The sequence below is a fragment of the Elgaria multicarinata genome, chromosome 3, assembly GCF_023053635.1.
Source record: "Elgaria multicarinata webbii isolate HBS135686 ecotype San Diego chromosome 3, rElgMul1.1.pri, whole genome shotgun sequence".
In the NCBI taxonomy this organism is placed as follows: Eukaryota; Metazoa; Chordata; class Lepidosauria; order Squamata; family Anguidae; genus Elgaria; species Elgaria multicarinata.
The window spans coordinates 154491019-154561727 of NC_086173.1; the positions used below are offsets into that span (position 1 = coordinate 154491019).

A 70709-nucleotide genomic window follows, 5' to 3' on the forward strand; every position below is an offset into this window, starting at 1 on the left:
ATGCCCTCTTCATCACAACAGTTAAAGCTGCAGGGGCCCTGCCCTCTTTTGTATCTGGTCACTCTAGGCAGGGCTCCTGCAGCTTTAACTGTTGTGATGAAGAGGGCATTTCACCAGGTGCTGCATGTATCCAAATGACACCTGCTGAAATTCCCTTTTCTGTAGAACTGTTAAAGATACAGGAGCCCTGTCCTCTTTTTCATATGGTCACCTTCACAGCCAGCACAGAAATGCATGCTACTAACCACTTAACCGGCTAGTAAATTTTGTGGGCTTGTTTATAAAGCTGCTCTAATCACACACACAGACACACACGAATCAAGAATCCTCTTTCTGGTATAAGACACCCCGTGAATGTGAATGACAGGCAGGGCCGGCCCAAGACATTTTATTGCCTGAGGTAAAAGTCCAGATGATGCCTGCTTCGCCCCACAATTCCATGTATAGAAGCCAGCCACTTGTACCACAGTTGTGATGGGATAGCGTCATCCACCACACCTGTGAGCAAGAAGATAGCTTAGGGGGCGCAAGTCAGGCTATGTGGCACATACAGCCACAGCTGGTGTCTAGGGTAGGCATGTTTGGGCAGCTGCCAAGGCCGTCCCAGTAGGGGTCCACTGATAAAGAGGCCCTGGACTTGCTTTGCCATGGCAACCGGCTTGTTCACCTGTCTCTTGCTCTGGCCCAGACAACAGTAGCAGAGAGAAGGAGTGTGCTAGGAGGGTAAGCATCCAAGATGAACCAAAAATAAAAGAAAAAAGGAACACCTCAGGATGCTGTAGACAAATTTATTGTAAAAAAGCCCAATGCGTTTCGGCCTTCTTCAGGGGGTTGTAACAATGACTGCAGAAATTATTTACAACAGGCTGTCTTGTGTCGCCAGTGTATAGACACAAGACAACCTGTTGTAAATAGTTCCCACAAACATTGTTACTACCCCCTGAAGGAGGCGTAACAGAAACCAAGAGGCCGAAACACGTCGGGCTTTTCTTTTTATACAAGAGAGAAGAAGGAGCAGCAGATGCCACGGCCTACTCGCTCACTGGCTCTCTGCCTGTCAAGCAAGGGGGAGGATGAGTAATAGCAGCTGGTGACAATGGTGGTGAGAAGATTCACTGAGGGAGTTGGACCATTGAGGGTGTGTTCCCAACAACCCTCAAAAACCTGGAGCTGGCACTCCACCTCGCTTTTGTGGGCCCCTCGCTTTGCTCAGCGGTAGTGCCAAACCAGAGACAGGTTCAAATCTCTTCCTCCTTCACATTCCCGGTGCAAACCCTCCGTTTAATAAGGCTTGGTTATCTCTAGAATGCATATCGTCATTTTAAGGTTTCCGCTCTCTCCTGAGAGAGTTCTCTCATGTATGAAGAGGGCTGGCTAAAACCCTTCGCCACCAGGCCTGCATTGTCCGCCAAACTGAGCACAACCCACCAGTAGCTCAGGAAAACCTCTCCTTCTCGCTGTCTGCGTGTGGACAGCAAAAACAAACGGTTCTGCCAAGTCACGGGCAGACCAACGGGTCAGAAATAAACGGGCCGGGCTGTCGCTCAGTGGCAGAGCACTTGCTTGGCATGCAGAAGGTTCCAGGTTCAATCCCCGCCATCTCCAGGTAGGGTGAGGAAGGTATCCTGCCTGAAACCCTGGACAGATGCTGCCAATCTGTGTCAGCAATACTGCCTAGATGGACTCAGCTTAAGGCAGCTTCCTGTGTTCTGAAGTTGGGCAGGCCACGTTCACCCATAAAACCGAGCAATTTTCTGGCTTCAACCCAGTATGCTTTACCCCATTCGAAAGAAGAGTTGATCTTGGAATAGAGCTTTCCTTAGGGGGCAAGCCGTTTATACGGCCTCGCCCGCACGGGCCTTCTCGTGCGCCGTCAGGCCAGGATTCAGGTCGAAGCGCTTGCCAGGATCGGAGTATTTCGAGAGGCCCTGCCGGGCGTGGATCCGCTCGTGCTTGAGAAGGCCCGAGCTCTGCTTGAACCGCTTGCTGCACAGCGCGCATTTATACGGCTTTTGCCCCGTGTGGTTCCTCTTATGCCTCGTAAGGCTGGACTTGTTGCTGAAGGTGTTCCCACAATCCGGACACCGGTAGGGCTTTTCTCCGGTGTGGATCCTCTCGTGCTTCACAAGGTTGGAGCTCTGAGAAAAGCGCTTCCCGCAGATCGAGCAGCTGTACGGAGTCTCTCCCGTGTGGGTCCTCCCGTGGACGAGGAGGCTGGAGCTCTGCTTGAAGCTTTTGCCACAGTCCGAGCAGATGTACGGCCTCAGGCCCGTGTGGTTCCTCATGTGCCGGATGAGGCTGGAGCTCTGGCTGAACCTTTTCCCACAGTTCAAGCAGCAGAAGGGTTTCTCTCCGGTGTGTTTCCTCTTATGCCTCGTAAGGCTGGATTTGTTACTGAAGCTGTTCCCACACTCTGAGCATTTGTACGGCTTTTCGCCAGTGTGGGTCCGGTCGTGGGTGAGGAGGGCCGACCTTTTCTTGAAGCATTTCCCGCAGTCAGAACACTTGTAACGTTTCTCGGCTGTGCCGGGCCTTTCATGATTCAGGAGAGTCGATTTGTCGCCGAAGCTTTTGCTGTAGATGGAGCAGTAACGGGGATCCTCTCGCCCATAGATTCTTTCGTGCTCATTGCCTCCTGGGACAGAGAATCAGAACGTCAGTCTTTACACAGGCATAAGGTCAAAGCAAATAAGAAGAAACGTACTGGATCAGGCTGGTGTTCTGTTCACACAGTGGCCAATGAGCTGCCTGTGAGAAGCCCGTATGTAGGAAGGCAGTGCAATAGCTTTCAAAGCTATGTTTATTTTGCTAAGAAAAGTCATTCTAGGCCAACCTCTTTCAGTTGGTGGGAACTATTGGGAATTAAGGGGCTGGAGCATCTCCCCTATGAGGGAAGGGTACAACAACTGGTATTGTTTAGCTTGGGGGGGAAAGGAAGCTAAGGGGAGACCTGATAGAGATGAACAAAATTATGCCTGGTGTGGAGAATGTGGATAGGGAGACATTTTTCTCCCTCTCCCATAATAGGGTCATCCCATGAAGCTGACTGGTGGGAGATTCAGGACAAACAGAAGGAAAGACTTCTTCACACAGCGCATAGTTAAATTATGGAACTCACTACCACAAGATGTAGTGATGGCCATCAATTTGGATGGCTTTAAAGGGGTGGTGGTGGATAAATTCCTGGAGGCAAAGGCAATCAATGGCTACTAGCCCTGATGGTTGAGTGCTATTTCCAGTATCAGAGGCAGTAAGGCTATGGACACCAGTTGCTGGGGAACATGGGTAGGAGGGTGCTGCTGCACCATGTCCTGCTTTGTTGGTCCCTGGTCAACAGCTGGTTGGTCACTGCGTGAACAGAGTACTGAATTAGATGGACCCTTGGTCTGATCCAGCATGACACTCCTTATGTTCTTATGGTTGACTGAGTGCTGACAGTGGCTGTCGTTGGGGAAGAGGCATATGCCATTCGCAAAATGGCTACCATAATAGGCATGGCCAGTCACAAAATGCTCATGTCCCAGAAGGTAATTGGTAAGACTGAAGAAAAATAACTTGCCCAGGAATCTAAGTACAAGGCAGAGATGGTGGCTAAGCTCCAAACATTGTTTTGAAACAAAATAAGTGCCTGCCAAGATGGCTGCCAGGAAGATCTAGCACCTGATGATAGTATTATTATTATTATTTATTTATATAGCACCATCGATGTACATGGTGCTGTACAGATAACACAGTAAATAGCAAGACCCTGCCGCATAGGCTTACAATTAGGGGGACAGGGCCTCTCTGGCTGGACACGCACTGGCCCAGGCTGTTGTCTCTTTCTCTCGGCTTTGTTTCCCAAGCACTGGACTGAGACAGAGGGATGAGATAACAGTCTTCAGCCCAGAAGTCTCAGCTTCTGCCTTTGGTTCTTCAAACTCCGACAGCAGGCCGAATATAAATGCCGCCCCACCCTCAGAAATGGCCACCAGGGAGCCCTGGCAACTGACGGCAACCCCGTGGAGCTCACTGGAGAAAGGTGGAGGAATACAAATGTCATGAATTCAAACAAAGTCCTCCTGGGAAAAGAAGCCCACCCTCCAAAGAAGCCCACTGTCCAAATCCAAGAGAGGAGGAAGGCATCCTTACCCAATGAGATGACACTGCCGTGGTCTTCCTGCATGATGGCTCCCTCCACAGCCCTTGGATTGGAATCCAGCAAAGCCACTTGACCCTCTGGGAAGGACAGAACCGTACTTGTGGGGAAAAGATAAGTTTTGAAAAAAATCCATATTAGCCAGTCCGTGGAATTATTCCAAACAGGTTTCAACAGGCAGGTCTGGGAAAAATTTCCTCACAATCAGCCAGGGTGACAACTGCATGCGCTGAGCCTTTTAACTCCACAGTCGCCTCAGGTAATCAATTAGAGTTAAATATTGATATGTTCTCAACCGGTTCTCTCTGCTGCTGCTTCCTCTTTGCGTATTCAGAGAATACCCACTGACCTTCCCAATTAGCACATCATGCGTTTGGTTAAGTGGGCTTGGCCCATGAAAGCTGATGCTACAATAAACATCTTTTAAGGTGCTGCAAGACACCTCAAAGACCACAAGAGAGTGTGGTGAAGGGGTTAGAGTGTGGGACTGGGGAGAGCCAGGTTCAAATCCTGCCATGAACCTCACTGGTGACTCTGGGCTTGTCACTTTCTTTCAGTCTTCTTTCAGCAGGGTTGTTGTGAGGATGAATTAGAGGGGGAAAAGAAGCACAGGTGCCACCTTGAGCTCCTGGGGGCGGAGGAGGAAGAGGAATCATTTCTACATTTGGGTAAAACTGGAGGCAAATTCCCTATATAGCCAGGAAGCTCACTGCTTGATTTTGAGCCTAATTTACTTCACAGAGTTGTAGTGAGGATAACACATGGGTAGCAAGAGAACCATGAATGCTACCCTGAACTCCTGGAGGAATGGTAGTGTGGTGTTTTTTAAAAAAGCATGCAAAACATGCCTTCATAAGAACTTAAGTGCTAGCAGAAGATCAGGATCTGAGTCTCTCCAGTCCTAGTCTTACAATTAAAAACGTAAGAAGGGCCCTGCTGGATCAGACCAAGGGTCCATCTAGACCAGCACTCTGTTCACACAGTGGCCAAACAGCCATCGGCCAGGGACCAACAAAGCAGGACATGTTGCAACAGCACCCTCCCACCCATGTTCCCCAGCAACTGGTGCACACAGGCTTACTGCCTCAAATACTGGAGATAGCCCACAACCATCAGGGCTAGTAGCCATTGATAGCCTTTGCCTCCAGGAATTTATCCAACCCCCCTTTTAAATCCATCACTACATCTTGTGGTAGTGAGTTCCATGATTTGACTATGCGCTATGTGAAGAAGTACTTCCTTGTATTTGTCCTGGATCTCTCACCAATCGGCTTCATGGGATGTCCCCTGGTTCTAGTATTATGGGAACACTTCTTTCTACCTCCCCTCAGGGGATCCAGAGTGTTTCCGGGTTCCCATTCAAGAACAATTGGCCAGTTAAGTAGTCACTTCTATTGTTTATAACTGCTTTGGGTAATATCAGCCCCCTACAGAATTTGGAATTCACCTCCTCAACTTCCAACCTCAGCCTTTACAAATCACATATCTGCTCCTCCCCACACCCTCAAAATGGGTTTAATCTTCATTCTCAACACTATTTTTAAAGCACTTTTATTTTAGCACCACCCTTTAGCCAAAAAGGCTCCCAAGGTAGCTTACAAAAATATTTCTTAAGACAGTCACTGCCCACAGGCTTACAATCTAAAAAAACATGACACAAAAGGAAAGGGGATTGGGAGGGAGAAGGAAAAAAAATCAAATTCAGGCACTAGGTTCTTAGTTGCACTACACCTCTTTCATTAACAATAAGCCCTAAGAAAAAGAAGGAGTAAATAGATTTCTCTAACAAAACATTGCCACTTTTGTCCCTGCCAATGTCTTTAACAGAACTTCAAAAAGTGTGAAGAAAACAGATACAGGCACACCTTATCTCTCCCATAGTAACACTAGAAGTCTAGGGTCATCCAATAAAACTGATAGAAATGAGATTCAGGACAGGCCAAAACGAAGTACTGCTTCACACAACACATTAGTTGATAGAACTCACTGCCAGAAACTGTGGCAACAGCTACGGACTTAGAGGAATTTTAAAAGGGGATAACTAAAAACACCGTCTAGGGACCATAGGATTGCTCCCTAAATTAGTTATATAGCACCATCACTACACAGGTCACTTCAGGGTAACAACAAGATAACAGGTCCCTGCCCTGAAGAACTTACAATCTAAAATTCAATACGGAAGACTATATTAGGAAAAGTGGAAGATGGAGACAATGGTAAAACAAGGGAAGAATATGCATTCTGCTCAGTTTGGTAGCCAGGCTGCAATTAACATATGAAGCTGCCCCCTCATTCCAACTTCACCTAATGAATTTCTGCCTGTCGTTCCGCTGTTGAACCCAGAGAAGCCTAAGAGACTATCGATGATTGGTAGTGAGTGTTATGCTTATATTATCTCCAGGATCAGAGGCAGGAGGCTCTGAATACCAGTTACTGGGGAAGTAGAGTGGGAGAGAGCTCTTGTCCTACTTCTCGGCTTCCCAGTGGGGATCTGATTAGCCAAAGTGGGAAACTGGACTAAACAGGCCTTTGGTCTGATCCAATACTGCTTATGATATGGGGGGTGGAGGGCAAACTGTCAAAGACGACAGAACATTTTAGGCATCAAATAAAGTGAACCCACCACCCAATCCTTTTGTCAACACTTCGACATTTTATTTTAAACAAGTATCCTGCAATGCATAGTACTTTGCACTTTTCCAGCCATCAATCACCACCTTACCTTACAGCCCTTGCTTACTTGTTTAGCAATCCTGCGATCTTCTCGGTCTGGTTGAGATCTCTGGTGCTGCTTCTTTTCCTCCGTCAGGAAAAGGTTCTTCTGTCTCCTTCAGTATCAAACACGCTTTAAAAACAAAACGAAAACCCGCCCTCCTTCTGTTCCTATTCCGTGCTAACCGGTGAAGTAGACTACCCAGCAAAAGCTAGCTCCGTCGCCACGGTGACTAAAGCGGGCGAGAATCGAGAAAGAACATAGTTTGATTTTTTTTTTAAAAAAAAATATCGCGGTTGCGAGCAGAATGCAGTTTCCAGAGGTCGTGTGCACAACAGAATAGTTAGTTAAGAAGCATCAAGGTGCCACTAATCCGAATCAAGGAAACTGGACGAGCGCGCGTGCACCCGTCCGACAAAGCAGCTTATTAAATGCAAGGATCTAAAACGGGGATGCTTCCCCACCACCACCCTTTTTGGGCAAAATAGCAATTAAATCGATCTTGCTCAATTTCCCCTTATTGTTGTGTGGGGTTTGTTTTTTTCCCCCCTTTCCTTTTTTAAAGGCGGCTTTTCCTTTGTTTTCCGCTTCCCATCATGTGATGGAAGCCAAGCCAAAGGACTGGCAAATCGAGCCCCTACTAATCTGCTGTTGGAGCACATGGATGGGATGGATGGATGGATGAAGGAGAGGCGAGAGGGGGAAATTGCAGGAGGATACAGCGCCTGTTCTTGTCAGAGAATCAATCAAGACATTGATTCCCCCCTGTGCAAAACAAAAAAAGCGGGGGGGGGATTTGCCCTCCATCTCTGTAAAATACAGAAGTTTATCAAGAGATTGAGGGGAGACATGACAGCACTCTTCAAATACTTAAAAGGTTGTCACACAGAGGAGGGCCAGGATCTCTTCTCGATCCTCCCAGAGTGCAGGACACGGAATAACGGGCTCAAGTTAAAGGAAGCCAGATTCCAGCTGGACATCAGGAAAAACTTCCTGACTGTTAGAGCAGTATGACGATGGAAGCAATGACCTAGGAAGGTGATGGGCTCTCCCACACTAGAGGCTTTCAAGAGGCAGCTGGACAACCATCTGTCAGGGATGCTTTAGGGTGGATTCCTGCATTGAGCAGGGGGTTGGACTCAATGGCCTTGTAGGCCCCTTCCAACTCTGCTATTCTATGATTCTAGGAAGCTACAAGGACATCACCTTCAGAAGGGCTGGAGGAAGTGGAAGGAGAGACATTTCTCATAGTAGAATCTGAAGATCAGTCATCAGTAGATTTGAGTCATGATCAAAGTGGGGACTCTGTGAATAGTGATGAAGGAGACCCATTGTGGACAGAGGTGATGTCTTATTAGTGTGAAAGATGCCAGAAATGGATTCCAGCAAGTAGGATTCCCTAATTCTTAATATTTTAACTATTCCCCTTTGTGAATTTGAGCTGTGTGCATGTGAATCATAGAATAGCAGAGTTGGAAGGGGCCTACAAGGCCATTGAGTCCAACCCCCTGCTCAATGCAGGAATCCACCCTATATCAGGGGTGGGGGTGGTCTGGGGACCATTTTTGGCCCCAGACAAACTCAATGGGCTGCACACACCCCTTTATACTGTTGTTTTATACTTTGAATTGTCTTAATTTTGTAAACCGCCCAGAGAGCTTCGGCTATTGGGTGGTATAGAAATGCAATAAATAAATAGTTGCTTTAGGGTGGATGCTTGAGGGTGGATTACTGCATTGAGCAGGGGGTTGGACTCGATGGCCTTGTAGGCCCCTTCCAACTCTGCTATTCTATGATTCTTTGAAATAAAAATAAATAAATTGGGAGGGGAGCTGCCTCGGCCATTCAATCCGGCACTGCCCACACAGGTGATGCGCATGAAGAGGGGGATGTGCACACATGGAGACCCTCCACACAAGGGGAGATGCTGAGCCCATCATGAATTTGCATGGGACAGCTGGTTTTACACTTTATGTAGATGATTTTACCCTTTGTACCACGTCATTTTAAATATGGCTCTTAATCTTTGTGAACCGCCTAGAGAGCTTCAGGTGCCAGGTGGTATAGGAATGTAAACAACACAGGACCCTTGAACACACCCTCCAAGTGCACAACAGTAGGGGAGATATGAAACCTTTGTATAGATTGTGGTCAAGATACTGCCACATGTCCATTTGGTGTAAGACTGTTCCGCTGTTCATAGAGCAAATACCCACATGCCTTCCTTGTATTTCCTTGTTACTTAGCTGGGGGTGGGCAGCCCTCAATCCAGGTGGGGGGGCACAACCTCTCACCCACCTGGGAGCCAAATCCAGCCCTCGGTCATGTTTACAGATTGTGATGCGTGAGGTATTATTTATTTATTCTTGCATTTATATCCCGCCTTTTTTCCTGCAAGAAACCCAAGGCGGCATACACAATCCTCCTCCTCTCCACTTTATCCTTACAACAACCCTGTGAGCTGGGTTGGGCTAAGAGTTTGTGAATGGCCTAAAGTCACCCAGTGGGTTTCCACGGCCGAGTGGGGTCTAGAACCTGGATCTTCCGACTCCCAGTCCGACACTCTAGCCACTACAATTTAGTGGGTGATATGCAGCCCTTATAGCCTAAACAAAAACTAAGCTAATAACCGTTACCCAGAAGACCTTCTCTTCTGCTGCACCCAAACTGTGGAATGGCCTCCTGGGAGAGATTCGTCAACTTAACAGTCTTCCAGAATTTAAGAAAGCCATAAAGACTGATCTCTTCCAGCAGACCTACCCAGTTGAATTTTGAGATACCTTAAAGCCAGTGTGCTGTAGTGGCTAAGGTGATGGACAGGGAATTGGGAGATCCGGGTTCTAGTCCCCACTCAGCCATGTAAACCCATTGGGTGACTTTGGGCCAGTCATACTCTCAGCCCAACCTACCTCACAGGGTTGTTGTTGTGAGGATAACATGGAGAAGAGGATTATGTACGCCGCCTTGGGTTCCTTGGAGGAAAAAAGGCGGGATATAAATGTAATAACAATGTGCTGCCTTTTAATAATATATTAGTTTTACATCATAGAATCATAGAATAGCAGAGTTGGAAGGGGCCTACAAGGCCATCGAGTCCAACCCCCTGCTCAATGCAGGAATCCACCCTAAAGCATCCCCGACAGATGGTTGTCCAGCTGCCTCTTGAAGGCTTCTAGCGTGGGAGAGCCCACAACCTCCCTAGGTAACTGATTCCATTGTCGCACTGCTCTAACAGTCAGGAAGTTTTTCCTGATGTCCAGCTGTATGTTTTTTTAATCAGTTCTATGTATTTTATGGTGTTTTGTATTTGTGTAGTACCCTGCCTCGATCCAGAGGGAGAGGCAGGTAATAAATATTATAAACATGAGAAAAGGATAGGAGTCAAAAAACTCAGAATCTGAAGGAGAATCTTTAGCATGGCCTGTGATTAGAAAAGCCAAAATGGAGGCAGGGCAGGAAATCTTTTATTTCTCCTCTAGAAGCCTGGGTGGCAGCTTTCTGTGTTTCCCCACAGAGCCAAGAGGCTACTTCCAAGATGGATTGCTCCTAATGCTACCAATCAAAAGACCTTGTTGTAGCTATTCCATCTTGATAAATTTTCTGTAGCAAGAAAAAGAGGATGTGGTGGGAAAACACTTGAGGCTTACAAACAGAAGGCGACATTGCAAAATTCTGTAAATGAGGCTGAGCAGTTGTAGAACAAAAGCTTTGGGTAACCACTAGATTCCCATTGCACCAGTGGTAGATTCTGCTAATAAGTATGCAGTCCTTGAGACTGCCGTTTTCATGGAATATCTTCACTGTCATTCCCCTTAACAACACATTGCTTTCTTTTGTTTTTTATGGGAGGGTGCCTTTGCGGAATGAATGCTGATTTGTGGACAGACTCTGAATTTGCTTCCAGCTTCTTATTTGAAAGTTCAAATCGGAGTGAATGAGGAGCTACAGGATACATAGAATCACAGAATCGCAGAGTTGGAAGGGGCCTACAAGGCCATCGAGTCCAACCCCCTGCTCAATGCAGGAATCCACCCTAAAGCATCCCTGACAGATGCTTGTCCAGCTGCCTCTTGAAGGCCTCTAGTGTGGGAGAGCCCACAACCTCCCTAGGTCACTGATTCCATAGTCGTACTGCTCTAACAGTCAGGAAGTTTTTCCTGATGTCCAGCTGGAATCTGGCTTCTTTTAACTTGAGCCTGTTATTCCGTGTCCTGCACTCTGGGAGGATCGAGACGAGATCCTGGCCCTCCTCCGTGTGACAACCTTTTAAGTATTTGAAGAGTGCTCTCATGTCTCCCCTCTATCTTCTCTTCTCCAGGCTAAACATGCCCAGTTCTTTCAGTCTCTCTTCATAGGGCTTTGTTTCCATGGCCCCGCCTTCTTTTCTATCTGGTCACTCTTCATCGCAATAGTTAAAGCTGCAGGAGTCCTGCCTAGCATGACCAGACACAGAAGAGGGCAGGGCTCCTGCAGCTTTAACTGTTGTGATGAAGAGGGGCTTTCACCAGGTGCTGCATGCATACAAATGACACCTACTGAAATTCCCTTTTCTACGCCACTGTTCAAGATACAGGAGCCCTGTCCTCTTTTCCATAGGGTCACCCTAAGCACCATGATGCATGGAGGCCCCCTGGTAAGCACAGGCTGAGGAACATGCCTCCCACCAAAATAGGCAGAGGTCACTCCTGTTGCTCCTATACATTATGTCTACTCAACCAGTGTGGTGTAGTGGCTAAAGTGTCAGATTGGGAGTTGGGAGATCCGAGTTCTAGTCCCCGCTTGGCCATGGAAGCCCACTGGGTGACTTTGGGCCAGTCACAAACTCTCAGCCCAGCCCACCTCACAGGATTGTTGTTGTGAGGATAAAAATGGAGAGGAGGAGGATTATGTATGCCGCCTTGAACTCCTGGGAGGAAAAAAGGCAGGATATAAATGCAAAAATAAATAAGTAAGTAAATAAATAAATAATTGAATATATAACAAGTTCTGAGCAGGAGATTGTCGGATTAGACTTTGAAGATGTAACGACGCATCAAGTTGCCGAAAAAAACTTTATTTCTTTCTTTAATGCAAGAGAAGGAGAAATCTAACCTTAGTTGAAGTCAGGAACCTTAAGGCTTGGATGGGATGAGGTAGAAGGAATACGGCCTACCTTCAAGGCTTGAAACGCAAACCCCGCCCCCCTCACCGCACTTGAGAGAGACGGCAAAGGAAAGGGCAGGTCCAAGCAAACACTACATACAAGGAAGCGAGCTGGAACAGGGATGGGGCTAGGCAGGCAAGGGGTAACAAAGGCCTGGAGGTCAGCCTCATGGGCCACGGCCAGGGCTAATCTGAGGTCAGTGGATGAGGGCTGAGGCAAAACCCTCCTGCCCAGTTGCTGACAAGAGGGCAAGCACCCTCGCGTGCAGCCTGTCCAGGCGCACCTCGACCTGGTCGAGGCGTTGGCCAATCAGGAGTTTGCTGTTCTTCTGGTCCTCTTCCTCCTCCTCCTCCTCCTCTTCCTCCTCGTCTTCTTCCTCCTCATTCGGTGCCATCATGCCAAGCAGGCCTTCCATGTGCTCGAGGAACTGGCTCTGCCTGTTCAGGAACTGCAGCAGCTTCTCTTCCATCCGGCAGTGGGCAGCCACGAGAGACTGAGCCGCCTCCAGAATCTTGTCCCTCGTGGAGTGCACTGGGGTGGGTGAAAACCAATAGGACGGTGAGAAATGGAGGTGGCGGGGGAAGCAACGCCCCCTTCCAGCGGCCCACCACACTCAGGACAAGCAGGTCTCCATCTTCCTCATACTTCCCCCACTTTCTACTCTATCATCCTCAGCTTCTTTCTCTCGCAAGCCAGGGGTGAACTGACCTCACCCCTTGCATGGAAGCCATCTTCTACAGAGACAGACTGGTGGTCCATCTAGCTCAGTATTGTTGATACTGAGAATTGTTCGGGGGGGCGGGCGCGCTTTCCTAGCCCTATCTGGAGGTGGCAGGGATTGAGCCTGTGATCTTTGGCATGCAAAGCATGTGCTCTCTCGCTGAGCTGCAGCCCCTTCCCCTTAAGCCAGAGGTGGGCACCCTGCAGCCCTCCACTCGAGTTCATACAGGTGCAAGGAGGGCCAAGTGTGTGGAATACATTATTATTATTATTATTTATTTATATAGCACCATCAATGTACATGGTGCTGTACAGAGTAAAACAGTAAATAGCAAGACCCTGCCGCATAGGCTTACAATCTGCTAATGTGTAATTTAGCAAATGTTGCTTTCTTTTCCAGTGTACAATGTTAACGAACAACCAGGAGTAAAAATGGAGGCACAGACAAAGTGTGAGAGAAAAGGGGGTGGCTGAGAGAGAGAAAAGGGGGTGGCTGAGAAAGAGAAAGAGAGAGAGAGAGAAAAGAGGGTAGGACAGAGAGAAAGAGAAAAAAAGGGGGTGGGACAGAGAGAGAAAAGGGGTGGGACATAGGAAGAAAAGGGGGTGGTGCAGAGAGAGGGGGTGGCGCAGAGAGAAAAAGAGAGAGGAAGGGGTGGCATAGAGAGAGACAGTGAGAGAGAAGTGGGTGTCACCTGTTTCTGGCTATGGTCTCACCTGCCATCAAGATGTAGCCTGGCAGAGAAAAACTTTCCTTCTCTGCCTTAAATGACGGCCCATCATTCAACTTTTTTTATTTTAAAAATCGCGCACCGTCCAATATGTTTATGTCCCCCCCAGCTTCCCAGTTACAGAGTGAGTGTACATAATCAGCGATCCTGAACATGCACCTCTACTTATAGACCACTGGGTAGAATCCAACGTTTGGCCTATGTGGAGTAGGCTCTCTGAAACAAATGGAATTTAATTTAGCCATGACTAACTGAAGTCTCATCCCTTTCGACGGGTCTACTCTACATAAGACTAAAATTGGATGTTCCCCATTAGCAGGGCTCTGCTGGTTCAGAGCCAGCTTCACTTACGCCAATATAATTCCCAAGAATTCCAGCAACTAAGACAGGTGCTAGAAGATGGTCCAATGGAAACTATCCAGTTGTCCAATGAGGGACCACAGACTAGCGTCTGTCTATATGGGTCTTAATGTATTCTGCCTACATCCATCTGCCTCTCTTTATGCCTGGAACTACATTGATGGACACTTAACCTGGTATAATCTCTCTCTCTCCCTCTCCCTCAAGAACATAAGAGCCCTGATGGATCAGACCAAGGGTCCATCTAGTCCAGCACTCTGCTCACACAGTGGCCAACCACCCATTGGCCAGGGACTAACAAAGCAGGACATGGTGCAACAGCACCCTCCGGCCAATCTTCCCCAGCAACTGGTGCACACAGGCTTATTGCTTCGAACACTGGAGATAGCATACAACCATCAGGGCTAGTAGCCATTGATAACCTTTGCCTCCAGAAATGTATCCAACCTCCTTTTAAAGCCATCCAGATTGGTGGCCATCACTACATCTTGTGGTAGTGAGTTCCATAATTTAACTCTGCGCTGTGAAGTCCTTCCTTTTATTTGTCCTGGATCTCCCACCAATCCGTTTCATGGGATGACCCGGGGCTCTAGTATTCTGAGAGAGGGAGAAAAATGTCTCCCTGTCCACATTCTCCATACCATGCATAATTTTGTACACCTCTATCATGTCTCCCCTGAGCCTCCTTTTTTCCAAGCTTAACAATCCCAGCTGCTGTAACCTTCCCTCATAGGGGAGATGCTCCAGCCCTTTAATCATTTTAGTTGCCCTTTTCTGCACTTTTCCCAGCTCTACAATATCCTTTTTATAAGTGTGGTGACCAGAACTGTACACAGTATTCTAAGTGTGGTCGCACCATAGATTTCATAGAATAGCAGAGTTGGAAGGGTCCTACAAGGCCATCTAGTCCAACCCCCTGGGCAGTACGATACTTGCCGTTTTATTCTCAATTCCTTTTCTTATAAAGCCTAACATGGCGTTTGCCTTCTTTACAGCGGACGCACGCTGGGTGGCCATTTTCATCGAGCTGTCTACCCCTCTTCACAGCTCTCCTCAAACCCCACCTTTCCCATGAGGCTTTTGGCTTCACCCTCTTAATCCTCAGCTTCTTGCTGTAACCAAGCTCACCTATGCTTTTGGAAGTCTGCCGGTTTGCCTCAGAGCCCAAAGGACCACAGCTCACCTATAAAGTGCCTGTGCTTGAATATCCCTTGCCAAGGTCCTACCTCATGTGCGTCGTCGTCCTCCTCCTCCTCCTCCTCCTCCTCTGTTGGAGGTGAGGCAGGTGTCAGCAACAGAGGGGGCTTTTTCGGCTGTGGGGTCCCAGTGGGTTGAACGCCCTCGTGAAGAGGGCCTGCTTGGCACCAAACGTTTCTTAAGCACCAGGCAAAGAACTGCTCACGTCATCAACACGCTTTTAGCTCAGGGTGGGGAATCAGTGGCCCTCCCACCGCTTTGGACCACAACTCCCATCAACCCTGACCAACATTCATGTTTGCCGGGGCTGATGGAAGTCATAGTCCAGCAACATCCGCACCACAGTTTTACTGTTTCATCGGCCACTTATTACGCTGGTTGGTTTTCTGTATTTGCTCCAACTACTCCCTTGCTTCTCCCGCCTCAGCCTTTTTGGGCCCATTCCACTGTAAGCCCTTTGGGAGCAGGGACCTATCCGTTGTCGAGGGCAACATACGGAGACCCGAAAATCCCACACCAAACAGTAACCATCAAGCGTAACGCTGAAGCGACTGCCCCAACCACTTGGACCTGAGAAGGGCTCGAATGGTGGAGCCGGACATCCCCTGAGAGCCGAGTGGGGGCAAAGGGATGATTCAACACACAGCGCAACAGAAGGCCACTCACTCATCCGCTGGAAGCTCGTCTGCCGCAGCGATTGCCGGCACCGCTGGCGTCGTCCTGGGCCCCTCCTGTGGTAAGTGGCCTTCGCCACTGAGGTCTGCTGAACAGCTGTAGCGGCTGGCACTGCTTCAGAGGCAAGGGGGACCGGGTGAGCATTGTTCATATCCATCTTCAAAGAATGCGGACCTGTAAATAAACGTTGCAGTGTAGAGTGCTCCCAATTCAGGCTTCCAGCCAGCCACGGTTGTTCTCTGGGATATTCCATTCCACTCCCTTGCAACCATCAGTCAACACTCCATGGCCAGCCAATACTCTTTGCCAGGACACTCTATTCCATTCCCGGCTGCATCCCCACGATTTCCCCCTCAGCCAGTCAGGATTCTGTGATCTTTAAAACCTTCCTCTTCTTTTCTTTTTTTATAAGGCCCAAACCAGCACAAAAACCCAGCCACCAACACAAATCACAGCAGCTAGACCCATCCAGTAAATACAGGAGCGAAAACCAACAGCAACGCCATAGGTACGAAAACAACAAAACCTTTAAAACGGAGGTAGCCGGAGCCTGCTGCCAAAATGAAAACAATGGAGCCTGGCTTCTCTAGGGAGAGTATTCCACTTCCAGGAGAAAACCAAAAGAGAGGCACCCGGGTTGAATGGAAAGCAAGAAGGGAACGAGTTCTTGGAGATACCAAAGAGAGAAGTATTCATTTCAACCCAACCTGTTTCAAAGACTGGGGGGCTCCTTCATCAGGAGCAAATTTGATAAAATGCAAACATATAGTGAGTTTGTTAGTGAGCAGAAATATGGACTTCACAGAGTTCCAAAAGGCTGCTAAGAGACCTGTGTCACCTAACCACAGTGAGTAGATTTTAGCAGGCTTTAGCTGACAAGACAAGGGCAGGCCTCATTCCTTAGATGGGCCTTTCATAGTTATGTCAGCCTTTTCTCACAGAGTCTTATCTCGGGACGAGCTGAGAAGTTTTCACTCCGACGAAGGCCAATTATTTTCCCAATTTAGATGTTTTGGGAACCTGTGTGAAGGGGGAGGGATGCAGCCTGTCAGCTCCTGAAAGAGAGGCAGGCAGCTAGCAGGAGAGCCTATCAGATCCAAGGCACAAGCGTCACGCTTTGGCCTCACTTCAGGAGGAACCGCGCAACTGGCCTGGAGCTTTGGCTGAAAGGGACAGCTTCCGTCTATCATTTATTTATTTATTGCATTTCTATACTGCCCAATAGCCGAAGCTCTCTGGGCGGTTCACAAAATTAAGACAATTCAAAACAACACAACAGTCTTTCACATTTTAACAGTCAGGAATTCCACAGGTGCTGCTCAGCTCTTCCCAGCATGGTGCAATGATCATTACCTGCTGATTTTCTGCCCGACATGCTGCTGTTAAAGATACACAATTCTTACCAGAAGAATAAGGAGGAGGAAGAGGAGAACAAACCAATGTACTAAGGGAATGGCATAAGCAGGCTGGAACTCTGTCATGGGCCCCCCGACAGAGTCCCAGCTATGACAGCTTGATTAGCTGGAAGGAGGTGTTTAGTTTCTTTGCATGTATAGATTCTGCATTCATTTCCCAACAATATACTGTCATCTTTTTGAATAAAGTAATAAATAATAATAATAATAATAATGGTGATGTATTTCTTACCCGCCTCTCCATTTTGATCAAGGCGGGGAACAACAGTAAATATAAAATACATAAAACTGAATTAAAACATAATATACATTGTTAAAACATCCTTAAAAACATTCTAAAAGTGGCTTGTTGTTATTATTATTATTATTATTATTATTATTATTATTATTATTTATATAGCACCATCAATGTACATGGTGCTGTACAGAGTAAAACAATAAATAGCAAGACCCTGCCGCATAGGCTTACATTCTAATAATTACATCTTGCTAATCAAAAGAACCTGATGGATGACTTAGACCTGGCAGGACCAGAAACCAAACAGAACCAGAACCCAGACTCAACCCAAAACACTGCAGGCAAACTCAGCCAGCTTACTAAAGTGTAAGTACAGCCACCACCTGGTGGAAGGAATAAAGTCACTGCTCCTGCTGAAGTGATGGTGGTGTAGGAACACTACCGAGCCAGTTAAAAATTAAACCCACCAACATAATCAGGTTAGTAGAAGTCTTACATATTTCAGCCTCAATCCATGGGGGCAAAAAATGAGGAGGAGGAACTATGGCCACGTTTAACCCTTCACAAAAACACAGGAAGTTGCCCGATACTGACCCTGTTCAGACGCCATTTTTGAGCTAAAGGATGGCCCTGTTCAGAAGACAAAAACGCCTTAACCAGCGTGGTTTAAGGTGTCTTCTGAACACGGCCGTTATGGCTTAGTGTGTCGTGTGAACCATTCCTAACCATGGTGGCTACATAACCACAGTTTAAACATGCTGCCATTTGCTGCAAAAGGGATAGCGGTCTAACCATGGCTTAGCATGTCATCCAAACAGGCCCATTTTGACTTAGTGTGTCGTGTGAACCATGACTTAGCGTGCCGTGCAAACCATTCCTAACCATGGTGGCTACATAAGCACAGTTTAAACACGCTCATTAACCATTTGCTGCAAAAGGGTTAGCGGCCTAACCATGGCTTAGTGTGTCATCTGAACAGGCCCACCGAGATAGACCCTTGGTCCATCCAGCCCAGTACTGTCAACACTGACTCCGACTGGCAGAAGCTCTCCAGGGTTTCAGGCAGAAATTTTCCAGCCGTACCTGGGAGATTCCAGGGATCGAACCTGGGACCCTCTGCATGCAGAGAGTGTTCTTCACCACTGAGCTATGGCCCCTTCAAATCAGCGTCCCCCTGGGAGTTCACCCTATCCTCAAAATCTGAGGTCCGTCATCAACCCACTTACCCAGGTTGGCATATGGTGGGACTCCCCTCTCCTCCGATTCCTTGGAGTCTCTCATCCATGGCTCTTCTCCGTGTTCCAACTGGGAAATAAGTTCAGGTTTCAGAACTGGATTTCCTGCTCAAGGAAGGAGGAGAGCAAAAGAAACAGGAAGTGGCACCGGAATCCACAGATTTTACTGCCCTCAGAGTCATCCCATGGCAGAGAATTATGCTGCGATGTGTTACGTAAATCAAGTCACCTTTCTCGTGAAGAAATTAATTTTTTCTCAAGTCTAATATGTCGAGCTTTAATCTTGCTGCTTGCAAGAGTGTGACTGGCCTAAGATCATACAGCCAGTTTCATATCTGAGTCAGTATTTGAACATGGGTTGCCCCAATCCTAGACCAACTGTGAAGGTTTGAGGCCTACGGAGGGAAGGTAATAACGTCAGGCCTTAGAGACCTGAGAGTTGTTGGGAGGAAGTATTTCCTGAGAGGAGGAGTTTCATTTCTCTGGTTAAGGTTCATTTCTCTGGTTAAGTTTCACTTCTTCAAAGCTGGCACACTACTTTCTGTTTTGGAGGAAGAAGGTATAAAAGAGAGGAGAAAGCTAGCCTGGGAGAGAGATGGAAAAGACCAGTGCATAAGGAAGGAGCCAAAAGAAGCAGCCTGAAGAAGTTTTTCTCCCCAATTTTATTTCCTTTTAATGCCTTTTGTATCACTTGGCTCTATTGACTAAATATCTTTAATTGTAATTTGCTTGTTTTAATATATTAGTAACCTGTTGTGTTCTAGCATGTGTCTAGCATGCCAATCACCCCATGTCTACAACCTAAACCCCAAGTTACCGGGGAGGGAAATGTGAAAGAAGGAAGGTGGGACTCTTAAGGAGGCAAGAGATCCTTAATAGATTTGCTCAAGGGATCCAGGACATAGAAGGAACCAACACTCTAATCAAACTTTTGCAAACCTGGTGCCCTCCAGATGTACTGATCTACAACTCCTATCATTCGCAGCCAGCATAGGAGTTACAGTCAAAGACATCTGGAGGCCATGCTGGTTGGGATTGATGGGCATTGCAATCCAACAGATCTGAAGGGCACCAGGTTAAAAGAAGGCTGCTCTAATCACTACACCACACTGTCCCCCAAGGCTGTCCATAACTCATTTACAGACACTGGAGGAAAGCCTCCAGCTGCCCACTGTTGGGGACCAGCTGGAATACTTGCTCTTACAAACCCTCCGATTTCTACAGGGGGAAAAAACATGGAGGAAAAGAATTATTACCCAGTGACTTCACATTGCTATAGTTCTCCTGCATCACAGCCTTGTAGAGGGTTTGCTGACTGGGATCCAGCAGAGCCCATTCGTCCTCCAGGAAATGAACAGCTGTATCAGCAAACGTCACCAGCTCCTGAAAGTAGGTAATACCATCAGACACAGTCCCCAGGAAAAACTGATCCTTCGATCCCAGCATCTGAGGACATAACTTGGCAGGTGGGGTGGGAATGGGAGATGAATTCTTATCAAGCTTTTATGAGAACTACATTAAAGAGGGATTGGACAAATTCCTGAAGAAGAAGTCTATCAATGGTTACTACTCCTGATGGCTATGTGCTACCTTCAGTCGCAGAGGCAGTAATTCTTTGTTCAACCAGTTGCTGGGGAACATGGGCAGGGGGGTACTGTTGCACTCATGTCCTGCTTGTGGATTTCCCATTGGGGCAGCTACTGGCCACTGTGTGAAACCTTGGCCTGACCCAGGAAGGCTTTTAAAGCCATCTAAACTGATGGCCGTCACCACACCTTGAGGCAGCAAATTCCATTTGTGAATTATATGCTTCCCAGTGGTTCTGTTCCAATTTAACTGTCACAGCTTCTGTCAGAGATCCCCAGAAATGTGGCCAGAAAGATCGTATATTAAAAGTACTTCTTCACACAGCGCTTGGTTAAATTATGGAATTGACTACCACAAGATGTAGTGATAGCCACCAATTTGGATGGCTTTAAAAAGGGGTTGGATAAATTCCTGGAGGAGAAGGCTATCAATAGCTACTAGTCCTGATGGGTATGTGCTACCTCCAGTATCACAGGCAGTAAGCCTACATCCACCAGTTGCTGGGGAACATGGGCGGGAGGGTACTGTTGCACTATGTCCTGCCTTGTTGGTCCCTGGCTGAAGGCTGGTTGGCCACTGAGTGAACGGAGTGCTGAACTAGATGGACCCTCGGTCTAATCCAGCAGGGCTCTTCTTATGTTCTTAAAATACTTACATTACAAATAAAAGTCCTGCCTCTTCACAAAACTACAGTTCCCAGGAACCCTTGAGGGCAAGGAGAGGACTACTGAACAGAATTTTATGTCTTATGAGGAGGAGGAGGAGGAGGAACGCTATCCCATCCCCAACTGTACACAGTTAGTTTCCTGAGTTCCCATATTATACCTGAGTCACACCTGTTTCAGCCATCTTCCTTAGCCGAGGCGAATGGGGAGATCTAATGATAATCACAAGCGTTATTCTATAGCCTGCAAGAATGAACATTGAGGAACATTGACTTCAGACCCAGCTCCTGCTAAATTGAGGGCAGTCAAAAGACCAGTAAGAACCATCATTCCTGGTAGTTCTGGGAAAGAGTGTCCTTCTATTTAACTTTTTACTTGTGCTGGGTTTTTTCTTCTTTGTAGACAACAAAAAAGCCAGAGTACATATACCGAGTTCAATAAATTACAAATGTAAAGTTTTAAATAATCTGAATTAACCAAGAATCTTAAACTAATATCCAATACATAATTCTGGCTGGACATCAGGAAAAACTTCTTGACTGTTAGAGCAGTACAACAAGGGAACTGATGACCTAGGGAGATTGTAGGCTCTCCCACACTAGAGGCCTTCAAGAGACAGCTCGACAGCCATCTGTCAGGGATGCTTTAAGGTGGATTCCTGCGTTGAGCAGGGGGGTGGTCTTGATGGCCTTATAGGTACCTTCCAACTCTACTATTCTGGGGGGGCGGAGCTGGCCGCCTGAGCAATGGCGGGTTTCTTCTGAGGCTCTAAGCGGCGTTTGCCGGAAAAAGCAATTATCTCTCTTCTAATGGGCATAAATCTTTGAGCAAACGACAGAAAATGATTATAAAAGTCACAGGAGCTGGAAAAGCTGAGAGATTTGAAGAAGGGAGGTGAGATGATTGATATTTAATACAATGTCTGTATAAACGGCAACACGATCGAAACCGAAAGTAACACTGACGCAGTTTAAAAAGAAGGAATTTATGCTTGCTGGACATTGATTTGTGTTATAACCTGTCATTCTTATCTCACATGGGAAAGATTGAAATGCTGGCTTTGTAAGGTGGAAGTTGTTGATTGGATTTATTGGCGTGGTGAGAAGGGGGGGAGAGAAGGTGGAAGAAGCTGCATTCGGCATTCGGTGAGGGAGATGTGGGAAGCTGAGAGGCTGCGAATGATTAAACTGATCCCCTCTAGTGAATGCTGTTGTGAACTGGATATTCCCCCCCCTCATGAAGAAAGAAAAAGTGTTTGATATATAACAGAGAAGCCAGCATAAGTTGCTAAGGAAGCGAGTTACACTCTAAGATTTATGCCCTACCCAGAAGAGTCCCATGCCTAACATTAAAAGAAAGATCAAAAGTTGGGCAAAGCTTAATATACAAAAAAAGAAAAAGAAAAAAAAAAAGAAAAAAGGAAAAAAGAAGAAAAAAAAAAATAAGAAACCTTCAAATTATAAAAAAAAAAGGAACTTTCAAATCATAATTCGGCATGCCTCTCCCTCCTGGAAAGGACAGCCCCTGGAGTTGAGCAAGAGGAGGAAGATAAAGACCCAGTCCCTTTGGATACAATACCAAATAAAGAAAAAATATGACTGAAGGAGGAGAAAGTGGTAGTAACCCTCCCTCGTTGTTGGAGATCAGGCCCATTATAGCTGAAAATAACATTGTTATATTTTAAAAAAAATGGATCAGCATATGAGTGAATTTAGACATTAATTGTGTATTTAGCGGATAAAAAAGGTGGAAAATTCGGATAAGATCAAAAAGATAGAGGCTAAAGCGGACTTGGACCAGAAGGAATAAGAGGCTTTTGAGAAATCAACTAATATACAATTTAAAGAATTGGTACTGTGATCGATTGCCTCGGAAGATTAATCTAGTAGATCTACTTTTTGAATAAAGCAGCTAAAGGAGTCGCAGGGAGAAGATCTTAGAGAAATCATCGTGAACTGGTTCAAGGAGCTGATGCCGATATATCAATAGACGGATTGGATCCGGATCGAGTCCATCGTGTGGGGGGGCAAAACCACAAAGGGGCAAGAGATATTTTGGTGAAATTTGGTAATTATTATAAAAAAGAGCAAATTATGAAAGAATTGAGATTTAAGAATCAGATATAATATAAAGGCAAACCAGTGTAAATTTACAATGATCTTTCTCAACGTACATTAAATTGGAGAAGTAGTCTTAAACTAATAATGGAAACATTAATGAAGAATGAAATTCCTTATGCATGGGGTTACCCGGTTTTTTTTAAGATTTACATATGGGAGGAGGGAACACAGAGTAACCTCATTGGATCAAGGTAAAGATTTGCTGAAGAGGCTGGGTCTGGATGGGGAAGCAGATGGGGCTGGAGTGGGTGGGGGAGGGAATGAGGCTGGGACATCTGGAGAGTAAGAGAATTGTTAATTATGTTTGGAGATAATTGCAAATAAAAATGCTAATATAGAAATCTGCCGGCCAGGCACAGCACTGCCTCCCCCCTCCCCCTTTAAAGTAGATGGCTGGAGTACTAGACTCACGGGGATATGGGGGGGGGATTAGAGTGGGGGGGTGGGGAGGGGGGGAAGGTAGGGGAGGAGGGATTGGGGTAGGAGGGTGGGGGTTTTATGTATGGAGTTTGTGTTTTTATGTAAGCAAGTTTGAACTGCTGAGCACAAGGGATCGGAAGAGATTTCAAAAGGGTGATTATGGATAAAAAGATAAAGGTATCAACACTCAATGTTAAAGGTTTAGGGGCAGTCGTGAAAAGGAAGAGAATAGAACAAGTGCTTAATAAAGAGGGATCAGATATTATAATGATCCAAGAGACACACCAAGGCTCCGAGAATTCGAATATGATAAAATTAAAGTGGCTAGCCTATTATGAAAAGTCATTAGGGACATCAAAAAAAAATGGAGTGGCCACTTTGATTTCAAAAAAAAGTGGGTTTACATTAGAAGAGGTAAAAAAGGATGATAAGGGTAGATATCTTATGTTAAAAGGTAAAATTGAGGGAAAGGTCTATACTTTGATTAATGTTTATGCCCCAAATGAGAGGCATAGAGAGTTTTTTATAAAGTTGTTTAAAGAAATAGAAGAATTTAAGGAGGGGTATGTTATATTAGCGGGGGATTTTAATATGGTTATGGATAATAAAAGAGACAGGTCAAATCCCACTAATGTTGAAAAGAGAAACAATATGACTATATTGAATAAATTAATAAAAGAAAATGATTATTTAGATTCGTGGCGCTTACTTAACGGGAATAGGCCTGGATTCTCATATTTTTCCCCAGTTCATCATACATACTCCAGGATAGATCATATATTTGTTTCAAAAGACTTTGCAACGAGGATTTGTAAAATGGAAATGGGGGTAATAAAAGTAACTGATCATGCCTTGTTAAGTTTAGAATTTACAGTTAAGAAAGATTATAAAGAGGCATATAGATGGAAGTTGAACACAAAGATATTGAAATACAATAAAATAGTAGATAAAATTCGGAAGGAACTGTCGGAGTCATGGGAAATTAATGAAAAAGGAGGAACAGCTGGGTCAGTCATTTGGGACACCATGAAGGCTGTAGCAAGAGGAATCTGTATTAGAGAAACATGTAGTTTAAAAAGACAACAACGTGCAGAACAGGAAAAGTTAGAGATAGAAATTAAAAACTTGGAGGAAAGATATTGGCGAAGTAAAGATAAATATAAATTAGTGGAAATACAAGCTAAGAAGAAACAATTAGAAAATTTAAATATAGAAGAGATTCAAAAGAATTTAATGTATATGAAAAGGGAATATTTTGAAAATAGTGATAAGAACTCGAGGTTGCTTGCCAAGCTCACACAAAAAGAAAAAGGGAGGAATGGGATAGAAACGTTGAAAGATAGCCGAGGGAATTATTGTCATGCAATGAAAGCTAAAATAAAAATTTTTCAGGAATTTTATCAGGAATTGTACAAGGGTAAAGAAATTCAACAAGAAAAGGTGGAGGAGTATATTGGAAGGTTTATAAAGAAGGAAATAAAATCAGAATATAAGGAGTTAATGGAGTCAGTAATAACTCAAAGAGAAGTTGAAGAGGTTATTGATAAGTTAAAAGTGGGTAAATCACCAGGAGCAGATGGTTTGGGTCCAGAATATTATAAGGTCTTCAAAGATTGTCTAGTTCCAAAATTAATGGAACTTTATAATAGGATATTATCAGGAGAGAAGATACCTGAATCATGGGAACATTCAGTGATAATTCTGATCCCAAAACCAGATAAAGATTTGACTAATCCCGATTCTTATAGACCTATTTCTTTAATAAATCAGGATGCTAAAATTTTTACATCTATTATGGCCAAACGATTAAATAAATTCTTGGCAGAATATATAGGAGCAGATCAATGTGGGTTTGTGGTAGGAAGACATATGCATAATTTAGTGGGTAGAGTTTTAAATATAATAAATGTAATAAAAAAAGCAAATATTAAGGCAGGTATTATGGCATTAGATATTTTTAAAGCTTTTGATTGTGTGAGCTGGCAGGCACTAAAGAGTATTATAGATAAATTGGGATTTGGAAATAAATTTAAAAATGTAATAGAACAGCTATATTCCCAAAATACGGCGGTAGTGGTGGTAAATGACGGACTTACTGAAAAGATACGACTAGCCAGAGGAACAAGACAAGGATGTCCGCTCTCGCCGGTCCTTTTTGTAATGGTTATGGAAGTTTTGGCGAAGGCACTAAGGGAGGATAAAGAATTAGAAGGAATTGGAGAGGTAAGGGAAATAAAGCTAAACATGTTTGCGGATGATACTTTATTGACCATTAAGAATCCATTAAGAAAATTAGAAAGAATTAAATATCAGTTGAGGGAATTTGAGGAAATTACAGGGTTAAAAATAAATTGGTCTAAATCAGAGATGATGTTGTTTAACTATACTAAGAGGGAAGAAAAGGATTGGGAAGTTAAGGGAATGGAATTGAAAGTTAAGAACGAGATTAAATATTTGGGAATTAAAATTACAAAAAATCTAGAGAATTTAGAAAGGGAAAATTTAACGAGGTTAAAGAAGGAGGTACTAGAGAAATTGGAAAAATATAAAAGATTAAATTTATCTTGGTTTGGGAGAATAGCTTTGATAAAAATGAAGATATTAGCTAAAATTAATTTTGTATTTAGGATGTTACCTATAAAAATATCAGAAACCGAGATAAAAAGTTGGCAAAATATTATTAATAAATATTGTAATGGAGAAAAGAGAGCAAGAGTGAATAAAAATAATTGGTACCTAAGCCAAAAAAAGGGGGGAATGGGTCTCCCAAACATAAAATTATACTACGTAGCAAATAGATTAAGACATGTTGTAGAAGCAATTATGGGAGTAGGAGATTTATATTGGATGGAAGAAAAAATTATAAGTAAGGTAGAGATGAATCTGGAGAATGTTTTTTTTAAAGATGGAGGAAGAAAGTGGGTTGGAAGTATAGATAATCCACTCCTGAGGACTCAATGGGAAATTTGGAGTAAATTTAAAGGGAAGCTGCTTCCGAGCAACTCTCCCTTAGCACCGATAATAATGTTAAAGAATTTCCCAGAGGATCTAAAGGGTAGATTATGTAAAATATTAAAAGAGAAAAATAAAATAAAATTAAAGGATTGGGTAAGAGATATTAAAACAAGAGAAGATATGGAAAATTTGTTAAAGGAGAAGAAGCTATCTTGGCTAGAATATGGTCAATTAGAGCAATGGAATAAAAAGTGGATTAAAGATAATAGAATGTGCAGAAAGATGACGAGGTTTGAAGAATTAGTAGTAAGTAAGGAGAAAGGAAAAGGAAGTAGTATAGTTTCAAAAGGATTAATGAGTGAAATATATAAAATATTGTTAGAGAAGGAGTTTAGAGAGAATACAGAGAAAATGATTTGGGAATCAGATTTGAAGATACAAATAGGGCGACAGAGCTGGGAGGGACTATGGAAACAAAGAGTGTTGAGAAGTTTATCAGTAAGAATAAAGGAGAATTATTTTAAAATTTTATGGAGGTGGTACCTAACCCCGGTTAGATTGAATAAGATAAGTGATCAACATTCAGCAAATTGTTGGAGAGGATGTGGGGAAAAAGGAACGTATTTACATATGTGGTGGCAATGCAAATATGTACAAAGATTATGGAAGATGGTGTTTTCAGAAATTGAAGAAATAGTGGGAATGAAAATAGAACAAACACCAAAAATAGCATTGCTGTCACTATTTGAAGATATAAAGTGTGGAAAAGGAACTATAGAGCTGATATCGAGTTTGTTGGTTGCAGCACGATTGATGATAGCTAGGAACTGGAAGATCCAAGGGGAATATTCTATTGAGGAATGGTATAAAGTAGTATGGGACATAGCCATTAATGATAAACTGACATGTAATATTAAGTGGAGAAAAGGCGTAACTAAAATAAATGAGTTCGAAGGAATCTGGAAACAGTTCCTAGTGTTCGTGTTTACTAAGGGAAGTGGGAAACCACCAGCAGAAGAAATGATTAGATTTTGGACTCAAGAATGATCCCGAGGTGGGGGGTGCACATTTATGTTAAGAATGAAGATGTTGTAGAGTGATAAGGCATATGTAATAGTTTTTGATATTTGTACTCAACAATTATTCAATATGTATGCAGCAGATATTTGATGTATTTTTTTTCTTATTGTGTTAGTTTCAGTTATATTTTGGAAATGTTTATCTATGTTTATATAGTGTTGAAAATGAATAAAAATTTAAAAAAAAAAAAAAAAAAAAAAAAAAAAACCAACTCTACTATTCTATGAAATACTTAATGTAAGAAGAAAAAACCTTCCCAAAATGTATTCTCACATAGCAAAACTCTTCATTTAATCTGAGCCAGAAATAGTTGATATCACTATTGAAATCAGAAGAATTACAGCTAGCGATTTTCAGGTGAGTAGGGTTTTGTTTTGTATTTATTTATTTATTTAAAAAGCCTATTTATAGAGTCTATACACTTTACCTCAGTTATCACGAATAGAGGATGTAATATTTTGCTGCTTAATAATGTACTAGATTGTGCTCTGCTTTCCCACTATCTTTGCCTAGTACAGTTTAACAAAAATCCAGTACGTAATCTTCTGTTTTCTTTTTAAAAAATTAAAAAAAATTAGCAGTCTTTTAAAATTAAATACTAAAAGTTCAGTAAGTTGAAATTGCAGTCGCTTATTAGATTCAATAAAACAACATTTGAAAAATTAAACAAATGACTTTGCAACCATCTCATTGCATTTGTACTAACTTCACAGAACACCTGGAAACCAGGGTCACACTTACTCACAACTGAGCAAATGAGTAAAATCCTGCCTACAAATTTTTCTCTGTATCTCCATAAATAAAATTGAAGAGAAGAAAAAGTAACTGTTGAGATGTGGGAAAGATGGTTTGAACATATATTCTCTATTCTGAAAGGTGTGTCAGTTTAACAGTGGGAAAACCTCTTCCGCTGTATTTTAAATGATGCATTTTTCTGCTGTATTTTAAATTATGCATTTTTCCTTCCCCCAACCCTGCTAACAACAGATTCCCTTCAGGGGAGGGGGATGTGTGGCTCTCCAAATGTTGTTGGACTACAAAACCCATCAGCCCTAGGGGGAAATTCTTGATTATCTCCAGCTTGGAATTACACAAAGTAAAAAAGATGCATTCACACATAGTCAGCGTTTTCCAACAAAACTCCCAGCAATTCAATTATCAGCCCATATTTTTTCAGCATTATTGATCTGAGTTTATTTTTACCCCTCCTTTCATACTAAAGGGTTGGGTCCAATGTTAGCCCTACATAGAGTAGACCCTTTCAAACGAATGGGACCTAAGTAAGACAAACAACGGATACAACCCCAAAACATTAAAATGCAATAATATATTTTTGTTTAAAATTACAAGAAAAATAAACAACAGGAGAAAACATCATTAAACTTAATACAGTTGGCATTGAAACGGAGAACGCCTGTCAGCCCCCCCGCCCCACTCCATAGACAAACGTGATCTCCCCACAGCAAAGTATATAATTAGTAAATTAACACATCTTTCTTAACCTTCCACCCCTAGCTGGTTTCAAAGCAAGGCGCGCTGCAACAGGCGCCCCCTTTCTTCGCTTTCAGATCCAAAGGAGGGAAGATCACGCACCAGGGAATCGCCGATCAGCTGTAAATACCACGAAAGCTACTCGCTACTGCAGATCCCCACGTTGCGGGAACAAGCGAGCAGGAGCACGTGTGAAAAGGACTTAGCCCCGCCCCTTCCGAGTCTCGTGTCTTTAAAAAGCCTCGCATTCGAGTGACCATCCCGGGCGCATGCCCAGGCCCAGCCGATACCGCCCCACCCTCCTAAAACCTATATAAGCAGCTGCCTGCTGGTTTAATTTACAAGCATGTTTGTCTTCTTCAGCTTGGTGGTGGGGAGATGTTTTGGATTACAGTTCCCATCAGAATAGGCAGGCGTGATGAGAGCTGTAACCCAAAATATCTGGAGGGCACCAGGTAAGGGGGAAATAAAGCATGGAGACAAAAGTTTACTAAGGACATAAGAGCCCTGCTGGATCACGCCAAGGGCCCATCTAGTGCAGCTTTCTGTTCACACAGTAGCCAATCAGCTGCCTACAGAAAACTTAACTAGCAGGACATGGGCAACAGCACCCTCCAACCCATGTTCCCCAGCAACTGGTGAATATAGGCTTACTGCCTCTATACTAGAGGTAGTATAAAGCCATCAGGACTAGTAGCCCTTGATAACCTCAATCTCCATGATTTTGTCCAACCCCCTTTTAAAGCCATCCAAAATGGTGGCCATCACGACTTCTTGTGGAAGTGAATTTCCAGTTTAATTATGTGCAGTCAGTGAAGGAGTACTTCATTTTATCTGTCCTGAATGTAGCACCAGTCAACTTCATTGGAAGACTGCATTGGGTTCTTAGAGAGGGTCCTACCCACTTTCCCCACATTAGCCCCATATGTTGGAGCTTTAAGAGGAAACGTTCCAGCCCACAATCATGTGGTAATAGTCTGGCCACCATCTTAGATTACTTTAAATTACAGTGCCTACTGCCTATTTAAACTATGGAATTCACTGCCACAAAATTGTATGGCTTTCAAAGGGGATTGGACAACTTTATGGAGGATATGGCCTCCCTTAAGCTAGTCTGTTGCCTTCAGATGGTGTGGAGGGTGCTGTCCCATCACCAACATTGAATATTCAACTGCCCATCCAGTTGGCTTTTGTACATGAAATGGAAGGGGGCACCTTCTTGCTCTTTGCCTCAGGCAGCAAAATGTCTGGGGCTGGCCCTACTCCTTGGCAAAATCAATCATCTCTACGTCTCCACCAATGTCGGTATTTGCGGGGCACCCTTTTTTCCTCATCCCTTTGTCTTCAGCCTACCCACCCCTAGAATGTGGCTTCTGAGAGCTTCTCTGAATTGCTTGGGGTGAAAACAGTTCCTCAGCCCTGGTTTTTCTATATAAAAACATAGTATTTTCCCCAACTTGATGCCCTATAGTTATGTGGGACTGCAATCCCCACCATCCCCAGCCAGCATGGGTATGCTGGGTGGGAGTGATGGGAATTGCATTCCAATACATGGGAGGGCATTAGGTTGGGGGAAAGCTGGAACTCTGCACTTGCTAACCATGTAGTTTGACGTTTGTTTCCACGGATATTGGATGCACAAAATTAGCTAAAATGAGCAGTTGGGAGGCAAGAAAAGAGATGAGATATTTTGGGGAAACAGGAACTGTTGATTCTTAGAGCAAATGAGCTATTAATGCCTACATTGTAACACTGCATTGTTTTCATATTTGTTGTTGTCCCAAAAGATCCTGATCCTGTTCTTCGTGAAATAAACCCTTGACTGGTTTTGAGAAAAGTCTAGAAATGTATCAGCTGGGAGCTTTGGCTATAGGGCCAGTGTGTTGTAGTGGCTGAAGTGTTCGACTGGGAGTTGGGTGATCCAGGTTCTAGCCCCAACTTGGCCATGGAAACTCACTGGGTGACTTTGGGCCAATCACAGACTCTCAGCCCAGCCTACCTCACAGGGTTGTTGTTGTGAGGATAAAATGGAGAGGATTATGTACGACAACGCCTTGGGTTTCTTGGAGGAAAAAAGGTGGCATATAAATGCAATAATAATAATGTGATGCATGAATTTGATAAATAATATTAAGGGAGCCAGTATGAAGTAGTGGGCTAGAGTGTTGGACTGGGAGTGGGGAGATCCGAGTTCTAGTCCCCACTCAGCTACGGAAGCTCACTGGGTGACTTTAAGTCAGTCACAGACTCGCAGCCCAACCTACCTCACAAGGTGGTTGTTGTGAGGATAAAAATAGAGAGGGGGATTATGTACATTGCCTTGCGTTCCTTAAGGAAGAAAAAAGCGGGATATAAATGTAATAAATAAATAAGGATGTTAATAAATAATGATGTTCAAACACCACTATGCACACAGAATATTTCTTTTATATATTCCTCAGTGTATTCACTCTCTCTCTCTCTCTCTCTTTCTCACACACACACACACACACACACACACACACACACACACACACACACACACACACTATTCCAGTTTGCGAAGTGTTGTGAAAGGGAATCTGAAAAAGTTCTTTTGCCAAACTTTAGTCTTTAGTTTCATCAGGGTAGGATTTTAAACCATGCTTGCTCTACAGCGGAAATCTTTACTCTTGAACTTTCCAGATGCAGATAATAGCGAAGGTTGACGTTCCAACCACGCCGTGTGGCGCTCTCATGCTAGGATGCCATCTTAGCTGGGTGACATCACTTCCCCCTGCCCACCATCTACGGTGGATCTTTGTCAGCAGCCGGAGACTTAGGAAGCCACAGCAGTGTATAACTTCCCCTAATTTCTTACTCATGTTTTTGGTAACAGTCAGAGCTCTTGTAAAGAAATCACACAGTAGAGTTTTTACTAACATTGTCATTGATGTTCAGTTACAAAAGGATTCAAACGAGGGGAAGTCTTAAGCAGGCAGTGCCTATTGCATTTCCCACTAAGAAATCGCTTGGAGGACAGGAGGTACACAGGCCCCACAGGAACTTTAAAATTCTAAATAAAAGAACTAACAGGCTCCCAAAGTGTGCTGTCCTTTCAGCTATCTTGCCTGGATATTTGATGGCAGATTAATGCTTGCAAAGGTGGATTCCTATACTGAGCAGGGGGTTGGACTTGATGACCTTATAGGCCCCTTCCAACTCTACTATTCTATGGTTCTATCTGGGAGGATGGGTCCTACACTACTATTCCTGTCAGTGACATCCCCAGAAATCCAAGCTTCACTTTTCCGAACGTTTCCCCTTGTCGTGTGTGGGTTTTCTGATAAACAGTCAAATGTGCTGCCTTAATGAAGCTCTTCCCACATCTGGAACACTGAAATTGATATCTCCTGCCACCCCCAAAGTGGATTAACTCATATTTACAGAGGCTAGCCCTTCAACAACTGGGCATGTTTAGCCTGGAGAAGAGAAGATTGAGTGGAGACATGATAGCACTCTTCAAATACTTAAAAGGTTGTCACAGAGGAGGGCCAGGATCTCTTCTCGATCCTCCCAGAGTGCAGGACACGGAATAATGGACTTAAGTGTCAGGAAGCCAGATTCTGGTTGGACATCAGGAAAAAGTTCCTGTTAGAGCAGTACGACAATGGAAGAAGTTACCTAGGGAGGTGGTGGGCTCTCCCACACTAGAGGCCTTCAAGAGGCAGCAGGACAACTACCTGTCAGGTATGCTTTAAGGTGGATTCCTGCACTGAGCAGGGGGTTGGACTCCATGGCCTTATAGGCCCCTTCCAACTCTACGATTCGATGGTTCTGTGACAGGAAGCCCTCCTTCTCTCCTGTGAATTCTCTGGTGTATACATGACTTGTGTCAAAGCCTCTTGCACAATTCAGATATGGTTTCTCTCCTGTGCGGATTCTTTGGTAAGACTGAAGCTGTCCATTCATAGTGAAACTTCAGGGCAGGGCCGGCCCTATCTTTAGGTAGAGTGAGGTAGCCAACTGAGGCAGCGAATGTTCAGTTGTGTGGCCATTCACTGTTTGGACTACCGTATTTCTTCGATTGTAAGACGCCATCGATTGTAAGACGCACACTAATTTCAGTACCACCACCAACAAAAAAAACCTAAGACACACCTGTGATTGTAAGACACACCCCATTTTTAGTGATGTTTATATGGGGGGGAAAGTGAGTCTTAGAATCAAAGAAATAGGGTATTTTACTTGGACTTGCAAAACTACAGTCTAGTGTTTTTCTCCTCCATTTCCTTCTTCAGGTCAGTTCATTTGTTGTGATTTCAGGCTAATGGGCAAATGTTTTGTTTCTAATGTTGGATGTCAGCTAAGGTTTTGTATAAAGGTGATTCACTATTTCATATGGGTATTGTCCATCGTTTAATCTTAAACTATTCAATGTTTCATTTTCAAAATGTTTTACGTATTTAATTAACAGTTAGACTTCTTTTACATGTTCAATCTTGAACTGTTTTATGTTCATGGCAGTTTTACTTATTTCATATGTAGCTCCTGACGAAGGACAATGTCCGAAACGCGTTGAGTACATTGAAGAACTGATTTAAGAATAAAAAATAAAGATTTATAGCACCAGAGCTTCACTCTCCCCTTTTTTCCTTGGTTTGGTGGTGCTTCTTTCCCTCACTTTTGCACTAGCAAAATGCCTCAGGCCAGCCATGCTTCTGGGTGACTCATCTGTTGTTTCAGAAGGCAGGAAATGATTGGAGTAGCTTTCCTGGCCTTCAAAATAATTGAAACATTTTTCTCCTCAGTGGAAGTTTTCATGCTGAATAAAGCATGATCTCTACGTGAAATCCTTCCCACAGCATTAGCATCTGCAAGGCTTAATCTTTCAGAGAAGTTCATTTTGCCTTCCTTTTCTCTTGTATAGATTTATGTTGAATTGGTTTAGATTTTGTTATAAAGCCTTTCCCACAAGGTAAACACTCATAGGGCTTCTTTCCTCTGTGACATCTCTCCTATATAACCAATGCAGGCCAATGATAAAATCTTTTACCTCAGTACGAGCATCAAAATGGTTTTTCAACTGTGTGTATTCTTTTATGTCATTCAAGGGCTGAGGTTTGGCTGAAGCTTTTTCCACTGTTTGAGCATTTATATTTATGCATCCTCTGACGTTTAATCGAAGAGAACCTGTGCCTTAAACATTTTCCACATTCCACTGCATTTATATGATTTCTTTCATTTGTGGATTCTCCAATGACTTGCCAGGCTGGAGTTACAAAGGAAGCGTTTCTTACAGTCAATGCACTGATAAGCTTACTCACCAGTGTGGATTCTCTCATGAAGTTTAAGGTCTGAAATAGTCACAATTTTTTCCCCGCAATATGAACATTGATGCGGGGTTTCTTCTCCGTGAGTTTTCTTATGCCTGCTAAAGTTTGATGCACATTTGAAGCTTTTCCCACAATCTGGGCATTCATAGGGTTTCTCTCCGGTATGGATTCTCTCATGAACATTAAGGTACTCTCTCTCTCTGAAGCATTTCCCACAGTATAAGCATTTAAACAGCTTCTCTCCTGAATGGATCTTTTCATGTCTAATAAGATTTCCTCTTTGGTTGAAGTTCTTCCCACAATCTGAACATGTGTATTTCTCCATTCCAGAATGCCTTTTCTCATGTCTGTTGAGGGTTTCTTTGCAACTGAAGTTTTTCCCACAGTCTGAACATATAAATGGTTTTTCTCCGGAATGGATCTTTTCATGTCTAGTAAGACGTTCTTTGTCAATGAACTTTTTCCCACAGCCTGAACATGTAAATGGTTTTTCTCCCGAATGGATTTTTCCATGTCTGTTGAGATTTCCTTTGAAACTGAACGTTTTCCCACAAACGGAACATGCGTACGGCTTCTCTCCTAAATGGATCTTTTCATGACTAGTAAGATGTTCTTTGACGAGGAACTTTCTCCCACACTCTGAACATACATACGGTTTTTCTCCTGAGTGGACCTTTTCATGTCTATTAAGATTTCCCCTGCAAGCAAACTTTTTCCCGCAATCAGGACACGCATATGGCTTCTCTCCAGTGTGAGATCTCAAGTGGACAATAAGGGCAGCATTGTGACTGCAGATTCTCCCACAGGCAAAGCACTTAAGGTGTTGTGCTGTTGAATGTGTATCGCTTTCTGCTTCTTCTGCACATGCCTTTTGCATCCCACCCCCGTGACTCCCCTCTCGCATTGTCGTCTCCCTAGGATGCTTGTTAATTTCCTCCCCCAAAATGGCTTTCTTCCAATGGTGTATTTTTTGTCTCCTCTTTGGTCCGGAGTTCTCTCCTTCCTTTCTATGCTTGGTTGCTGTCTCTTTGCTCCATTGCAAAGTCATCTCTCTTGGTTTTGCAAGCGGAGAGCTTTCCTCTTCCTCCTTCACCTGCTCATAACCTGTTAAACAAACCAAGCAACAGGAAAATCTGGATGTGAGTGATGCCTCTTAAATTCTGAACAGAGGGAAAGAACTAAGTAATAAAGGACGGTTGGCCTTTGCTTTTATTTTTTATTTTTAAAAATCTATTTCGCTCTTAAGAGCAATTAATCTCAGGAAGAGTGGCTAAAATCAGACCTGAGCTAAAATAGCAGAAATTAACTAGAACACCATATTATAACCATATTCATCTACTTTTTATTCATTGTTGGTATGTAGTTTTTAATGTGTTGTACACCATTCAGAGAACTTGGGTTATTGGTGGTTCTGTGAGCAGGGAGGGGAGGAGGCCAGGGCAGCTGGCTTATGAAGGATCCTCTGTCTGCCCCAGCCTCCTTCCCTGTTCCTCTGCAAGATGGTCTCAAGATATTTTGCTGCCTGGGGCAAAGGAGAAGACGGTCCCCTCTTCTACTCAATTGCATTTTGCAAAAGTACGGCACTCCGGAGGCTAAAGGGAGACATGATAGAGGTGTACAAAATTATGCATAGCATGGAGAATGTGGATAGGGAGACATTTTTCTCCCTCTCTCAAAATACTAGAACCCAAAGGGGTCATCCCCACAAAGCTGATTGGTGGGAGATTCAGGACAGATAAAAGGAAGGACTTCTTCACACAGTGCCTAGTTAAACTATGGAACCCACAAGATGTAGTGATGGCCAACAATCTGGATGGCTTTAAAAGGGAGTTGGATAAATTCCTGGAGGCAAAAGCTATCAATGGCTACTAGTCCTGATGGTTGTGTGCTACCTCCAGTATTCGAGGCAGTAAGCCTGTGTGCACCAGCTGCTGGAGAACATGGGCAGGAGGGTGCTGTTGCGCCATGTCCTGCTTGTTGGTCCCTGGCCAATGGCTGGTCGGCCACTGTGTGAACAGAGTGCTGGACTAGATGGACCCTTGGTCTGATCCAGCAGGGCACGTCTTATGTTCTTATCCTGCAGGGAAGCAAAGGGGTGGGAGCTGTTCTCTCCACAGTGGCACCATGCACATGTTCTAGAGACCAGGTGCACCCAGTCCCCGCTTTGAGTGTCAACTTCTAGAGATCATAATAGGGGAAGGTGTGCGCGCACCTGAATCCTGAAAAACCAAAACTATAACAACTCACACTAACAAATAAGACATCTCCAAGACGTATGAAAAGGCAGCAGAAAATAGGGACTGTTATAAGAATATACAAAAAGTGCTGCTGCATCAACCCAAAGGCCTATCTAGTACAGCATCTTGTTCCCACAGCACCCAGCCAGATGCCTCTGGGTGGATCATGAGCAGAACATGAGCACAACAGCACTCTCCTGTTCATGTTCCACAGCAACTAGTCTTCAAAGATATACTGCCTTGGATATTGGAGGTAGTATACAACCATCATGGCTAGTAGTCATTGATAGCCTTATGCTCCATGAATTTGTCTAATCCCCTTTTAAAGCTTGGTAGCCGTCACCACATCCTGTGGTAGCAGATTCCATACTACTCATGAGCTGCCTGAAGACGTCGTTCCTTTTGCCTGTCCTGAATCGCTCACCATTCAGCTTCATTTGCTCAACCCAGGCTCTTGTATTATAAAAGCGAGAAAGCCTTCTCTCTCTCTCTCCACTTTTTTCACACCATTCACAATATTGGCCATGGCTAGACCAGGCAATATCCCGGTGATGGCCCCGGGATCATCCCTGTAAATCCACATGACGCACAGGGGATCCCGAGAGCAGGGAGGAATGATCCCTCCCTTGGCCTGGGATATCGCCCTATACTTCTGCTGCATTTTTTCCACGGTCTCAGGATGATCTCGAGACTGTGGAATGTGTGGCTGGGCCGGGACACGGGGCAGAATTCCTCAGGAGCTCTGTGCCCATCAGGGGTAGGGGTAGGTGTTTTTGGTTTTTTTTTTTTTAAAAAAAACACACAACCTCACCATTGCATTTGAGCACTCGTGCACTCCTTTCCCTTTAAAACAAAAAATCCAAAATGGCGGCCGCAATATCATGTGCTGTGTGTAGACAAGGGCAACGATCTCGCAATCATAAAATCGCAAGATCATCGTCCTCCAACCCCCTCGTCTAGCCATGGCCATTATGTACCTCTCTCATCCCCATTAGTTTTGGTCAAAAAGTAACCCCACACATTGTAATTTTACCTCGTAGGAGAATTGCCACAAGACTTTGATCAGGTTGGCTGCTCCTTTCTGCCCCATTTACAGCTTTTGAAGACAGTAATCAGAACTGTACACAATATGCCAATGTGCTGTCTCCACAGATTTGTATCCCCGACATGGAATTCACCTTTCCCATAGGTGCCAAACGTTGGGTCGTTTTCATTTATTGATCCCCGATAAAAAGTTACAGCTGCAGTTTATGCGAGCGGATAAAAGGCGTTTCTTTTTGCTGTTTATTTCATTTGCATCCTAAATTTCTTCCAGCGTCAGAGGAGGAGAACCACTGATCATAGCCCTGGCAGAAGCAGTGGCAATTCCAGCTTCATTAGAAACTGCAGTATCTCTCAGTTTGGAAGCGGCTGCTCTCCCTTAGAAGACACAGGCAGCCGCTTCTAGACTGAGCAGTGAGGTCTAAGAGAGCCCAAAGAGGAAAGGGGTCCTTACCCAGTGAAACCACATTCCTATAATTCTCCTGCATGACCTCCTGGTATAAAGCCCTTTGACTCAGATCCAGCAGCGCCCACTCAGATTCTGTGAAATACACAGCCACATCCTCAAAGGTCACTGGCTCCTGAAAGAAGAAAGAATTGCCCAATTAGCCCCATCTAGAAGAATCCCAGAAGACACATTTCCATAAGAGAACCCTTTGCTTTGAATTCAGCAGTCTTACTAAAGGAGGGAAAACATAAGCACAAAGAAACAATGGTGACAGATGGTTTGGGCCTTTCACAGAATCATAGAATAGCATAGTTGGAAGGGGCCTACAAGGCCATCGAGTCCAACCCCCTGTTCAATGCAGGAATCCACCCTAAAGCATCCCTGACAGATGCTTGTCCAGCTGCCTCTTGAATGACTCTAGTGTGGGAGAGCCCACAACCTCCCTAGGTCACTGGTTCCATTGTCATACTGCTCTAACCGTCAGGAAGTTTTTCCTGATGTCTACCTGGAATCTGGCTTCCTTTAACTTGAGCCCGTTATTCCGTGTCCTGCACTCTGGGAGGATCGAGAAGAGATCCTGGCCCTCCTCTGTGTGACAACCTTTTAAGTATTTGAAGAGTGCTATCATGTCTCCCCTCAATCTTCTCTTCTCCAGGCTAAACATGCCCTTTATGGTACTTTCCCCTATTTCTGTGGCAGCTTTCAGGATTCCTAGAGATCAGAGCCTTCTTTACATGTAGGAACCTTTCATGTGAACAGCCTGCTTGTGGGTTTCCCGTGGGCAGTTGGTTGGCCACTGGGTGAACAGAATGCTGGACTAGATGGACCTTTGGTCTGATCCAGCAGGGCTCTTATGTTCTTATGGTCTGCATAGGCCCAGCACCAGCACACAGCATCTTTGGACAAAATTTTCAAAGGCACAGAAAGGCCATGCTGCTGCTGGGACTGGTGTACCTCTCTATTTTGTCCAGCATGCTGTGATTGCTTGGTTGTATTTATCTCTGCTGCCATTTTAGTTACCCCACAATGCAACACTACTAGTTAGGGTGACCCTATGGAAAGGAGGACGGGGCTCCTGTATCTTAACAGTTGCATAGAAAAGAAAATTTCAGCAGGTGTCATTTGTATGCATGCAGCACCTGGGGAAATTCCTTCTTCATCACAACAGTTAAAGCTGTAGAGTGACCAGATACAAAAGAGGGCAGGGCTTCTGCAGCTTTAACTATTGTGATGAAGAGAGAATTTCACCAGGTGCTACATGCATTAAAAAGACACCTGCTAAAATTCCCCTTTCTGAGCAACTGTTAAAGATACAGGAGCCCTGTCCTCCTTTCCATATGGTCACCTTAAACATTACTTCGCGGTTTTTAGAAGGATACTGTTGTTTTTTTGCTTTTAATGTTTAGTGTTTAAAACTTTTGTAAACCGCCCAGAGAGCTTCAGTTACAGGGTGGTATATAAATGCAATTAACAACAACAACAACAACAACGTATGAGTCCATCCATGTAGGTCTATGCTCCTGTGAAGCCATGGCTGATTGTCCACCACCTCCTGGTAAGCCCAATGGGCAACCCCACTGAGTAAGATTGCTCAGCCCATCCCCCATATGTGAAGGCATGGGGGGTGGAATGGGGGGGGGACTTGGAAAATTTGGCAAAATCTTTCCCCCGCAAATGTTCCAAAAATGCCTGGGGAAAATGTCCCCCCCCCCTAATTTTTCCACCCACCCCCTTTTTCTGGGCTCTTTCCCAGGCCTTCACATTCTGCAACATTGAGCCAACCTTAGAGAAGTGTAATACATAGCCTTGCCCTTCCACCCTCCTTTTCCCCATCGTTACCTGAGTTGGGTCTGCTGCAGCCATTTGTCTTCTACTTAGAGCACAAAAGGATGTTGCAACGATGGGAGAAGTGAAGCCGCAAACTGCGGGGGAGAAAAGAGATATATGTATATGACATTTCAATCCTATCGTACAGTCAGAGTGGTTCTAAATCTGGGTTCGCATCCACCACTCTGTAGGTGAAGTCATATTTATTTATTTGTTGCGTTTATATCCCACCTTTTTTTCCTCCAAGGAACTCAAGGCGGCGTACATAATCCTCCTCCTCTCCATTTTTATCTCACAACAACAACCCTGTGAGGTGGGTTGGGCTGAGAGTCTGTGACTGACCCAAAGTCACCCAGTGGGTTTCCATGGCCGAGTGTGAACTAGAACCCGGATCTCCCAAGTCCCAGTCCAACACTTTAGCCACTACACCACACTGGCTCTTGTTCCCTTACCCTCACCACTTTAAATTAAGGCAAGTTGACAAAGTAGCTGCATGATAATAAGGATTAAGCCAGAGAAAAGGTTGGAGTGAGGGGAATAAATAAAAAGTTGTGCAGGTGTGGTTGCTTGGCTGATGCATGCTGGGAGTTGTAGTCCAACACATCTGAAGGGGACATGGTTGAGGCAGACTGCAAAAGTAGATAGTATGGTTGCCTAGCAACCACAGATGTGATTCTCCCGTTAACCCTTTTCCAGTGTAAGACTTACTGGCTCAGATGACAAGAATGCAACCAGAAAACTATGCACCTGTACCTTCATTCAGGGATGGGCAGAAAGTAGCTTTCCAGGTGTTTTTGGACTTTGATTCCCAGAAGTCCTTGCCAGCAGCTCCAATGGTCAGGAATGCTGGGAGTTGAAGTCCCCCAAAATCTGGAAGTTTACTTTCTTCCAACCCTACCACACTGGTAAGAGCCAGTGTGGTGTAGTGGCTAAGGTGTTGGACTGGGAGTCAGGAGATCCGAGTTCTAGTCCCCACTTGGCCATGTAAACCCACTGGGTGACTTTGGGCCTGTCACAGACTCTCAGCCCAACCTACCTCACAGGGTTGTTGTTGTGAGGATAAAATGAAGAGGAGGATTTTGTACGCCGCCTTGGGTTCCTTGGAGGAAAAAAGGTGGGATATAAATGTAATAAATAATAATAATGGAATATATTGCCCAGTAGTAGACTACATTTTTTCACATTGCCAAAGGTCCCAGGTTCAACCCAAGCATCTCCACAGAGGTCTGGGAAAGACTGGTGTCTAAAACCCTGGAGAGACACCGCCAGTCACTGAAGGAAACATTGAGTTAGATGGGCTGAAGGTCTGACTTTTGAATTGCCTTAAAAAAATACCCGTAAGGCCGTCTGGCAGCCTTATGTTGGCCATAAGGCAGTTGTTTCTGGACCCTGTTCTGCATGAAGAGATGTGAAGACTTGGAAACCCTCTGGGTGGAGGGAACAAAACAAAAAAAATCCAAAACAAACAAACAAAACAAAACAGCCCACTCCCTATTTTAAAAGAAATCCCTGGAAAATCATGCGGGGGGGGGGGGGGAAGGTAATCATTATTTTATTTAGTTAGTTATTTAGTTATTGCATTTCTGTACTGCCCAATAGCTGGAGCTCTCTGGGCGGTTTACAAATTTAAGACAATTCAAATATAAAACAACAGTATAAAACCATAATATAAAATACAATATAAAAGCTCAACCAGATAAAAACAGCAGCAATGCAAAATTACAAATTTAATCATTACTTTCCATCACCACCACCACCCGTTTTCTCCCCACCGACCCACCCCGGCCCAATTTTTCTGTTCCACCCTTCTCCCAAGACCTTCACTTCTCTAGTTTGGTGTAGTAACTGTGGAATAAATTAGACAAGACACTGGGAGGCATATGGCCGGGCCCTTGAGAGCTTCCTTTAAACTTAAATTGCAGCTTTGTGCGTGTGAAAATGTCCTAGCAGGCTGTTTGTGCATGGCGTTTCCACGACTTATTCCCTTTATCACCCCTGCCTCAGTCCAAAAAGCTTCAAATTAATCAGCAGTTAAGATCTTTGGAGCTGCAGGGATTGCTGAATGACAGGTATCCAAATAAGCGTGTGGTCCTATGGATGTATAGACAGAAAAAAATTGAGCAGGGGGTTGGACTCGATGGCCTTGTAGGCCCCTTCCAACTCTGCTATTCTATGATTCTATGAAAAATCCTACAACTCCCAGCATCTCTGCAGCAAGCCTGGGAGGGCTCTGCAGCAAGCCCATCTAACGCTGGGGCATACTGGGAATTGTAGGGCTCCCCCCCCCTCCAAACATGGAGAGGATTGCAACTTAAATGACATGTTGCATGTAATGGCGTGGGCCAGGAAGTTCAAAATCCCCTCTAAAATAAGGAGGAAGTATAAAGTCAAGAAAGAAAACACACTTACCGAGATCCGAGCTGGGTGGCAAGCGATTCCGGCTCCTTGGCAAAAATCTGGCAATTCCAGGCCTCCAAACGCTGTGCAGAGGGTGGCCCAACAACCACCTCCCAGGGAAGCAGGTTCAGATCGCCCCAGAGGAATGCAAATTTTGCCTTTGAAACCATTCCAAGCGTTTACAGGTTCTTCCCTCCTGGCTTCCCAGCGGATCCCATTGCATACACGTCTTAATGGCTTTAGGGTTAAGCAAAGGGCTGCAACGCAAAAGCAAAAAACCCCTGATCGAACCTTTCCACCGAGCATGCTCAGAAGACGCCTGCGTCCCACCTTGACTATGCTCAGTTGCAGCCAGTGAAGCTTTCGTGCCCTTCTCCTTGCCCTCATTTGGAATCAGATGTCCATCTTCCTCTTTCCCAGAACTAGATTCCGAATCAGGAAGACGCCGGTGGCTGTTTTAAGGGGGAAGAGGGGCAATAATATGTACGGAGCGTGTTTCAAAGTTGTGGAGGAGGATTAACGGTGTTGCTGTAGTTTTAATTCTGAATAATCTGGGCTGCTGTGGAAAAGAGGCAGATCTGGCAAAGAGAAGAAAAATGCTTATCGTCTCCCACCGTAGCCGGCTTTTCTGCATTAATTTCTCCAACACATAATCATACCATGTTTCCTTCAGGAAGGTCAGAGGAGTGTACTCGGGACGATTAGGTTTTAACAAGTAGGATCTGCAACAAATTGTTGCAGTGTGGAGTTCTTTTGTTCAGAATTCAAATTATGCTGACTTCCATTACTTCTCTCCTAAGAGACGCTCAACATTCTGTGCCCACTGAACATGCTTATTTCGAGTGCTTTGGGGTGCCCCCCCCCGCCAATAATTATTTGTACTGGAAATCGTGGGAGTTCCTCCAAGCCTGCTGATATCTCCTATTTTGATGTTGCCATTTTCTCTGTGCAATAATAATTGTTCCCCGCCATCCTAATCGAGGTGAGGAACAACAATAAGTATACAATATTTATTTATTTATTTATTTATTTAGAATATTTATAGACCACTCCCCATTGAAAAATTTCAGAGCGGTGTACAAGGTAAAATGAAAATAAAAACAGAATAAAACAGTTAAAACAAAATTTAAAAGAAGCAAAAACAGAAATCCAAGGCTGCATGTTAAAGAAAGGCTTCTTGGAATAAAGATGTTTTCAGGAGGCGCAAGTACAAGAACCTTAAACCTGGCCAGGTAGCGAAATACATACAATATTGGTTTAAAACATAGTATACATTGTTAAAACTTCCTAAAAAACATACTAAAAGCATCCTAAAATTCCACTGGATAGGCCTGCCGGAAGAGATCAGTCTTTATAGCTTTCTTAAAATGCTAAAGGACTGTTACGTTTTATTTATTTATTTATTTATTATATTTCTATACCGCCCAATAGCCGGAGCTCTATTCACAAAAATTAAAAACATTCAAAGTATAAAACAACAGTATAAAACCATAATATAAAATACAATATAAATGCTCAACCAGATAAAAACAGCAGCAATGCAAAATTACAAATTTAAAACACCAAGTTAAAATTTATTTATAGACTGTTAAAATGCTGGGAGAATAAAAAGGTCTCAACCCATAGTGGGAGAACGAGTTCACGGTTACCATGTGAGATACTCCTGACGACCCTGTGAGGCAGGCTAGAGTGACTGGATTTGAATCCAAACCCCTCAAACAACCCCACCCTTCCCTGTCTGTTTTTTTGTCTGACAGCAAAACATCTAGCCATGCACTTCATGAGAAAACACAATGAAAAGCTAGCAGGGAATTTATCTTTCACACACACTATACACATGTCTGTAAAATGCAAAGTATGTATTTCCTTTCCACAGAAAAGTGGCAAACCTATTTCACAGTCTAGGAAGAATGGGGCCTGAAAAGATTCACATGTCAACTTTTAAAAACTTCTAAGCAGATTAACAATCCAATCCTAAAGTGGCTGTTTGAAAGCAGAAAAAGGGCAACTAAAATGATTAAAGGGCTGGAGCATCTCCCCTATGAGGGAAGGTTACAACAGCTAGGATTGTTCAGCTTGGAAAAAAGGAGGCTAAGAGGAGATCTGTACAAAATTATGTATGGTGGGGAGACTGTAGATAGTCTGTAGACTGTAGATACTCTCCCATAAGACTAGAACCCAACGGGGGCATCCCATGAAGCTGATGGGTGGGAGATTCAGGACAGATGAAGGACTTCTTCACACAGCACATAGTTCAACTATGAAATTCACCACCAGAAGATGTAGTGATGGCCACCAATTTGCTGGATACATTCCTGGAGAAGGCTATCAATGGCTAGTAGTCCTGATGGCTAAGTGTCATCCAATATCAGAGGCAGTAAGCCTGTGTACACCAGTTGCTGGGGAACATGGGTGGAAAGGTGCTGTTGCACCGTGTCCTGCTTGTGGTTCCATGGTCGACAGCTGGTTGGCCCCTGTGTGAACGGAGTGCTGGACTAGAGGGACCCTCGGTCTGATCCAGCATGGTTCTTATGTTCTAAAGCATGTCCTGCAATTTCACTCAACATAGGTGTATTATTATTATCACAGGGTTTGGAGGCCTGGAATTGCCAGATTTTGCCAAGGAGATGGAATCACTTGCCACCCAGCTTGGATCTCAGTAGGTGTTTTCCTTCTTGCCTTTATACGTCCTCCTTATTTTAGAGGGGATTTTGAACTCCCTGCCCCACCCCTTTCTTTGAAATATGTCTTTTAAGGTGCAATCCTATGCATGCTTGGCCAGGGGGGGAAAGGCCTACAATTGTTTGAGTAAACTTAGTTTACTCAACACTAAGCTGTAATGAATTCCATTAGGGCTCCCTCCCCACTCCACCCACACAAGTGTGTATCAGATTTCAAGCCAAAGCTCAGGTTGCAAACACAGGATGAGTTGTCCTAATTCTGGTTCCCTTCCCCATATCCCCATATCAAATGATCCACACTACTGAAAACAATATCTGGTGCGTTTTATTTATTAGATTTTTAATCATAGAATAGCAGAGTTGGAAGGGGCCTACAAGGCCATCGAGTCCAACCCCCTGCTCAATGCAGGAATCCACCCTAAAGCATCCCTGACAGATGCTTGTCCAGCTGCCTCTTGAATGCCTCTAGTGTGGGAGAGCCCACAACCTCCCTAGGTAACTGATTCCATTGTCGTACTGCTCTAACAGTCAGGAAGTTTTTCCTGATGTCCAGCTGGAATCTGGCTTCCTTTAACTTGAGCCCGTTATTCCGTGTCCTGCACTCTGGGAGGATTGAGAAGAGATCTTGGCCCTCCTCTGTGTGACAACCTTTTAAGTATTTGAAGAGTGCTCTCATGTCTCCCCTCAATCTTCTCTTCTGCAGGCTAAACATGCCCAGCTCTTTCAGTCTCTCTTCATAGGGCTTTGTTTCCAGACCCGGAAAAGCCTTTTTAAAAAAGCTATAATGAGACGTGCCGCCATTTCCTGCTGTGTGCAGGAGAAGCAGCGCAATAAAAACACCCACTAAATGGTTCCTCTTTCTTCCCCATATGTAGAAAGAGGAAGCTGTTCGTCCCTATTGTGGGACAGAAGCAGGGGGCAAAGCAATGTTAGAGAAATGCGATTTCCACCCCATCTGATGATGCTCACTATGGCCCCATTCAGAAGACACCTTACACCATGACTTTAACCATGGTGGTTAAGCCAGAAAGCCAAGCTGTGTTCAGAAGACACCTTAAACCATGCCTTTAAACATGGTGAACAAGATTTTTTTGGCCATATTTGCCATGGTTAAAGCTGTGGTTTAAGCTGTCTTCTGAACACATCCTTACTTTCTGGCTTAACCACTGTGGTTAAAGCCATGGTTTAAGGCGTCTTCTGAACATGGCCAGCTTCACTTATGTTCCCCGAAATACAACAGGGCAATTAATTGGCTAGTAACAGCAGCTCCATAGACTGTAAAAGCATGACAGCTGTTATCTGGCCACTAATTTCCTTTATTTCCTACTGAAGGTTCTTCTTCATTCCAGCTCTTTCTAAATGCCCTCCCTCAACATGCATGCGTTTTCTCAATTATGCTTTTTTTTAATTGAAAGCTTTTTAGAGTAGTTAACAAACACAGCTTAAAGCAGGGGTGGGGACCCTCTGGCCTGGTGCCCTTATTCGGCCCTGTAAGGTTCCTCAGGAACCAGCCCTTCTCCCCAACCGCTGTTCATTTGGTGATTTACATAAGAAATGCCATGCTGGATCAGACCAAGGGTCCATCTAGTCCAGCACTCTGTTCACACAGTGGCCAACCAGCCATCGGCCAGGGATGAACAAGCAGGACAGGGTGCAACAGCACCCTCCCACCCATGTTCCCAGCAACTGCTGCACACAGGCTTGTTGCCTCGAATACTGGAGATAGCACAAAACCATCAGGGCTAGTAGCCATTTCCTGGCCTTTGAGGAGTTTCTCCTATTTTAAAAGGTTGAAATGCCACTCCCAAGGCTTCGTTACTGGCAGAAAGAGCTTTAAAATACAATAGGCTGATGTTTTTTGGAATTAAAAAATAGACCTCCCCCCTCCGCCCCTGTGAAAAGCAGCCCACCAAGAGTTTCTCCAAAATTGAATTCAGCCCGCAGGCTGAAAGAAGTTCCTCACCCCTGGCTTAAACAAGGCAGCGACACATGAAGACATCTTGCTGGGGGAAAAATCCACTCATGAGCTAGAAATCACAGTGAAACTTCTTCTGGGATAGCCATTGAGTTCAAAACACAGGAAGCATAGTGGGTCAAGAAAATCATTTCAAAATAGTTTGTGGTGGCGGTTATGTAGGAGAAAGAATCTCTATTAAGATAAGAAATGAAAAGGTATCACCTTTTACTAAGAGGATGCTGGGATAACCAAACCCGAAATACACACATTTACAGCGCAATCCTATATTTGTCTCTCAGAAGTACAACCCATTATACTGAAGTGTGTTTGCTCTCAGGCAAGTTGGTGGCAGCCTTCATGTTTTATTTTTACGAGCATAGCAAATTGCTGGAGATATTTGGTACTAATGTTGTGTACACAATTCCGGTGTTTTTAATGAGTGGGCTGTTTCAAAACTAGTAGCAACAAAATTAGGAAAGGAATAATAATAATAATAATAATAATAATAATAATAATAATAATAATAATAATAATTCTTACCCGCTGAACAACAGGGAACAACAGCAAGTATAAAATACTGATTAAAACATAGTATACATTGTTAAAACATCCTAAAAGCATTCTAACAAGTTTTCTGGGCAGCAGAACTTTCTTTTATTTTATTTATTTATTTTATTACATTTATATACCACCCCACAGCCGAAGCTCTCTGCGCGGTTTACTTACAACAATTAAAAATAGTAAACATTAATTTAAAAGTATACAAAAATTTTAAAAAACATAAAAACAGTATAAAAACAACAGTATCCATTTAAAAACAACAATTCTGGGGTCCATTAAAAACAAACTTAACGTTGTTAAATGCTGTTAAAATGCCTGGGAGAAGAGAAAAGTCTTGACCTGGCGCCGAAAAGATAACAACGTTGGCACCAGGCGAGCCTCATCGGGAAGATCATTCCACAGTCGGGGGGCAACCACTGAGAAGGCCCTCTCCCTTGTTGCCATCCTCCGAGCTTCCCTCGGAGTAGGCTCTCGGAGGACCTTAGATGTTGAGCACAGTGTACGGGTAGGTTCATGTCGGGAGAGGCGTTCCATCAGGTATTGTGGTCCCAAGCCATGTAGGGCTTTATAGGTTAAGACCAGCATCTTGAATTTTACCATCAAATATAGACTCTGTTCAGACGACACTCTCAGCCATGGTGGTTAAAGATTTTGAGCTAAAGATTATGGTTCACTATGTTGTGTGAACCATGACAAAGAGCCTATTCAAACACACTAAGCCATGGTTAGGCTGCAAATCCTTTTGTAGCAAATGGTTAGTGAGTGTGTTTAAACCATGGTTATGTAGCCACCATGGTTAGGAATAGTTCACGCAACACACTAAGTCATGGCTCACTCAACATGCTAAGCCATGTTTAGCTCAAATTGCTTAACCACTGTGGCTTAGCGTGTCGTCTGAACAGCATCTTAGTATTCAAACGACACGCTAAACGTTCAGACGATCACAGTTTAAACATGCTCACTAACCATTAGCTGCAGGAGGGTTAGCGGCCTAACCATGGATTAGCATTATGTCTGAACAGGCCTATACTCTGCAAAAGAGCAAGTCCAGGGTCAGGGGATATAGCTGGATTTGTGATTTTAGTAGGGTGACCCTATGAAAAGGAGGACAGGGCTCCTGTATCTTTAACAGTTGCATAGAAAAGGGAATTTCAGCAGGTGTCATTTGTATATATGGGGAACCTGGTGAAATTCCCTCTTCATCACAACAGTGAAAGCTGCAGGTGCCCTGCCCTCTTTTAAATCTGGTCACTCTAGTATAGCTTCTGCAGCTTTAACTGTTGTGATGAAGAGGGAATTTCACCAGGTTCTCCATATATACAAATGACACCTGCTGAAATTCCCTTTTCTATTAGGGTGACCATATGAAAAGGAGGACAGGGCTCCTGTATCTTTAACAGTTGCATAGAAAAGGGAATTTCAGCAGGTGTCATTTGTATAAATAGAGAACCTGGTGAAATTCCCTCTTCATCACAACAGTTAAAGCTGCAGGAGCTATACTAGAGTGACCAGATTTAAAAGAGGGCAGGGCACCTGCAGCTTTAACTGGTGTGATGAAGAGAGAATTTCACCAGGTTCTCCATATATACAAATGACACCTGCTGAAATTCCCTTTTCAATACAACTGTTAAAGATACAGGAGCCCTGTCCTCCTTTTCATATGGTCACCCTACTTTTCTATGCAACTGTTAAAGATACAGGAGCCCTGTCCTCTTTTTCATATGGTCACCCTAGTTTTAGAGTAGACTTGCTTCCAAAACTTATGAACTCACATTTCTCACCCCTGGGTGTGAGAGAGTTCTTTATTGTAAATCCGTGCCTGTAACATGTTCTATAGAAATAATGTAAGTTTAAGAGGCAACAGGTGCACATTTTTGGACATTCAGGGTGAAAGAAGTACTCAATAAAGTTGTCCTTTAACCTCAACTGTATTTGCAATTTTTATAAAGAGCATATAATAAGTGCAGTAAAAAAGATTCAACTATTTGAAGGCTACGATTAAAAAATAAAGACGGTGCACCAATGAGATAGTACTCAGCTTGAGAGATCTTGTCAAGTCACTAAAAAGAGTCAAGACCATATATCCTGCTGTGGTTATAGATGCAGTGGAATTCAGGCTGTAACAGAGGCGGTTTAAGTCCAAGCAGAGGTCAGAGTGCAGGCAGGCAAGAGGATTGAGCAACAACAGGAGCAGCCAGTAGAACAAGCAAAAGATCAAACACAGTAAATCAATCGGGTGTGTTATGTAGTTCAGAAACAGAGTCATTAGGCAGTCCAAAAGATCACAAAACAGGGCATCCATCACAGGCGCGGTCCAAAATTCAAGGCAGGATGGACCAAGTTGTTCCAACGCTGGCTGGATTTTCTGTGAAGCCCAAAGCCTGCTGGACCCCACCCAGAGCTTGGCTGGCGTAATCAAGCCTCCCTTTGCAGAGCCTTACTCCTGAGGAGACCTTTCCAGTTAACCACCATGGGTTACAGCCTTCCTCAACCTGGGGCGCTCCAGATGTGTTGGACTGCACCTCCCAGAATGCCCCAGCCAGCTGGCTGGGGCATTCTGGGAGTTGTAGTCCAACACATCTGGAGCGCCCCAGGTTGAGGAAGGCTGGGTTAGCAGGTGGTGTGAATCCAGTCTCCTTCTCATCTGGAGTACTTGAATCTGTCTTGGAGGCTGTAACCTGTATTAATCATCCCCACATTAACTCCTTCACACAGGAGGCTTACTTGCTTGTCGCAGTGATGCCCCCACCCCCCGGGGGTCAGGGGGGGTTGTTCAGCCTCTGCTTTAGAGACAGAATCCCTTTCCCCTTACAGGGATGGCCCTGCAACCACCTCCCCCAGCGGCTCAGGCTCCTGTGGGTGTGGTGGCAGTCACTGGCCTAGGGTAGGGTGACCATATGAAAAGGAGGACAGGGCTCCTGTATCTTTAACAGTTGTATTGAAAAGGAAATTTCAGCAGGTGTCGTTTGTATATATGGGGAACCTGTTGAAATTTCCTCTTCATCACAACAGTTAAAGCTGCAGGTGCCCTGCCCTCTTTTAAATCTGGTCACTCTAGTATAGCTCCTGCACCTTTAACTGTTGATGAAGAGGGAATTTCACCAGGTTCTCCATATATACCAATGACAACTGCAGAAATTCCCTTTTCTATGCAACTGTTAAAGATACAAGAGCCCTGTCCTCCTTTTCATATGGTCACCCTAGCCTAGGGTGCCCTGGGTCTCTAGTTCTTCCTCCAAAAAGGACTCCTCCAGTTGGGGTTGTTGCAAAAATAGCCCCTGGTGTACCAAGTCCAATTCAGCACACAAGGAGGAGAGGAGATGAAGTATGGGTCAAACAACGTTTATTCTGCAAAATAAAGAGGCACAAGAGCTTATTGCTGCAAAGCATGTGCCTACCTCGCAAGGGAGGTAGGTAGGTATTTATACACTATCTTCTCAGGCGCCGCATACATAGGCAGCCTTCTAACAGGACATTTCTAGCTGTGGAAAGAAAGTACATGGAAATACAGTCTCTGCTCTTTTGGCAAGCATCTACTAAAAGAGACAGGTACTCACTATTCCCTGGAGAACATTCACTTGATTTTGGTTATCTTAAGAATGGCTTCTCTTAGACAGTTTGCAACATTTCGTCAGCAACGACCGTAGCAATTCTGGTCCAGAGCTGGGCACTTTTCCAACAGGGGCATGACAGACAATTAATTCGACCTAATCCTTTGGTATCAGAAGCTTGAAATTTTCCTCAGAAAAAAAATAGGGTTTTTTTGTGGGATTTTTTTCAGCCCTGCCCACTTTTGCCTCATACGGCACTGGAATTATTTATTTATTTAAAACATTTCTTGGCTGCTTTTCAGGAAAGAAGCCTTCACCAGGCAGCTTACAACAATAAAATGCATAAAACCATTAAAATATTAGAAGCAATCAAAACATAAAAGCCTATAAAAACAATGAAAGCCAATCATAAAACCAGCAAGAGCAACGGCAGTACTCGAATCATGGGAAGGCCACGATAAAATAAAAAGGTTTCAAGGCCTTCTTAAAAGCTTGTAAAGATGGTGCATAACGGACCTCTGATGGGAGTTTGCTCCAAAGGTGTGGGGGGCCACCACAGAGAAGGCCCTCTCCTGTGTGATCACCCACCTAATTGCTCTCACGGGTGGGCAAACGAGAAGGGCCTCTCTTTCTGATCATAGAATCATAGAATAGTAGAGTTGGAAGGGGCCTACAAGGCCATCGAGTCCAACCCCCTGCTCAATGCAGGAATCCACCCTAAAGCATCCCCGACAGATGCTTGTCCAGGTGCCTCTTGAAGGCCTCTAGTGTGGGAGAGCCCACAACCTCCCTAGGTAACTGATTCCATTGTTGCACTGCTCTAACAGTCAGGAAGTTTTTCCTGATGTCCAGCTGGAATCTGGATTCCTTTAACTTGAGCCCGTTATTCCGTGTCCTGCACTCTGGGAGGATCGAGAAGAGATCCTGGCCCTCCTGTGTGACAACCTTTTAAGTATTTGAAGAGTACTCTCATGTCTCCCCTCAATCTTCTCTTCTCCAGGCTAAACATGCCCAGCTCTTTCAGTCTCTCTTCATAGGGCTTTGTTTCCAGACCCCGGATCATCTTGGTTGCCCTCCTCTGAACACGCTCCAGCTTGTCTGCGTCCTTCTTGAATTGTGGAGCCCAGAACTGGACGCAATACTCTAGATGAGGCCTAACCAGGGCCGAATAGAGAGGAACCAGTACCTCACATGAATCTTAAATGCAGCCCCCAAAGAGCTTCCCCAAAACAGAATTTGGCTCCGAAAAAGGCTCTGAACCCATGATCTAAACCATACATTTGGAAATTACAAGTTCTAAATCACTAAGTATATGTTTGAAATGCAAATCAAATCAAGAATATAAATCTTGAAGACAGCAGTCAAAGAAGGCAAAACATGTAACAACTCACAATGGGTACCCGATAGTGTGTCTGGCCACACTGAAGAACAAACAGAATGTTTAAAACAACTTCATCAACATAACAAAATCCTGACATGAGAAAAGCCCATCTCAGAGGGGCAGTCCTAAATTGGAGCCAGAAAGTATCATATTGGCAGGGTGTGGTCGAAGTATCTTGGGTTTGTTGTTGTTTTAATAGTTAACCTAAAAACAGCAACTGCGAAGAATTTTAACGTCTGTGAAAAATCATTAAGAATACCAGAGATAAAGGCAAATGTGCACAGATATTGGCTTGGATCCAATCGAAATTGGGGGCAGCGTTTTTGGATTTTTCAGCCCCGCCAGGCCTTTGGCCCCATCAACCGTTGGGATGTGCCTGACAGCCTATCCAAAACAGAAGTCAGCTTCATGCAACAGGTTTTCTTCATCTTCTCCTACACCTCCTGTACCCCCAAACCTGCTCCGAGAGTTCCCCTAACTCCTCTGAGCAGATTTACAGAGACTACGTGTGTGTGTGTGTGTGTGTGTGTGTGTGTGTGTGTAAATCTGGTGGAGCAACCAACCCACTGGTGTTTTAATACTCATCTCTAAACTGGACAAGAATCTCTAGATCAGCCTTCCTCAACCTGGGGCGCTCCAGATGTGTTGGACTGCACCTCCCAGAATGCCCCAGCCAGCTGGCTGGGGCATTCTGGGAGGTGCAGTCCAACACATCTGGAGCGCCCCAGGTTGAGGAAGGCTGATCTAGATTGTTTTAAGGTGGTGATTCTCAGTTCAAAAATAAGGAAGGCTTGGGAACACCAGTCCTATGCTACCATTTCTGGCAGTGACATTACCGGAAACACAGCCTCATTTTTCCTAGTACGTCCCCTATGTCGTGTGTGGGTTTTGTGTCCTTACTGAAGGTCCTCCCACAAATGGCGTTCCCTTTGGGATGGTAAAATCTGGACTACTGGCTGAAAGTTTTTCCTTGAACTGAACGTTTCGGTGGTCTCTCCTTTGTGTGCCATTTTAGATGCGTTATGTAGTTTGAACTGTGACTAAAGACTTTCCCGCAATCTATGCATTTAAACGGTTTCTCCCCTGTGTGTATTCTCTGATGGCTGGAAAGGGCTGATCGGTGCCGGAAACGTTTCCCACAATCCCAGCACTGGTATGGCTTCTCCCCTGTGTGGATTCTTTGGTGGGACTGAAGAGCTCTGAGTTCAGTGAAGCTTTTCATGCACTCGGAGCATTTATGTGGACTCTCTCCGCTGTGAATCTTCTGATGTTTCAGAAGGTATGAAGGAGTGGTGTAACATTTCCCACATTCTGAACAACTGTAGGATCCTAGGTGGAATTTTTCATGCTCAACCCAGTGTCCTTTCTGTGTGAAACTCTTCCCGCAGTGAGAGCATTTGTACGGTTTCTCTCCAGTATGGAGCCTCTCGTGTTGAACGAGGCTTGCTTTCTCAGTGAAGCTTCGTTTGCATTGTGAACAGGTGTGGGGCTTCTCTCCCGTGTGGATCATCTCGTGTCGAAAAAGTTTATGTTTGGTTATAAAGCCTTTCCCACATTCTAGGCAACTGTATGGCTTCTCTCCAGTGTGATATCTCTCATGTATAATTAAGGCTGATTTACGATCAAACCTCTTCCCACAGTGTGAGCATCCATGTGGTTTCTCGCCTGTGTGTTTTCTTCTATGGTGCTCAAGGGCTGAGCTTTGGCTGAAACTTTTCTCACAGTCTGAGCATTTGTATTTATGCACACTCTGATGTTGAATAAAGGTAAATCTGTACTTTAGGCATTTCCCACACTCCTGGCATTGATATAGTTTCTCTTCCTTATGAGATTTCCTATGAGTGCTAAGGGCCGAGGAACACTTGAAGCTTTTTCCACACTCAGCACACTGATAAGGTTTTTCACCAGTGTGGTTTCTCTCATGAAGCTTAAGGTCAGAATGGTTTCTGAAGCCCTTCCCGCAATCTGAACATTGATGTGGTTTCTCACCACTGTGACTTTTCTTGTGCCTGTTGAAATTCGACAGACAATTGAAGCTTCTCCCACAATCTGGGCATTCATAGGGTTTCTCTCCTGTATGGATTCTCTCATGAACCTTAAGATGCTCTCTCTCTCTGAAGCATTTCCCACAATATATGCAGTTAAACAGCTTCTCTCCTGAATGGATTTTCTCGTGTCTAATAAGATGTCTTCTCGAACTGAATGTTTTCCCACACACTGAACATGGATCTGATTTCTCCCCCCAGTGGATCATTTCATGCCGAATGAGATCTCCTTTGCGAAGGAAGGTTTTCTGGCAAAGGGCACAGGACTTCTTTACCTTGTGGGATCTCAAGTGGCTAAAAAGGGCAATTTTGCGATTGAAGGTTTTCCCGCAGTCGGAACACTTCAATGGTGCTTCTGCTGAATGGGCAGTCTTTCCAGTTTCAGAGGTAGAGCTTCCTACTTGTCTTGCAGTCGTCTCTTGTGTTATTTCACCGGGATCATTGCCACTTTTCTCAGAAGCACCTTTCCTCTTCCGAGGGTGCTTTCTTTGGCTCTTCCTTGCTCCGTACTGTATCTCCGAGCCTTCTCCTTTCGCTCCATGCTGGGAAACAATGTCTTTCAGCCTTTGCAAGATTGTTTCTTTTGGTGTTACCAATAGAGAACTTTCTGTCTGATGAGATCTCTTTTCCTTCCTCACCTGCTCCTCACCTGCTCAAAAAATACAAACCAGGGAAATCAAGATACACTTCACAGTTCCTTCCTTCCCTTGAGAACGTAGGAGTTACGTTAGAACCGCTAGTGTTCGTTTTGATGCATTTTAAAATCTTATATCCCACCCCTTAACTATGAATAAACTCAGGATGGCTAGTAGAAGCAATCAACGTTAAAACCAGCAGAAATTAAATAGAACAGCAGGTTATTTAGCCAACATTAAAAATGCCTTGGAAAATGAAAAAGGTCTTTGGTGCAGAAAGAACATAAGAGTAGGCAAAGCACAATCTCACTTGGGAGAGCTTTCCCTCATGGGGGATCACAATTGAGTAGCCTTTCTTGCTGGTCACCACTCACCTAACTTCAGGATATACATCCTGGAGATATATTCTATAGTAATCTTAATGTGCAAGGTACAGGGGCAAGGTGGTGATTTTTACACTACGGGTGTCACATGTCGTATAGGGTTTTAAAAGAAGCACCCATTTGAATTGTGCTCTGAAACAGGCCTGCAGTCAATAAAGTTCTTTCAGGACTGACGAGATATGTTCCCTATGGACAGCCCCTGTTAGCAGTCTAGCAATAATATTATTAACCAAGACAGCAATCCTATGGCCCATAGACAGCTTCTGGAGGGGGCATAGGACTGTTCAATTTTCTTGGCTCCGAGGTTGGAGACAAGACTCCGATCTTAGAGCCAGGAAACTGCACCCCCTTCCCCATGCAAGCCAGCATGGAGCGAACTGTGCTGGCTACCTCTCCACAGTTGGAAAATGGAGCACGAAGATGGAGAAAAGGCGATGGACCCAGAGGCGGGGAGAGGAGGAGATTGGGGCAACTGCGGTACTCCATTTCCTATGGCTCTCCCAGACTCCTTCCCTCTCTGTCAGAAGTGCCTTCTGAGAGAGCACCTTATCCTTTACCAACCTGCTTGGCCACTGAGGTCATCTGAGGGCATGTTCCTAGTGGTTTCAGATGGACCTATGGCCCGACTGAAATCCACCAGGAGAAGAGCCTTCAGTGTGGTGGCCCCCTTCTTATGGAACTCCCTGCCATTTGAGGTCAGGCAGGCGCCAATGTTGTACTGTTTTTGGCACCTCCTGAAAACTTAATTGTTCCAAGAAGTTTTCCCAGAGTCACTGGCCATGGTTCAATCTGTACCTGTTCTTTTAAAGTGTAGTTTTTAATTATGCTTTTATTCTTTTATCCCATTTGTTCACTGCTCCAAAATCCTTGGATAGGGAGCTGTATATAAATACTGTAAATTAAAACAAAAAAAAATGCTATTGCTAGATAGGCAAAATTGCCTGTCTAGCAGAAATGTAGGGCAGCTGGACCGCAGAGGTGAAGATCACCTCTGCCATCATCCCACTCTGCATTGGATACTCAGCTGCCTCCGGTTTTGGTGGCTGCAGGCTTTCCACATATAGGATTGCACCCTAACTAAAATTCTTGCTAAGTGTTCAAAGGCTGCCCCACACAGAATGCCATGTAGTGGTCAAGTCTGAATGTTACCAAGCCATGGAGAACTACAGCTGCGCTATCTCTGTCCAGGAGGGGTCACAGCTGGTATACCAGTTTCAGATGATGGAAGAGGAAACTGGCCACATGGGCTCCCAGTGCAGAGCTAGATAAATCAGCACTTCCAAACTGGAGGCCTGATCCTGAAGGGACGGTGCAATGTGATGGAGAAAGGGCATAGAACCAACTTCCAGGTCAAACAACACACCAGCGGCACCATCATCTTGTCTGGATCGAACTCTATCAGCTGTACGTTGTCCGGTCAATTTGGCACATAAAACTACTCCCATGATGTAGCTCTAACCTCCTCCCGCTGGCACAACATCAAAGACATAATAACTGGAGTTCCCTACCTGTGTGAAATGATGTTGAATGAGAGAGGGATGGTTTGCAGGTTTGACTCTTTGTCGATGATTTCCTGAGAGCTGGTGTATCCGATCTCTCAGCAGAAGAACTGCCCGTCTGGATCTCGCTTTCTCCTAATTCTTGCTGATCCAGCACCCGTGACGCTTCCCCTTTTTCCAGCTGGGAAATCAGCTGAGGCTTTGGAACTGGAGGTCCTGCTTGGGGAAGAGAGAATTTGCTTTAACTTGGATGATTTGGGTGAGAAATTAATTTGCTGGCTTTGCCTCTAGTGAAATTTGAATAAATCCTAGCAATTATTTCTGCAGTTGCATTTATTTATTTATTGCATTTCTATAACGCCCCATAGCCGAAGTGCTCTGGGCAGTTTACAAAAATTAAAACCATGAAAACCATTCAAAATTTTAAACAAGCGGACAGTATAAAAACATAGTATAAAATGCAATATAAAAGCACAACCAGGATAAAAATTGAGCAGCAATGCAGAAATTAATACAAAACAGCAAAGTTAAAAATTAAGTTGATAAATTGTTAAAATACTGAGAAAATAAAAAAGTCTTCACCGGGGGTCTAAAAGAGTATAATGTAGGAGCCAGGCAAATCTCTCTAGAGAGCTCATTCCACAGCCGGGGTGCCACAGCAGAGAAGGCCCTCCTCCTGGTAGCCACCTGCCTCACTTCCTTTGGCAGGGGCTCATGGAGAAGGAGCCATGAAGATGATCTTAGGGTCTGGGCAGGTATATATGGGAAGAGGGATTCCTTCAGATTTATTGTGTTTATGTTTTTATTGCTTTCAATATTTTAACTTTTTATGTATTTTATTGCTTTAAGCTGCCTTGTGAAGGCTTCTGCCCTGAAAGGCAGACAAGAAATAAGAACCTAAGAAGAGCCCTGCTGGATCAGACCAAAGGTCCATCTAGTTCAGCACTCTGTTCACACAGTGGCCAACCAGCCATCGGCCAGGGATGGACATGAGTGCAACAGCACCTTCCCACCCATGTTCCCCAGCAACCGGTGCACACAGGCTTACTGCCTCGAATACTGGAGGTAGCACACAACCATCAGGGGTAGTAGCTATGGACAGCCTTTGCCTCCAGGAATGTATCCAACCCTCCTTTAAAGCCATCTAAATTGGTGGCCATCACTACATCTTGTGGTAGTGAATTTCATACTTTAACTATGCGCTGTGTGAAGAAGTACTCCCTTTTATCTGTCCTGGATCTCCCACCACTCAGTTCCATGGGATGACCCCTTTGGGTTCTAGTATTTTGAGAGAGGGAGAAAAAGGTCTCCCTGTCCACGTTCTCCACACCTTGCATCATTTTGTACACCTCTAATCATGTCTCCCCTCAGCCTCCCTTTTTCCAAGCTAAACAAACCCAGCTGTTGTAACCTTCCCTCATAGGGGAGATGCTCCAGCCCCTTAATCACTTTAGTTGCCCTTTTCTGCACTTTTCCCAGCTCTATAATATCCTTTTTTAGGTGTGGTGACCAGAACTGTACACAGTATTCTAAGTGTGGTCGCAGCATAGATTTGTACAAGGGCAGTACGATACTGGCCGTTTTATTCTCAATTCCTTTTCTTATAATGCCTAACATGGCATTTGCCTTCTTTACAGCGGCCACACACTGAGTACACGTTTTCATCGAGCTGTCCACCACAATCCCAATTAATCCTACTAAATCCTTAGTCCTGGCTCTGGAAAGATTGGTCCTGGGTTAGAGAACTTGGAACACCACTAAACTGAATGGGCAATATTCCCCCAGCCCTGTGACATCTCCTAATTTCTTCAAGCCTACCACACAAAGAGGAGGAGCCTACCGCAGATCTTAGCCCTGGCAGGAACAGCAGCAGCCCCAGTTTTGCTAGACACGGCCATATATCACTTCCTCTAGACGTGGCTGCTCTGCCTCAGAAGCCAAAAACAGCAGCTTCTAGAATAATAGAATCATAGAACAGTAGAGTTGGAAGGGGCCTACAAGGCCATCAGGTCCAACCCCCTGCTCAGTGCAGGAATCCACCCTAAAGCATCCCTGACAGATGTCTGTCCAGCTGCCTCTTGAAGGCCTCTAGGGTGGGAGAGCCCACCACCTTCCTAGGTAACTGGTTCCATGGTCGTACTACTCTAACAGTCAGGAAGTTTTTCCTGATGTCCAGCCGGAATCTGGCTTCCTGTCACTTGAGCCCGTTATTCTGTGTCCTGCACTCTGGGAGGATCGAGAAGAGATCCTGGCCCTCCTCTGTGTGACAACCTTTTAAGTATTTGAAGAGTGCTATCATGTCTCCCCTCAGTCTTCTCTTCTCCAGGCTAAAAATGCCCAGTTCTTTCAGTCTCTCCTCATAGGGCTTTGTTTCCAGACCCCTGATCATCCTCATTGCCCTCCTCTGAATCCCTTCCAGCTTGGCTGCATCCTTCTTGAAGTGTGGTGCCTAGAACTGGGTGCAGTTGATGAGGCCTAACCAGGGCCGAATAGAGAGGTACCAGTACCTCACGTGATTTGGAAGCTATACTTCTATTAATGCAGCCCAAAATAGCATTTGCCTTTCTTGCAGCCACATCGCACTGTTGGCTCATATTGAGCGATGTCATTTTAAATGCTTAAATGTTTTAATATTGGAATATATTTAATATATTTTTAACTTGGTATATTTCTATTTATAGGTTTTAAATGTATACGTTTTAAATTTTTTAATACCGCCTTGTGGCCCAGCATTAGACAAAAGGCGGGATGATCATGATCATTATCCTTTGTAGGTCTAAAAGAGCCCAAAGAGAAAAAAAGGTCCTTACCCAGCGAAGCCACATTCCCATAATTCTCCTGCATGACCTCTCGATATAAATCCCTTTGATCCGGATCTAGCAGAGCCCACTCAGATTCTGTGAAATACACGGCCACGTCCTCAAAGTTCGTGGGGTCCTGAAAGAGTGAAAGATTGCCAAATTAGCCCCGTCTAGAAAAATCCCAGCAACCACATTCATGAGAGAGAGAGCTCTGCTCTTTGCTTTGAATTCAGCAGTCTGACCAAAAGAGCGATAATATAAAGCATACACAACTACATGAAGAAAGACGGTTAGGGCCATTACAGCACTATCCCGCTTTCTCAGCCTATCATTGTTGGAGGTTTCAGTCAGAGCCTAGTTTACATGTGGCAACTTTTTAAATTTGGTAAGTATAGGCCCAGCACACAACATCCTTAAGAAAATGCCACTGCTGTGGTGTTGGAACTGGTCCATCCTGCTTTTTTGCAGAGTTACCAGAAACACCAGGCCTGCACGACTGAATTTACCTCCACTGTCATTTTAATTTCCCCCACAACGCAATGCTGCATGTGAGTCCAGCCATGTGGGCCTACCTTCCTGTGAAAGCCTATATTATATTGTTAGCATAGGTGACTCCATTTTCAAAAGGAAACTATGAAGTAGCCATTATGCAGCAAGCGAAGTGTCACGTTTGCGAGGGTGTCTCCTTGAGTGTCTCCTTGTGTCTGTCTTATCTAACAAAAACAAGAGCCTCAGCTCCAGTCCAAAAGTTAGCTTACAGTAGAGCAAAGGGGTTATTTAACAAAGATTAGCTATGCTCCAGTGTTACGTTCTGATTGGTTCATGCTGCTACTGGGCACTGCCCCTTGCAGGCTTCAAATGTTGTACTGAATCCTCTACTTCTCTGTCTGACTGCTCGCCTTCAAAGAGACTCAGATCTTGATTATAATCAGTAAAGCGCTTTTGAACCCTCTGTCGCTGAAGTGTGGAGTCGTGCTTTGGGGCTGATTGGATCCTGTCCCTGGGCGAAGAACATTTATCTAACAATATTTTATCATGTTGTATTTTAGGGTTTTCATTTCTGTGAACCACTCAGAGAGCTTTGGCTACTGGGCAATATCGAAAGGTAATAAATAAATAAAATAAATAAATAAAAGTCCTTGCTGAACTGCACACCATCACCTAACACACTGGCTTGCTGAGGTCTTTAAATCTGGAGTGAGTCACGGATAAGTGTGAGGCGTGGTATTTTTGCCCTTCCTCTCCCCAGTTACCTGAGTTGGATCTGCTGCAGCCCTTTGTCTCTTAATGAAAGCACGAGAGGATCTTGTGACAATGTGGGACGTCATTCTGCAAACTGTGAGGAGATAAGTTGGGGGGGGGGGTTTGGAGAAAGTATTGTCATATTTCAAACGTTTGATCATATTCACAGTTCCCACTCAGACCAGGAAGCTCACTGGGTGGCCATGGGCCGGTCACCATCACTCACTTCTCTATCTGACAGAGTTGTTCTGAGGATAACTAGGCTGTATGTGAAATCCTATATGCTGTCTTTAGCTCCTTGGGAGGAAAAGCAGGATAAGTTTAACAAACCAACCAACCAGTGACTGGCAATTGGAATTGGCTAGGTTGTTCCTAGACAGTGTATGGGCTGGTAACTTCCAAATTAGACTACTGCAATGTACTCTATGTGGGGCTGCCCTTGAAGACAACTCAAAAGTTGTAGCTAGTGCAAAATGCAGCAGCTAGACTGTTGACATGAACATCACATAGCGACCATATAATACCAGTGACAAAGAAATCCCCAATATTCTGTTTCCCATGAGGAAAAAGCACACAAGCACCCTGAAACCCTGGCACCAGCCCCAAGCCGCCTGAAGCAATAAAATTGAGAATAGCCAGAGGAATCACAACCGGCTCTGCCCTGACTTCTCACCCAGTTCCTGACTCCTCAACCATTTGTTGCTCTTTCCTGTGTCCCATATGCATTCCAGACCTTGAGCTGCATCTCACACGGACAGGAAAAGAGCTTATCCTTCCGTTGTAAAAATACCTCATGGCCCCTGACTAGGCAATTTGTAAGTTACCAGGGCAGGCTCTGGTACCCTCTACTGCCCTCGGGTAGTATCAGGAACAGAGTGTATCAGGAACAGAGAGTAACACTTCTGACCGGTTATAGCTGTAATCTATATATATAAAACGCTTAGGTATGTTTCCGTACAGGCTTTAGCCGATACAGGTTGCTAAGCAACAGTAAAATGTAACATCAGCTGATACAGGTTGCTAAGCAACAGTAACAACGTGTAACGTCAGCTGATATAGGTTGCTAAGCCCCTCGCCCGACTCCTCCAGGCTTTCCAAGGTAATCCTACTCCCCTTTCCGCCTCTTTACTCCCCCCACCCCCGAAGGGGGTAGCGCCATGGTCCGGAGCATGAACAAGGCACGGCGGGGGCCCTTGGTGGCCGGGTGGGAGGCCGCTTGCCTGCTTCTAGCTGAGGCCCTGGCCTAATCTCATGCAAGTTGGGCAGCCAGCAAAAGGCTGACAGGAACCCTGGGGGGAGGGGGACACCTGCTCCCCCTCCCCCTGAACTCCCTGATCCCCAGGTCTGCCAGACAACGCTGTATCGGTGCCCTCCAAGCAGCCCGCGCCCCGACGATATTTAATTAATAGATTTTAAGATATGCTACAACGGCGTATGTTACGCCGGGCACAGCTAGTAGTAGAGAACTTTGTTTATGTAGGATAGTTTTGATTTACAATGTTCATGGAACCTGTAATCAATCAGGGGAGGGAGGCAGAAAGAATGAGTTCATCAAAGCAATTTGAATGTATATAAGATTGCTGAACATAGGGTGACCATATGAAAAGGAGGACAGGGCTCCTGTATCTTTAGCAGTTGTATTGAAAAGGAAATTTTGGCAGGTGTCATTTGTATATATGGACTTGCAGCCTTGTTCGGTTCTTTTGGCCTTGTTGAGATTTGTCCTGGCCTCTTAGCAGGGAGGAGGGAGGGAGAGCCTGAGAGCAGCTCTCAAGGTCCATTTCAGAGGATAGTTGGCTGAGCTAAGCGCTGCATCTCTTCCACACCACCACCTGGGGAATTATCAGCCTGGCCAAGGTCATTCCAGGGAGGTGGTGTTCAGTGTTCAGTGGTGGGAACAATGGCCTGGTGAGGGTGGGGGGGCATCTGCAAGGGAGGGGGCGCCAATGGCCTGAGTGGGGCTGGGATTGGCTGAGATGGGTCACAATGCCAAAACAGACCCCAAAAGATAAAGGAGTGGGTAGCCGGAGCCAGCCATCTTCCCTGAGGCTACACACATGTGGAATGTGGAATCACTGTCAGGCTGGGTGATAGCTCGGTTTTAGAAAGGTTTTTTGTGTTTTAAAGTGTCTTTTTGTGTTTTAACTGCTCCCCTGGAACATTTAAAGATGTTCCAGGGGAGACTAGCCACCTTTGTGGCATGGTGGGTTTATTTTAAGTGTATGTTTGATTGCTGCTATTCTTTCCTAACCTTTCTCCCTTTCCCTCTGCCCCCTCCCGCTTTTGCTTAAGCACCGACTGGAGCCTTACGTGTTAGTTTTAGTGTGTGTGTAAATAAACCGCTTCAGTCCTTAAGGTGTGTCTGTGCGTGCTTATTCTCTGAAGGGCTGGCTATTCCCGGGGGTTAGGGAGGTGGCTGCCTGGGAAATTGGACATTTGGTCCTGGGCCTACCTTGCAGGGACACTAGGTGGACCTCAGCATTCCTTCACAACTATCACTACAGCTGCTCTCTGAAAAAGAACTCTTGTGCTACCTCTTTAAATTAAAGGAAGATAGCAGAGTAGCTGCATTGCACTGAAAGGGGAAGTTCAGCAGGTGTCATTTGTATATATGGGGAACCTGGTGAAATTTCCTCTTCATCACAAGTTAAAGCTGCAGGTGCCCTGCCCCCTTTTAAATTTGGTCACTTTAGTACCGCTCCTGCAGCTTTCACTGTTGTGACGAAGAGGGAATTTCACCAGGTTCTCCATATATACAAATGACACCTGCTGCAATTTCCTTTTCTATGCAGCTGTTAAAGATACAGGAGCCCTGTCCTCCTTTCCATAGGGTCGCTCTACATAACCAGGCTCACAACCATTGAAGCTTCCTTCCTGGCAAATGTTTACGGGATTGGAAGTCTTAAAGCGGCAATCCTACATACATACCTGGCTATAACTCCCACTGAAATCCATGGGGCTAACTTCTGAGTAGGCCAGCCCGGCAGGGCTGCCATCCTATGCACATACTTTTCTGGGAGTAATTCCCACCGAAGTCAAGGGGTTACATGTCCAAATAGGATGTTGGCCTGCTTTATTCTTGGTGAAGGGGTTGCTACTTTGTGGCTGGACCTGTTCCTGTGCCTTTAAGAGCAGCCGGAGGTGCAGAAATTTAAACGCTAAAGCTTTGTGTTTTTTTGGCATGGAGAGAAACTCGAGTCCCTCCATTTCTGTACGTCGAGGTTCTGCTTCAGGCGGTGGTGGGAGAGACGAGAAAAAGGGGAGCGGGGCAAAGGGACGGGGAGGGGAAAGAGGAGGAAAGGAACGTGCAGTTTTTCCTTCTCTCGTTCCCGACTGCTTGCTGCTGGTCTAGGGGCTGCAAGGAAACTTCTTACCTGGAGGACGAAGTAAGCCAAAACGCAATGGAAGTTTCTAGCGCTGTTATCAGCCCGTCTTCCTCTTCTGCCTGCAAGCTAATAGAAGGCAGGGAAGGGGTGCAGAGCGCAGTCTTGTGTGCCTGTTATGGGCCCATTGCATCATGGGTGATGTAGTTTTCCCAATGGCCGCTGCAATTGCAAACGGCTTTGGGAGAACTACACACACACACACACACACACCCAACAAGCTACTAGGCTGACTCCGGGCCGACATGGTCTTCCTGTGAGAAGGGAGTGAACTATTGCATTGCTCTGCTGACGGGCCGCTTTAGGCCTTGTGCTCACGTGCTTTTCCCACTCTGCAGCTCTGGGGCTTGCTAGGCCTGGGCGCATGGGGCCCTCGTTCCCCCTCCCCATCTATTCCCCAGAGCCCTAAGTGTTCTTTTGTACCTGTTACAAGTCCGGGAGGGGGGGGGGGAACCTTTCTTCTTGGTGGACCCCTTCTTTCGGTGGGCTCCCCAGGAACATAAAGTCAGGTTGCTTACCTGTAACTGTAGTTCTTCGAGTGGTCATCAGTGCATCACACTGATGGGCTCTGCACCTGCGCAGAGCTTCATTCGGGAAACTTCCATAGCCTAGAGTTTTGGGGGGAACCCCATCCCTTCTGCGTATATCCCTAGGGCAGCGGTTCTCAACCTGTGGGTCGGGACCCCTTTGGGGGTCGAATAACCCTTTCACAGGGGTCGCCTAAGACCATCGGAAAACACATCTTTCCGATGGTTTAGGAAACTGTATTGACTGAACTATGGCATGTATCATCTTTTGTATTATTAAAGCTATTGTTATGTATTATTTTCATTAGCAAACCATCCCATGACAATGGATCGTGTAGAGAAGAACGAAAATAATTTTATGGTTGGGGGTCACCACAACATGAGGAACTGTATTAAAGGGTCGCGGCATTAGGGAGGTTGAGAACCACTGCCCTAGGGGTTCCCGCTGTTAGGGAATAGGTCCTTGTCCCTGTATTCTTGGCGTTCAGAACCACCCAAGACAAAATGGCGTCCAGACCAAGTAGGAGGCAAAACACGTTTATTTCAGCTGCAGCTGGGTGCAACTGAGGTCTGACCCTAAAATGGCAGAGAACAGAAGCTTATATACAGTTCTAGCCCCCCTGACTTGATGACGGTGGTCGTATAGCTTAAGGAGGGACTATACATTCACCTGTGTGGTATTTCCTGTTTGGCAACATTCCAACAACATTCCAGAGGGGGAGATACAGATCAGAGGAGAGATACGTTTCAGCGGAAAAATACAGCTTTTAAGCTCTTACACCGCCCACCTCTTCAGTTCCTAAGTGACCGACATTGTGGCCAACTCAGTACTAAGAGGAAATCTTATTTTACAACATATATTGATACACACCAGTGGGGAAGGAGGGTGGGTCGTGTGAATGCACAGATGACCACTCGAAGAACTACAGTTACAGGTAAGCAACCTGACTTTCTTCTTCGTGGTCTCTGTGCATCACACTGATGGGCGACTAGCAAGCTAACTATTATTATTATTATTTATTTATATAGCACCATCAATGTACATGGTGCTGTACAGAGTAAAACAATAAAATAGCAAGACCCTGCCGCATAGGCTTACATTCTAATAAAATCATAATAAAAGAATAAGGAGGGGAAGAGAATGCACCAAACAGGCACAGGGTAGAGTAAAACTAACAGTATAAAAGTCAGAACAAAATCAAGTTTTAAAAGCTTTAGGAAAAAGAAAAGTTTTTAGCTGAGCTTTAAAAGCTGCGATTGAACTTGTAGTTCTCAAATGTTCTGGAAGAGCATTCCAGGCGTAAGGGGCAGCGGAAGAAAATGGACGAAGCCGAGCAAGGGAAGGAGAGACCCTTGGGCAGGTGAGAAACATGGCATCAGAGGAGCGAAGAGCACGAGCGGGGCAATAGTGTGAGATGAGAGAGGAAAGATAGGAAGGAGCTAGACAGTGAAAAGCTTTGTAGGTCAACAGGAGAAGTTTATATTGGATTCTGAGGTGAATTGGAAGCCAATGAAGAGATTTCAGAAGTGGAGTAACATGGTCAGAGTGGCGAGCCAAGAAGATGATTTTAGCAGTAGAGTGGTGAACAGAAACCAATGAACTGATGTGAGAAGAAGGAAGGCCAGTGAGAAGAAGGTTGCAGTAGTCCAACCGAGAAATAACCAATGCATGAACAAGAGTCTTGGCAGAAGAGACAGACAAAAATGATCAAATCCTGGCAATATTATACAGTAAAAAACGACAGGATTTAGCTAACATACCTTGGAGGTGGGTTGGTGTCTTTAGCGAAGAATTTCTGAGAAGACCGCTCCACCAAAGGTGCAGTCCTGTCTGGCACGCACGTCGAGACGATAATGCTTTATAAATGTAGAGGGTTTGGCCCATGTAGCTGCTCTACAGAGAGTTGGAAGTGAGATTCCCTTCCCAAAAGCTACTGATGTGGCAACTGCCCTCGTCGAATGTGCCTTGACCTGTGATGGAATAGGTAACTTTTCGATTTGATATGCCAATTTAATGGTATCAACGACCCAGGTGGCGAGTCTTTGAGCCGAAATTGCTGAACCCTTAGACTTTCCTCCATAAGACACAAACAGGCGGGGTGTGGTCCTAATGGATTCTGTTCTCGCTTTATAAAAAGCCAGTGCCCTGCGAACATCCAGTGAATGTAACGTGCATTCTAGTGGTGTCGACGGCGCTGGAAAAAAGGATGGAAGGATAATGTCCTGTCCTAGATGAAAATCTGATATCATCTTTGGAAGAAAGGTGACGTCAGGGTGGAGAACTGCCTTGTCCTTATGAAACACCAAATAAGGTGAATCTATTCTTAGGGCTGTTAGTTCTCCTGCCCTTCTTGCTGACGTAACTGCCACCAAGAAAGCTAGTTTGAGAGACAAAAGTCAAGTCAACAGTTGCCAGTGGTTCAAAGGGGGCCTTAGTGAGGGCATGAAGAACCACCGACAAACTCCAAGCAGGGATTATGGAGCGTGACAGTCCAGACGTATTACGCAGACCCTTCAAGAAACTCTTTACAAGTGGGTGTGAGGACAGAGGATATATATTCCTATGGCCTTGATATGCTGCAGTTGCTGCTAAATAGACCCTCAGGGATGTTAGTTTAAGTCCAGATTGATGTAAGGAGTATAGAAATTGTAGCACTTCAGATACGGAGGCTGTTAGAGGTTCAAATTCTAGATTTCGCGCAAACAGCGAGAATCTCTTCCACTTTGCCAAGTAAGAACGGCGTGTAGCCGGCTTTCTGGACTCATTTATGATTTGTTGTATTGGTTCCAGTAAGCAGCTGAGGTCTAGGGCATGATCCTCCACACTGTTAATCGCAATGTTTGGACATTCGGGTGTCTGATTTAGCCTTGATGTGTCGTTAGAAGATCTGGTAGTTGAGGAAGTTTGTAGAACAGACTGTCAGAGAGAAGTAGCTTGGTGAACCATGGTTGGCGCGGCCACCAAAGGGCTATAAGGATGCAGTCTGTATTGTCTTCCTCTACCTTTGTCAGGACTCTGGTTATGAGTGGAATTGGGGGGAGGGGGAAGATAAAATAGAGTTCTCTTTTAAATTGGGATTATTTAAGCTACAAGGGCCAGAGGCCACCAAAATGGCTCTCATTATACCAAGATGAGGTAACTTATGCTACATTTGGAAGTTGCTGTTCTGTTTTGCACAATATGGACTATGGCCAGTGTGGGTATCAGAATGCGGTTCCTTCTAAAATATCGCAGTATTTCCTAACATGTGCAGCTGAAGTTGCGCTACAAAGCATCCACCAGAGGGCACTGTCCCATTCAAGCATAAGAGCACTGAGAGGAGAAGTTTTCAACTGCAGACCATGTGGTCAGCAATTCCAACCACATGGTCACCTGTCCCCGCCCATGTAATGCAGCCCAATACAATCACACAAAAGAAGCATGAAGCACAAAACCCCGGTACAGCAATGTGTTTCCCCCTTAATGTAGAGACACCCTTGGTCTATAGGTAAAAATGAGGTGAAAAGAGTGAGCTGTACCACAAGACTGTAGGCGGGGGATATAATTTTTTAATGTTCCTACATGTCCAAAAATAAGTTCTATGAAAATAATTAACACATGAGGGCGATAATGGTTATAATCCAGACCATATCTCATACACACATTTTTCAATTATTTTTAACTTAAAAATGTTCAGGTAGGCTTTAAAAAACACCACCACCATCAGAAAGGTGATCCCACAACCTGCAATCAGAAATGCTACAACCCATTCTATCATCTCATTCCAACCTCAGTATGTTGAAAGTACTGTACCTGGATATTTTTAGTAAAAGAATATTCAGGCTAAAAAGCTTATCCTCTGCTAATGATCTGATAGTCTCAAGGGTGCTACCAGATTTACTTGGCCACAATTAGAACATTCAATCTTTTGAGTTTTGCTTCTTCCTTATCTAACAATTATAGAATCATTTTATTGTTTCTCTGAAGGCTTTACATTTTGTGTGCCGGCAACTTGAAGTACTGTGGAAGGTTTCATCATATGGAGTAAGCCAGTTCACATGTAACGGCAATCGTGGTTTAATTAACCCACGAATTGCTGAAACCTAATGGGAGCAAGTGAGCGTGCTGCCTCCGCCGTGCTTGCCACTTCTTTCAATTAACAAGTTATGATCTGCCTCGTTCATAAGTTATTATCATGACATCTGAACCTGGACACTCTGGGTTATTTAAGGGTTAAACAATCCAGAGTTAACCCATGGTTTGTTGTTAACTCTGGCTTGCAACACAGCCTGTGGCTTCTGCACGGATAAATAAACAAGGCTGCCGATGCTACACATTATGCTAATAGCATGAATGCAATTTCAGCAGACTGGGGTGGGGAGACATTTTCATTGGGACCATGGCAGGCAGGTGAAGGGTTAAACTCTCCCTTCCCACCTCCTGTTACTCAGCCCCCCCTGCGGCTGTCATTTACATTTTTTAAAAAAATTGGCATGTTAATTATATAAATGCAGTTAACACTGTAAGGGATGGGTGAATGGAACTGGGGCTGGTCTGTCTTTTAACGTGTTAATTTTATTATTATGGTTCATAGGAAGAGGGAGATAAGAGGCCCAGCTGCATGGGGGAGAATGGTGAAGCCAGGAACCGCCTGAGGCATGTCCGCTTGGCCTTGAGAGACATTAACATCTCAGGCGGAGGTGTGAAAGATCTACATATGAAAAGCCAAGGGGAGGGGGGAAGGAGTTGGAGAAAAGAAACTATAAAATATACTTTGTGGGGGGAGTTCAGCGCTGCTGGCTGACTCCAAGGCTGGGTGATGTATGAACCGTAGTTTTAGTTTTCTGGCTTGCTTTTTCTGGGTTCTTATATATATGCATGTTTTAATAGTTTTAGTTGCTAATCCCATGTAACCTACCCATTTCCTGAAATAAATGGTCTTAAACCTCCAAATTGTGAGCTGTGAGCGTTCTTTCCGGGGATCTGTGCTAAATCCAGTCCAAGGGCCGGCTTTTGCTGGTGCGTGCTTCCTTTACAAACACCACATCTAGTTTGACTCTGAGTCTATGAAATAATGTGATTTACATTGGCTTAAGTTGGCTTAGGTGAGTGGCTCCTATCTTCCCCGCCCCCAAATGCATTCAAGAGCAACTCCAGACCTCATCCCCAAAGGCTTTTGTCGTTTTTATGCTTTTGATGGTTTTAGATTTTTATATTTGTTTTTAATGTTCACTGTTTTAAACCTTTGTAAACCGCTCAGAGAGCTTCGGCTATGGGGGCGGTATATAAATGTAATAAATAAATAAATGAAAAAATTAATTAGTTTTATGCATTTGATTTATATTGTATTGTTGCATTAATGTTGTTCCCTGCCTCAATCCAAAGGGAGAGGCAAGGAAGAAATACATTATTATTATTATTATTATTATTATTATTTTGGGTAAATTTGACCAGACCTATATTCAGGGCTACGTTAAGACATGCTGAAACCCTAAGCCATGTCAAGATTCAGAGGCCCATATCATAAAAAATAAAGAGAAAAAAGTGTATTACGTTGTAATAGGAAGGTTAATGAAAGGGAACCACCCAGCGTTAGGGGGTGGTTATAGTGAAACAGTGTTAGATAACTTTCTCTGAAGACGTTTTAAAAAGGACTAATAAATTAAATTGATTTTAACTTCTTTTATTTTATGCATTTTTTATTCCTTTTTATTATTATTTCCACAAGTTATAACAAGAAAAAGGTAAAGGAAGCTTACAACCTTGCAAACATAAGGACTCAAACGAGCCATGAATTTAGAATTCCACTATATTCTCAATAAACTTGTTTGCAGAGCCTTTATATCTTCTTAAATAAGTCAATTGTATCATATGCACCATGTCCCAGACCTTCTGGAACCAATCTTCATTAGTCGAGATCTTGATCTTCTTCCAGAAAGAAACTATCACTATTTTACTA

General features: G+C 44.5%; 3 protein-coding genes across 3 annotated transcripts; all 3 read right to left on the reverse strand.

Annotated features, from left to right (window-relative positions):
* Positions 1–1771: 1771 nt before the first annotated feature.
* On the reverse strand, positions 1772–21163 carry LOC134395588 (zinc finger protein 485-like). The gene is made up of 9 exons (XM_063121749.1): positions 20975–21163; positions 19819–19945; positions 18554–18667; positions 15666–15848; positions 12394–12525; positions 12040–12043; positions 6879–6938; positions 4132–4238; positions 1772–2635 (listed from the first exon to the last, which is right to left on the reverse strand). Exons 1-9 carry the CDS (start codon positions 21071–21073, stop codon positions 1836–1838), a joined length of 1626 nt encoding a protein of 541 aa, XP_062977819.1. The 5' UTR covers positions 21074–21163; the 3' UTR covers positions 1772–1835.
* A 12947-nt stretch (positions 21164–34110) lies between these two features.
* On the reverse strand, positions 34111–42395 carry LOC134396101 (gastrula zinc finger protein XlCGF52.1-like). The gene is made up of 4 exons (XM_063122457.1): positions 42137–42395; positions 39740–39822; positions 37907–38033; positions 34111–35278 (listed from the first exon to the last, which is right to left on the reverse strand). Exons 2-4 carry the CDS (start codon positions 39761–39763, stop codon positions 34158–34160), a joined length of 1272 nt encoding a protein of 423 aa, XP_062978527.1. The 5' UTR covers positions 39764–39822; positions 42137–42395; the 3' UTR covers positions 34111–34157.
* Positions 42396–53022: 10627 nt separating this feature from the next.
* Positions 53023–64305, reverse strand: LOC134396094 (zinc finger protein 883-like). The gene is made up of 5 exons (XM_063122447.1): positions 64235–64305; positions 60872–60954; positions 59628–59754; positions 56827–57033; positions 53023–54949 (listed from the first exon to the last, which is right to left on the reverse strand). Exons 2-5 carry the CDS (start codon positions 60944–60946, stop codon positions 53205–53207), a joined length of 2154 nt encoding a protein of 717 aa, XP_062978517.1. The 5' UTR covers positions 60947–60954; positions 64235–64305; the 3' UTR covers positions 53023–53204.
* Between the last annotated feature and the right edge of the window lie 6404 nt (positions 64306–70709).

Coding starts and splice junctions, on each gene's coding strand:
- LOC134396101 (XM_063122457.1), bottom strand. CDS start 39,763: ATGGCTGCAGCAGACCCAACTCAG. Junction 38,034..39,739: donor CTGCAGCAGACCCAACTCAG/GTAACGATGGGG, acceptor TTCTTCTTTCAG/GAGCCAGTGACCTTTGAGGA. Junction 35,279..37,906: donor TAGGAATGTGGTTTCACTGG/GTAAGGACCCCT, acceptor TTTGTTTAACAG/GTTATGAGCAGGTGAAGGAG.
- LOC134396094 (XM_063122447.1), bottom strand. CDS start 60,946: ATGACGTCCCACATTGTCACAAGATCCTCTCGTGCTTTCATTAAGAGA. Junction 57,034..59,627: donor TGGGAATGTGGCTTCGCTGG/GTAAGGACCTTT, acceptor TTCCCCAAGCAG/GACCTCCAGTTCCAAAGCCT. Junction 54,950..56,826: donor TTCAACATCATTTCACACAG/GTAGGGAACTCC, acceptor TTTTTTGAGCAG/GTGAGGAGCAGGTGAGGAAG.
- LOC134395588 (XM_063121749.1), bottom strand. CDS start 21,073: ATGTTCATTCTTGCAGGCTATAGAATAACGCTTGTGATTATCATTAGA. Junction 19,946..20,974: donor CTGAAACAGGTGTGACTCAG/GTATAATATGGG, acceptor ACCTACTTTCAG/GAGCTGGTGACGTTTGCTGA. Junction 18,668..19,818: donor TAGCAATGTGAAGTCACTGG/GTAATAATTCTT, acceptor TTCCTTGAGCAG/GAAATCCAGTTCTGAAACCT.